Source organism: Paramormyrops kingsleyae, chromosome 4, assembly GCF_048594095.1.
Source record: "Paramormyrops kingsleyae isolate MSU_618 chromosome 4, PKINGS_0.4, whole genome shotgun sequence".
Taxonomy (NCBI): domain Eukaryota; kingdom Metazoa; phylum Chordata; class Actinopteri; order Osteoglossiformes; family Mormyridae; genus Paramormyrops; species Paramormyrops kingsleyae.
Window position 1 is genome coordinate 28,683,079 of NC_132800.1, and position 54,184 is coordinate 28,737,262.

The following is a 54,184-nucleotide window of genomic DNA, read 5'->3' on the forward strand; positions in this document are numbered from 1 at the left end:
CGCGTTTGGTGAGACGTTAATATCCTTCGGTTTGTACTGGTGCAGGCCTAAGTTTCATGGATCTTTACCGTTTTCTCCTTCCTTCCAAAGTGGGCCTGCCTCCGCTTGCAGAGTTTCTGTAAGGCAGACGCCTGCACTGGTTAGTGTGCAGTTACAAATGTGTCCCTGCCTCCCGATTTAGCCAGACGTGCTCATAGAAGTGAAACTAATTACTGGGGAAATTCCCTAAGTGCCTGGACTATTTACCCCAGCAGTGACGAAGCTGGCAAGTGTAATTAATCAGGGGGGGGGGGCACAGGTCGCTCTCAAATAGAGGAATTATTTCGATTTATCTGCCCTATCTCTTTTGCCATTGAAATATCCATCCATCCATCCATCTATCCATCCATCCATCCATCCAATCTAATCTATCTATCATAATCTAATCTCACTTACTCACACAAAGTAATTTCCCCTCTCTGCTCATGACTTATACCCAATACCGCCTGCTGCTTGGCCCTCCAATAAGAAGCCTTCGATTTGTCGATTTGCATTTCTGATGTCATACTTGGGTGATTTCATTAGGCTTAAGTTTTGACAACGGAAAGTTTCACGAGTTTCTTATAAAATGGAATAAGTATCTGATTACCTTTCACTCTTAGGCAGGTGATGCTTAGTTACATCCGTGAGCCAATTAAATGGCCATATTTGCTAACAGGATTTTAAACAAAAATTTAAGATTTCTAAGAGATTGTGCACATGCACACACACACACGTGCACATACATACACACACGCACATACACACACTGCTCACCCAAGTCCTCTTAAGGCTTTATTCTCGGTCTCGACCATCTTTTTATTTCAGAAACGAGCTAAATTATATCCCCTTTATTTTAATTTGGGTTAATAAGGATACTCATTATGTGCTGGGCACTGCCAGAAGCTGCTGTAATAAAGAAAGCATGTGGAGCCCATTCTAGCATATTGCATTTATCCAGACAATCAATACTGTCCGGCTCACCTGCTTAGGTAGACGAGCTGCTCCTGTAATTCAGCAATATCTGTAATAGCTTCAGAATTACTCTCTGCTCCAGATGGAAGTGAAGTAACATTTTGAATCACAGGACAAATGGAATGTTGTGCATCGCATTTTTACATAAATGTCCAAGTTCTCTGTCAGAATATAAACTGAATAAGCTTCATTTGCATAAAGTATTACTATCAACAAAACATACATTTTTAAAAGCTCAAATTCACTACAATGAATAGAGGGATTTTTGTTTTTCTAAAAACAAAATGAAGGTTTAGGAGAGTTGGGGGCCATTAAATTAAATGATGTACTGAGAATAGAGCAGATACAGACTTATCAGGTCGTCTATAACTTTAGATGTTAATCCACCTCTCTGTCAGTTACCTGGACACCCCTGAAGACACGAGAAAATACTCCAGGGCAGAATCACTCACCCCACTGTCTAGCTGAAGATAATCAGCAATTACATCTTAACATAACCACTTACAATATTCTCAAGGGTTACAGCCTAATATGCAAATAATATGCATCACTTACTACTTTGGCAAATGAGAAACGTACTTCAGTTACAACACAGGAGTCCTGCCAAAATGAGCAGATGGGCATGTGAATCCCAGCACATTTCGCACCAGAGACCTGATCGAATTTGTTTTTACTTTTCAAAATTGGATGTTTGAAAACTTGATGTGAATCTTGTATGATTCTAACTGAATGGTGCATTTTAAGGCAAGGCACACACCGTCATTTAGCACTAACTCCTGTTTCTTACGAAAGACCATGCAAAGACCGGAACACGCCGCATACATTTACTGTGTGTGTGGAAGAAACGCGAAAGAGGTATGAAGCGGAACAACATGTAACATGTCAGTAACATGGTAACTGAATGTATTTCAAGCATTAGATGCATTTTAGGTTGAGTGAAAGTCAACACATTGTTTGTTTTAATGACTAATTCTAATTTAAATATTGTTAGAAACAACCAAGTTTGTTTAGATGCATTCACAGGGGACGGTATATAGCTTTGGAAAAAAAACGAATAAATGTTCTGCTCACTCATGCACCAGCCGTTACAAATGATACTCAAACAGAAAATTCTTAAATAACCCAGTCAGTGATAAGCTGGCACACGTTCATTCATGTGGAGGCATTTTTTTTCTTTTTGTCTGCAAAGAATTCAATCTCAACAAGACACTAAAACAGAGCAGGAGTAATGAGATCATCCCTGCAATGAAAATGGCATTTTCAGTCTCTGTCAAAAGCATGTCGTGTCTGTGCAGGCCAGCTCAGTCTTTGTGCAGTAAGTGTTACAAAGCCTAACTTAGACCTGTCTGCTTACTTGTTCATATATTGCATTCCGCACAAACTGTAACACTCATCAATCCATTCCATATCTGCCAGACACAGAGAATGAAGCTGGATTTCACTGCAGCTGCTGAGCTCTGCATTGTCAAGAGCTATAAAGCTTTGAATGCTGCCCTCTGAATCCATTTGCCTTGAACAAACTGACAACTAGACACAAATAGGTCAATAGAAAAGCATATTTTTCCCTCCAGACCCAAACTGGATACACAGCATAAATAAAGCTTTCTCCATGAAGAGCTGAATGAGCGCTTCAGATGATGAATGTACCACATTAACTGCAGACCAGAATCGCACGTCACCCTCTGACAGGCAGGCGAACGGCTACAGCAACATCCAGGCTCGCAAAGACAGCCGCCCTGCAGCTCCTGGGAGAGGAGCTGTTAAGTCTGAATCTGGGTTATTTTTCGGTGTGAAAACATGGATTTTGTAGAGAAAAGGAAGGAGAAAACGTGAGAGAGAGGATAAAATCGAACCGTTATTCTACGACTCCCTCTAAGAACAGCGAGCGGTGCAAGAATGAACAATTAACAATAGCTGATGTTAATTTTACGCCTGTGTGCGTTACAGTTATTCACACACGTTTTCGGCTGTGTTCGTGCATCAATCGCACTCTAAGGAATTTGCCTAATTAATTTATTATAATGCTTACGGTGAAGAGCAAATTAGGAAGGTCAGGCAGGCATGCAATGTGTAACTGCATACAAGTGATTAAAATGTAAGTCTGTTAATGTTTTAATTCTCCATCCTGACACCATGTGGTCCCAGATTACAGGCCGGCAGTGAGGCCAGCAGCAGTTTGATGGACACTCAGTGGGGCGGTTCTCCTTCACCAAATACCAGGAGGGTGCCGAGGAAATGCCAACGTGACCTACAGTGTCATCCTCAGACTGCGGGGAATCAGGAGGGCGGCGTGTGGCTGCACACTCATCCTCAGACTGAATGTGGTATCATAGATTAGTGTGTAGTCAGGTTTTGACTCTCTGGGGGAAACATCCGGACAGATATGAAGTGGGGGGGCGTACCGCCTGTATCTGTCTGAGCAAGACGACAGACCAGAACCTAAATCATCACCTCGTCTATTTCACCCCCGAATAACCATTAAGAACCCATTTCCCTTCCAGTAAGGGGGGGGGGGGGGGGGGGAGGTTACCTTTGCATGCAAACAAACAACCAGGACATTTGCGTTAAGAAAGTGGGATGACAAATCAAACCAGGGTGGAGTCATATAATAACTAAAACATTAAGAATACAGCTACTTTATTTGTTTTGTTGTTAGTATAGAGAGAAACACCACAAAGTCCCCAAGAAAAGCATGTGTGTGCTGTTGGAGTGTGTGGACAGGGGGTCACAGAAAGTGCAGTGTGGATCTGACATGCAACATCCCACCCCCCCTGTAGAGGGCGCCGTCACGCCTGTCCCTTAGCCAGCTGCTGGATGCGCTCGGCCAGCTGCAGGCAGTGCAGGATGCGTCGGCGCTCCGCGGACAGGGCCTCGTCGGGCACCTGGCCCAGCAGCTTCTGGCCGAAGATGCAGAGATCCTGCGCGAAGAGCCCCACGGCGTCCCGCGGCGCCTCCGGCAGCCGGTCCACTGTGCCGCACGCCAAGCGGAAGCTGATGGCCTTGGAGCGCCGGAGGCCCGGGCCCCGCTCCTCGATCCACGTCAGGGGCCTGCGGAGGGCGCTAGCGTCAGGCCGGGGATCTCAGTGACATTAGCAAAGACACCGTCATGAAACCCGCAGCGGGAGCTAGAGAGAGCTACACGTCTGAAGGGGGAAAAACCGGAAGCACCTTCCTAGTGTAGCTGACAGGAAGGGCACCTTGATGCAGAGCAGAGAGCTGTGGTTCTGATGGCAGCCGAGCCTTTCCAGTACTCTGGGGGCTTCAGGAGTGTCTGTGTCTCACGGGGAGGATCTTCCAGCTTCTTAAAGTGCTCGCCGCATAAATGGGGCAACAGCTACATGACTGCGGGTTCTAAGAGCGGCTCTGGCAGCTGCCTGCATGAGCGGCCAGCAAACTTAGAAACGCGATGTTTATCATTAACGGGCACGACCGAGCTTTGGCGGGCATTAAGTGCGACACTGCCCTGGATGCCTAAGGAACATGTACCGTTCCAAAAGCAGTGAGGGCAGATTCTAACAGCACACAAAGATTAATCAAACGGAACAAGCACAGATTCCAGGAACCTCTCTGACAGCAAATGGTGACAAAAGCAGCACGATTCCCAGATTATCGGTTCTCCCCTGAAACGGCGAGGGGCGCGCGGTTCCCTCAGGGATGGCGCGGTTCCCTCAGGGCTAGCAGTCCCGTTCAGGCCGGCGACAGCGGCGTGGACACGCCGTACCTCTGCTCCTCTGTCAGCAGCCGGGCCGTGAGCTTCACGTGCTGCGCCTCCACGTCCTCCTCCACGCTGGCCCCCGTCACGCTCAGCTCACCGAACAGGTCCACCAGCCAGGTCAGGCGGGAGACGCCGCTAAAGGCCAGGGAGGCGAAGCCAGCCGGGAGGGGGCCGCCTGCGGGAGTACGAGGCAAGTGGGGGCCATCAGTCACAGGACAGCCAAGTGCGTCACCCTCCCCAGGCTGAGGCTAACAATGAATCCATAGGCTGATATCAAACCAGAGCAGAGATGCAGCATCTACTGACCCCTAGAGCACTGCTGACGGCACTGCACATTACACTGCACATCACACTGCATGTCGTACTGCACGTCGGTGGCTTAAGAATGCAAGGTCTAGCCATAATTTAGACCACCTTTCAACTACAAGTACATTGAACTGAAAAGGTGCTGCTATGCATAAGGTACAGAGTCATCTTCCTTGGCTGTCAGCACATAAATCTGAGAGCAGATCTTCTGCAGATCTTTTACTGGTGGAACCTGAATTTCTATCCAGATCCATTAAATTGACAGCGGACAGGACAGACACAGGCAGCATACATCACACTCCCTTCATTATGAAGACACGTCCTCAGCATAGATTGTGTCTGGGAAACAGCTGGGACAGATGTGGGGGGTGGGGCTGACAAAGTCCCCTCATCCACCCAGCGGCTGACGCGGGTTACGCTGCATCCGGACGCCCAGCCAGCGGCGTGACTGAGGCTCATGCAGTACCTGGGGGGCGGCCCAGATGTGCGCCCTGCTACGTTTGCGATGACCGGGGGTCCTCGTTAAGGAGGAGGGGCCAGTGAGCTGGGCTGCCGTTCGCAGAGATTTATGCAGGGGCAACGAAAGGTGGAGAATAGAAGGACAGCTTCATGGCTTTGAGAGACTGAAGTCCGAAGATCCCTGTAACATCAGTGGGATCTACGAGGCAGACACCTCTCCTGGGAACTCGGGAATTAGCAAGTCGAGTCACAGTCACTCCTAGCAAAAGCGCGGGAGAAGGAGACACTGCCAGGCCAACGAGGAAATACGGTTTGCAGAGGACAGCGAAGGCCTGAGCTGAACCCAGCAGGAGCTCTGGGAGAAGCAGAACATGGAATTCGGACAAAGCCTGGAGTTCAGTGCCAAAGAAATCATTATGGCCAAAGAACCCTGCTCATTTTCTGCAATAAAACGGCATTTCCTTAAATATTATACCTGGATGTGGCCCAGGATGCCCCTGCAGGACTCACCTGTGAAGTGCAGACTCCCTTCCAGAAGCTTCTTGCCAGATAGCTCCTTTTTCAGCTGCTTGTACTCAGCTGTGAGCAGCTCAATGTGCTCCACATGCAGCACCTTCCCTGTAGGGCAGACGTGGGGTCAAAACCCAGCACCAGACGTGGGGTCAAAACCAAATGCTTATTTGGAATTTTTTTTAAATCAGGGATTTAGAAAAATCAAGATTCACTTTCATAGATTATATATATGAAAGCTAACCCTGAAAGAAATACACTTTAACGCTTCAAATCTATAGTGGTGGCCTAATGGTAACTGAAAGGTTGCAGGTTCGAATCCCCGACCAGCAAGGCACCACTGAGGTACCCTGAGCAAGGTACCGCCCCCAAGCACTGCTTCCCGGGCGCTGAATTAGCTGCCCCCTGCTATGTCACATATGGGTTAAATGCAGAGGACACATTTCGTTGTTGTGCACTGTGGTGTGTCAAGAATGATCACTAATCACCAAATTCAGATCTACACAGTTATGAAGCTGAGCCAAGAGGAAGTTCTACGATTAAAAAATACAACCCTTCAAGTCCACGAGATTCCTATGAAAAGCATGAAAAACGTCTAATGCACGCAGAACCACAAAGGAGAGAGTGCAAGACGGTATGGAGATCTAACTGTAAAGCAGGGCGGCTGATGCTGGGAGACGCTCTTTAGCTGACAAGGTGGCCCTGGATCTGCTCTGCTCACCCTTTCCAGCGGCCAGGTCCCAGAGCTGGACGGCGGCAGCGTGGGACAGCGCCATGGGGTACTCCACGCAGACGTGCTTCCCGGCCTCCAGGAAGCTCCTGCTCACCAGGAACAAGAGGCAGAGTGACAGTCACCGGGTAAGTGATCACGCGACACTCGGCTTAGCAAGTGGATTAAGGGAACATGATGGTGAGGAGGGACTGCCCTCATTTTAATGAAAACCTGAGGAACTTTAAAAAATGCAGTGTGTAGAGGCTGGCATGGCGGCCAATAGGAGTGTCCTCATAGCTGCTCGAACCCCAGTCCTGCAGGGTCTCTTTGCATTCCAGTTATGTGGATTGGGGTCTTCAAGCTTCCCATGGTGTGTGCAATTGTTTGTGAGTATGTGGACCCTGCCAGGGGCTACCATCCACCCAGGATGTTCATCTCCTCTGTCTGTGCCTCCTTAGGCCCCAGAGGGCCAGGGGCTACCATCCACCCAGGATGTTCATCTCCTCTGTCTGTGCCTCCTTAGGCCCCAGAGGGCCAGGGGCTACCATCCACCCAGGATGTTCATCTCCTCTGTCTGTACCTCCTTAGGCCCCAGAGGGCCAGGGGCTACCATCCACCCAGGATGTTCATCTCCTCTGTCTGTGCCTCCTTAGGCCCCAGAGGGCCAGGGGCTACCATCCACCCAGGATGTTCATCTCCTCTGTCTGTGCCTCCTTAGGCCCCAGAGGGCCAGGGGCTACCATCCACCCAGGATGTTCATCTCCTCTGTCTGTGCCTCCTTAGGCCCCAGAGGGCCAGGGGCTACCATCCACCCAGGATGTTCATCTCCTCTGTCTGTGCCTCCTTAGGCTCCAGGGTCAATGTGACCCTATGCTAAATAAGTGATCTAAAGATGGATATGCTATACTGTATACGGTATATGCTATACTGTATACGGTATATGCTATACTGATCTTCTTGTATATGTTCTACCAACCAGATTGCAACTAAAGCTTGTGTCACTTCATTTGTCCACACACCCATTATTTTTTAATTATTAAGTCTATGGTATAATAGCCGAAAAAAGCCCAATACTAACAGGCTGAAAGGAGCCATATCAGTACCTATTGCAGTGGAGTCAGACATATTTCGGGTAATAAATCGATTCCCCTCACATGCGGTTAAACTGGGACAAGGACAGTACTCTGATTAAATGGCGTAGTCGAGCTATAGCCGTAACTGGACTTAGCTGTGCATGTAAACATACTGACTGTCTAGACATTGGAGAACCTAGAGATAAGGATTCGTTTGTTTAACTGAAACCTGGCTTAAAGGCAGCCGGTCTCATAAAACATCCATTTAAGTTCAGTTCTGAGTGTTACCAAAATAACGTCCAAGCAAACATTTAAAAAGTTCAGCTTTCCCTCCTCCAAAACTCAGCTCTAACTTTGCAAAAACAAATTAGTGCTGAACATCAGGAGAAAATCAGCGCCTTGCAGCCTCAGATGCGCAGGTCAGGGCAGACCTTTTCCTGGCAGTGCTGGGGTCACCCAATAATTAGTCTAGCGGAGGCCTGTAGTCAGTAAACACTGAAAAGAAAACAAGGCTGCGCCCAATATTCCCGCTGGAAGCTGGCAGCTGAAGGACAATACCTGGTGTTCATTGGGGATAATTAGCCCAAAGCAGCAGACAGTGAATCATGAAAATGTTCATAAAACCTCATTAAAACAGGCCTGAAATAACTCGCCATTCGTTACACGCCCCCCCGCCCCGCCCCGCACAGGCTGGAGAGCCGCTATCCCGGAACGCTTGATTAATTGTGTTTTCCGATAGCTGGATCACGGCAGCCATTAGAATGTGCCTGTCAACAGACACGGCACTGCCTTCAAAACGAGGCACAAGAAATGATCATAAGAAATGATTATAAGAAATGCCAAAGCCGGGCTGTGGAGAGCAGGACGCGACTCTGTGAATGCTTGGGGGGGGGGGGCCTGCGGAGAATCAGCATTGATCCAGCACCTGCTAATGAAGGCGCCTGCTGTCCGCCAGCTGTAGAGGCAGCCTCTGAACCCGCCCCCTGCAGGAGGAGCGAGGGAGCTGCGCTCAGCCCCCCCAGCGGCATTCACCATGCAGCTGGCACCGTTCACCTCTGACTGGCACCGTTCAGCTCTGACTGGCACCGTTCACCTCTGACTGGCACCGTTCAGCTCTGACTGGCACCGTTCACCTCTGACTGGCACCGTTCAGCTCTGACTGGCACAGTTCACCTCTGACTGGCACCGTTCAGCTCTGACTGGCACAGTTCACCTCTGACTGGCAGTTATCTGCCACCACTGTACAGTGCCGTGCTCCAGTGCCACTGCTGTATTTTATGCTCGGTTATAATCTCAATGCAGTTTACTTAGCGATGTGACTGCGGGTTAAGGCCTAGACAGTCACAGCTTAGAGGTTTGAACTTCCCGTGTGAGACACGAGGAGATCAGAGTTAGCGGTGCCACCTGACGGCCTCTGCTGTGAGTAGGTGAGGTGACGGATCACCATGGAGAAGCAATGTCATCATCACACACATGGCCAACTCAAAGGGCCTTAAAGCAGCTCAATGAATTGAAAGCATCTCCATTAACTATGAAATTTGCTGAAACCATGCTGAACCTTAACTGGACAATAGTCCCCTCCCCCAAAATGACACTGCCACAAGTTGTACAGAACATCAAGCCCCACAGATCAAGGACTGTAGGTCTGGTTTCAAAATTGGTAGGGACCAAATCAGCCCACACCCCCCTCCCTGGACACACATGGTACCCCCCAGTCTTGGTAGGGACATGTCCTTACTATCCATACCCAAATCTACCCTCTTGGCACAGACCTATACAGGCATATCCAGTTTAACCTCATTTTAATTTCAGACATGTGACACTACTGACATCTAGTGGGAAGAGTAACATCCAGTCCCAATACAAATCCAGGATCTGCAGCAGAATTATTGGAGCTGTACCTAGAGACACCTGCACAGTACCTGTCATGCTCTTTGTGGGATTATTGGGGCTGTACCTAGAACTCCCATAAGGTTGTATGATGGTCATGAAGATGGTGCGGGTGAGACACCTGCACAGTACCTGTCATGCTCTTTGTGGGATTATTGGGGCTGTACCTAGAACTCCCATAAGGCTGTATGATGGTCATGAAGATGGTGCGGGTGAGACACCTGCACAGCACCTGTCATGCTCTTTGTGGGATTATAGGAGCTGTACCTAGAACTCCCATAAGGTTGTATGATGGTCATGAAGATGGTGCGGGTGAGACACCTGCACAGTACCTGTCATGCTCTTTGTGGGATTATTGGGGCTGTACCTAGAACTCCCATAAGGCTGTATGATGGTCATGAAGATGGTGCGGGTGAGACACCTGCACAGTACCTGTCATGCTCTTTGTGGGATTATTGGGGCTGTACCTAGAACTCCCATAAGGTTGTATGATGGTCATGAAGATGGTGCGGGTGAGACACCTGCACAGTACCTGTCATGCTCTTTGTGGGATTATTGGGGCTGTACCTAGAACTCCCATACGGCTGTATGATGGTCATGAAGATGGTGCGGGTGAGACACCTGCACAGTACCTGACGTGCTCTTCGTGGGAGGAGTTCTCTGTGCTCACTATGGCTGCATGGATGTCCTCGCGACTCAGGGCTTCCTCCAGAGGGATCTGCTTCACACTCTGCTGATCTTCCAGAGCTCTCCTGTGGAGCACAGGACCATGCCACAGGGAAAGGGCCATCAGAACAGGCCTCATCATTTAAAAAGACAATAACTGAGTCATTCTCCAACCAGAGCACTACACTCTGCACAAGTCAACACTTTTCCAAGTCCATCATTGTACGGAGTTTTGTAAAGAAAATGAAAGTTATGTCATGTACTTGTCACTGTGATTCAGTCGGCATAGTGCACATTTGGCTTCGTCCTTTCATCTAATGAGGTCTCCCGTAACTGTTGCTGGCTCACCTGGAAACAAACCCTTTGATGCTGAACTTCTCGGCCGGGCTGGACGGCAGAGGCGACACCAGGTCCCTGATCCTAACCTGGCCTGCCATGCCGACCCCTAAAACCACCACGCCGAACATTCTCCCCTGGGGAGAAAGCGAGAAAGCATACTCGATTGTGGGTCTGTGTCTGTGTGAAATGTGCACTGCAAACAGGCGGTATCAGAAAAAAAAATCCAAAAACAATGATGAAATTCAAGGCCATAGTGAATTACTGAGGAATATTTAGAACATCTTTTAGAAGCAGCTCCCTTTCATGCATTTCTTATTCGAAACACAGTACTTGAGGAGAGAATCCCAAACAAAGCAATTTTAGCTATAGGCTATTACCTGACAGGTTATTTGACCAATTGATTTATGTAACCATTTTATATAATTTCTGTTGCCACAGGAGTTCGAGTGTAAGAGGTCTGTGAGTCTGTGCACGCTACACTGTCCAGTGTAAAAGGTCTGTGAGTCTGTGCACGCTACACTGTCCAGTGTAAGAGGTCTGTGAGTCTGTGCACAGTACACTGTCCAGTGTAAGAGGTCTGTGAGTCTGTGCACGCTACACTGTCGAGTGTAAGAGGTCTGTGAGTCTGTGCACGCTACACTGTCGAGTGTAAGAGGTCTGTGAGTCTGTGAACAGTACACTGTCCAGTGTAAGAGGTCTGTGAGTCTGTGCACGCCTGATCAAAGTTCTCCTTCAGTATCATCATGAGAAGGTTGGGCTTCTGTTCCATCATCATGGGTCATTGGATTTGTAACTAATTTACTGCCTATATATGGTGATGATTCACAATTCAGGGATAATTCAGTCACTAAAGATCTAGCAAATTTTTACCTTTGTGTTACAAATACATCTCCTGAAGCACCAGGCAGTGAGATCTGCAAACTGTGGTATCATTACATGGATGCCATGCAGAAAAAACTGCAAAATGACAATTTTATTTAAAAGCAAATGCACAATTTCTGAAAGGTTGCAAAACAAAAATAGGGAAGATCTCATATGATTCTAGGAAGTAAAACCAGAATATGCTGAACTGCAAAACTGCACGACCATCCATTTTCAAAAGGATTGTTGAGCGTCTTTTGCAGGGTTAAGACCTGAAGAGGAAACATCTACCAGGACCAGCAAGGTGTTTCTCAGATGTTCAGGCACACAGATGATGAGGAGACACATACTGTCACAAGGACCAAGTGACAGCCATGGAGAAAGTGAGAGAAAGCCTTGATTGTACAGCGAACCAAACCAGGGTGACTTTCCAGAAAGCCATTGATCTTCGTGAATAATGAACAAGATAACGGATGACATTTGTAAAGAACGAGTGAGGTCTATATACGCTTCCAGAAACCCTTTGTTATTCCAGAATTAATGAACAAACTTTAAGTAGTCAAAAGGACAGAGTGGTGGCTCTGAGGCTAGGGATCTGTGCCAGTAATTGGAAGGTTGCTGGTTCAAATCCCATGAATGCCCAGAGTGATTCTACTCTGTTGTGCCCTTCAGAAAGGCCCTTAACCTGCAATTGCTTTGTCCTGTGTGTGATGTTAATCTACATCCAGCCCAATAAGCAGGTCATCCAACTTACAGGGAATAACTTGGAGGTTGGTGGCAGGATTGACACTCCAGCTACTGGAAAAATAACCACACTGGTTCATTTGGACTAGTGTGGTGCAGAGGTATCACCTGCCACATGGCTGCACTCAGGCTCTCATACCTGAGGTGGTTTGTCGTTTGGAGGGTGTGGCAACGCACTGTAATCAGTGCATGCTCCTTACACACTGTATTCAGTGCATGTTCCTTACACACTGTAATCAGTGCATGCTCCTTACGCACTGTAATCAGTGCATGCTCCTTACGCACTGTATTCAGTACATGTTCCTTACGCACTGTGATCAGTGCACCCTCCTTACGCACTGTGATCAGTGCATCCTCCTTACTTCTCTCCCTTTAACTAGTACTTTTATTGGCTCCTCCACAGCCTCCGCGTGAGAAAAGCACAGATAACAGGCTCATCGATTCCATGTATTTCAATGGTGAAATGTGTAATATGACTGTTACACCAGACATATGCAAATGTAAAAAAAACTAATTAGAAAATCAATAAAAACAGCACAGCAGCATTCAGGGGGAAATCTTACAGCTCCCAAGGACTTGTGTAGGCACCAGCATCGCATCTTCCACATGCCCAGAGCACCCTCTACAGCAGTGTGTTCTTTGGTGTGCAGTGTTACACCTCTCCTTAGCCACTGGAGTCAGCAGCTAAGAGGATACCTGCTATGTCCTCATGCAGAGATGCAGGACACAGCAGCCTTACTAAGGCCATGTGCATCTGTAGGTCTGCAGGAATCCACCGGTGGTGTAGAAGCAGAGTGTTGTCAGAAGCTGCACGGTGCACCGAGGGCAGAATTCCAGAAAGTTCCTCTTTTCAATTTATCCTACACCAGATCAAGGAGGCTCATTATATCACCCCAGGCCAGCCTGTAATTCTCTAGGAATTGTTCATTAATGAGATGGTCCAAGGGGTTCAGGACCACCCACGAAAGCAACTTGGCTTCCTGGACAGCGCTGTGTCAAATGCTGTCTTCTGTTGACTTGCACAACTCTCTGCCTTGGCTGGTTGTGAGAGGTGATTCACCTTCCCAGTTCAAAAGATGTGACTGAACACACAGCAAGTTTGATTGATTAGCTCATTGTGTGGCAACCAGGGTTGTTCAGAATTTATGAATTGGATTTTTGAATTGACTTGGCCGCACCCTGTAAGATGCTGAACTGGAATGACAGCAAGAAGAATTTGATTAATTTCATGTCAATGCAATCACACAAAAACCCGAATGTCATTCAATCTTGCAAAACCAAAACATAACTGATTTCCTTCCAATGTGGTAGATGTATAGATTGACTTTATACTAGTGAGTAACTTTATATTTGTATGATTGTAAGATGACAATTGTGTAATTGTCTTAGCTTATCCTAACAATATGCATTTGGTTTGTATCAGCCCTCCAAGTCCTTTTCCATGTGCATATATTTACTGTTTTTGCATATTTAACTGTTTATGTGTGTTAGCATTTGTGAGGGGTCTGCAGTAGCTTTTCCTGTGAGTGTCTGTGGGTTGCAGATGGATTGTATGACTGTATGAAGTGCTCTTTCACCATGGTACACAAAATGACAGTTAAATTATTTATTCTATAGGCGACACTTCAGGTGTGGCATTTATTAGAATAACAGTGACATGCTCAGACTTTTCAGGCAGGTACTGGAATAGGGGGGCACGGTCGACGGGTACTTTTTGTTGCGGTAAATATTCCTGACCACATGGTGGGGGGGGGTATGGGCTGGGATTTAGTGTATGCTGTTTATGCTAACATGCTGGGTAATTCATATTGAGATATTAAGCTGCATTGTTAAAGCTGAACTTACACTATGCATATGAATTTACATTAAATAAATTCCATTTTAATTCTACTTCCTTATATGCAAAGTCGAATTGCGACTCTGCACCGTGTATTCAAACGATTTATGAATTTAATTTTATTTTCAAGGTCATTCTCAAGTCAGTTCTGAATGGTGCACAACCTTGTGATGGACTCAATTAAAGGGCACACAGGTTTTGCAACAACGAGCCCCATTTCCGCTAATTTATAGTCGATATTATAGCTTTATATTGCAATACTAACCTCATCATCGGCATTATTACGTTGTTCTTTTGCCAACGCTGTCAATGTGGTTTTGTCCTCTATTTTGGCCAATATCTGTGTCTTTGTGACAGGACAGCAAGCAGAAATTAAAATAAAGAACGACGTAGAGAATAACGAGTGGGTGGGAGCGCTCGTCAACCTACGGAGATGTGTGCAGTACAGTGTTCACTGGTGAGTAAGTCTGCAAATACGGTTCAGATTAACTGTACCAGTTAAAATGTACATTAAGAGATAACATGCGAGACAAACTTTGACAGTACTTCTCCCGGTCTGAAAAAAATGTCTTCAAGATAAAGTAAAAGCTTCTCAGCGTATGATACTACTAAGTGGGAAAGAAACAGAAACTCATAGTAAAAGACTGTCTTTGTAGACTTTAAGCAACTCCATTAAGTTGTGTAAAAAAAATTGCATGACTGATAATACAACACATTTGCAGGAAGAAATAACAACAAAAAAAAGACAAAAAAACACCCACCCACATGCTGAAGGGTTAACAAGAGAGGCAGCTAATTCATTTTAACCTTACCGGCCTCTCATCAGTTCTAGCTAAAAAGTTATAAGACGAACCAAGTGCGCACTTCAACGCGCTTTGGCTTCGTAACAAAAATAATTTTATCGGTTATTAAACTACATTAAACTCGCATTCAGGCCACACGTCCCCGGCGATCGCACGTACCCTGTGCGAATGGGCGTCGCACTGAACGGACGCTCCGGGAATCGCCAACTTCCTGCAGCTGGACTAATAAGATCAATATATCTGAGCAATAAGATCGCACTGTCACACACAGCCGAACAGGAGCGCGCCCCAGTGATGACGACATACAGAAGGCGGCGGCCACACGTTATCGCTCCGAGTCACGTGATTTTCCGGTCACGTGTTCTTCCTTAAAGAATCGTCTCAACAAAGTGTTCGCTCGAGGCTTGTGTTAATAAAGTTTTTTTGAAACAACATGCCTACCATCAGAAGTCACCTGAAATGACACATGTGACTCAACCGTGTACATTTAGCCTACTTATGCGAATCTGAGTGTATTATCGGTGTTTTGTTAGAATTACGGCCAGTTGGCTCGTCTTATTTCGCTTCAGCATTTAGTATATATTAAATGAAATGCGTCTGTATGGGATATTGTTTTATCAATATTGTAACCGAATTAGACACCTCGATAAATCATAATTTTGTTCCAGTTGCATAGCGCGTGATTGTATTGTTTAGATGTGGTATATATGTAACATGATAACCAATATGTATGTATGTATATATTTGACAAATACTTGCAATGATCAAAACTAAACAACCGAGAGCAATATTTGTGACCGTTCTCTTGAATGTTTGTATTTGACTTTAGTCTTTAATGGCGTGATATCTCTGCGACAAGTAAAATACAAATTTTATTGGCTTTCATATGCTAAATTGTCGCTTGATCAACAATAGATTATTTATTACACCGGTGGGCAATTATATACAAATATTTCCGGGGGCTAGGACAATCCCTCTCAGTATGGTGCCCTGAGAGTTCCTGCTGCACCAGATCTTTAGGTGTATTGTACCACCTGCACCTTCAGCAAATCCGTTACAGCTGTTTAAATAGTTATCTGTGTGAGTAAAAATCTGAGGTGGTTTTCTGTGTCTGTCTAGACTGAGTACAAATCAGCGTTGATGTAATTTGATATTTCCCAAGGTTAATTTGTTACTGTGCCAAATTATGACAGCTAATACACTCTTAAAGACTACTGATGGACGAACAGTTAATTTTTGCTGTAGATGTGAAGTACAGGCTGTGTTTAATGTCTATGCAGCTTAGACGCAGACCTCAGCGCAGACCTCATCATTGCCAATAGCAGCAATGCCGGCTTCCCTGAAGAGCCTTCAGCAGATGGCCATCTTTGTCACTGTGGTGACAGGAGGAGGCTGCTCAGTAATGTACTACCTGATGCAAAGTAAGACATCCGTCGTTGTCGGGCAACAACTTGTTTGAGAGGACAGTGAAGCATGTGGAAGGACGGTCATGTGACTCAGACATCACCTTTCAGTCGTTCATAATTTTATTCGTCACGTACACATGTAGTGAATTGTAACCCTGGTCACTCCGAGCAGCTGTGCATAATAAGAGAATAATAAAATATAGAAAAATAACAATATAAAATACAAAATACGTGAAATGTTCAGCTGTACATAATCTATACATAAGTGATAAGGTAAAAGTGATTGTGCTGTGCAATATAAGCGCAATGTGCTTGTTGCATTTTTAGTGTTATGACAAATCAGATTGCTGGTCAACATTGATATTGAATATTTTATTTAGTTTTCTTACTTTCAGTGGTTCCGTGGACAGTGATGGCGTTCACCACCACTCAAGCCACACATTTGAGGGGGGCCCCCTGTTGGCCATAAACAGTCATTACACTAGGGGGTCCTAGAGAAAAAACATGCCCCTGCTCTATATTGATTCTCTAGAAAAAAGAAATGAAGGAAAAAGTGAATCTGCAGAAGAGTGAAAGGCTAAAAGCCAGCGCTCTCCAGCTTTTCAAATGCGAAACAGGATGATGCTGATGTTGTCTTTATTTACCGCAGAGAACTTCTCCAGGTCTGATTACTGTCGCCTGGCCCTTGAGCGGCTGGAGGCCCACCCCCCAGCCATGGAGAGCCTGGGCGCCCCCCCTCTGCGAGCTCACAATATCCGGCTGACGGATCGGCACAACCGCGTGGACCCTGCCAGGGCTCAGGTGGGGGCGTATGGGGGGGCTCAGCTGGGGCCCCCAGCCGCTCAGCACTGCTCCGCCCGCAGCCCAGCACCTGATGGGTTTGATGCTCGTTAACAAACTGCTGTCATGTTTCAGATAAAAATCCCCGTGTCTGGGACGAAATCGGCCGGCTACCTCTACACATCCTCGACGAGGGATGTACGCCTCAACAGGTGGGCTCATACTTTAATGATGAGGATAAATCCTTTATTTGCTATTTGCATGGTACAGGTACACTGGAATTCTGCTCTTTGCTGGCCTTTTGCACAGTACAGGTACACTGGAATTCTGCTCTTTGCTGGCCGTTTGCACAGTACAGGTACACTGTAATTCTGCTCTTTGCTGGCCGTTTGCACAGTACAGGTACACTGGGATTCTGCTCTTTGCCGGCCGTTTGCACAGTACAGGTACACTGGAATTCTGCTCTTTGCTGGCCGTTTGCACAGTACAGGTACACTGTGATTCTGCTCTTTGCTGGCCGTTTGCACAGTACAGGTACACTGGAATTCTGCTCTTTGCTGGCCGTTTGCACAGTACAGGTACACTGTAATTCTGCTCTTTGCCGGCCGTTTGCACAGTACAGGTACACTGGAATTCTGCTCTTTGCTGGCCGTTTGCACAGTACAGGTACACTGTAATTCTGCTCTTTGCCGGCCGTTTGCACAGTACAGGTACACTGTAATTCTGCTCTTTGCTGGCCGTTTGCACAGTACAGGTACACTGGGATTCTGCTCTTTGCCGGCCGTTTGCACAGTACAGGTACACTGTAATTCTGCTCTTTGCCGGCCGTTTGCACAGTACAGGTACACTGTGATTCTGCTCTTTGCTGGCCGTTTGCACAGTACAGGTACACAGGGATTCTGCTCTTTGCCTGCCCCATCTTGCCCTCCTGATGTAGCTGTTCCGTTACTGAACGCTTCCTTGCACCCCTACCCAGACTGTCAGCTGAGAGGCGAAGGCCTGAGCACAGTCAGGGGGCCCCAGTACATGCTGGAATGGTGATTAAGGTGTCTGTATCTTACTGTTTCTTACTGGTCCAGGTGGTGTCTGCAGGAAGCGGTGCTGTTACTGCGGGACGGCCGGCGGATCGATGTCCTTGGAGCCGGCGCTGAAACCCTAGACCCCCCCTCACCCCAGGACTTTGGTTTTTAATGCTTGTAATCACCTCCCCCGTCCTCCAAAGGAGGATAGGGGAGGTGGAGGTGGAGGTCTGTAGCTATTGACTCTGCAGACTGTCGGCGACTTCTGCACACTGTGCGCCTCAGCATGCGTTGTCCCCGCTCTGCGATTTTATGTGACCTACCACTTCATGGCTGAATTGCTGTTGTTCCCAATTGCTTCCACTATGTTATAATACCACTATCAGTTAACCGTGGAATATTTAGTAGCGAGGAAATTTCACAAATGGACTTCTTGCACAGGTGGCATCCTATCACGTTACCACACTTGAATTCACTGTACTGCTGAGAGTGACCCATTCTTTCGTAAATGTCTGTAGAAGCAGTCTGCATGCCTAGGTCCTTCATTTTATACACCTGTGGCTATGGAAGTGATTGGAACACCTGAATTCAATGATTTGGAGGGGTGTCCCGAAACTTTTGACAATATAGTGTATGTATAAGTTACAATATAGGCGATTTGCTATTACTTATTTTCAATGTCAAAAATGTATTTTTTGCCCTGTTTGATTTCCAACACCGAGCAGTACCTTGTACCCCTTTATCCTCTGATGGAAGCTGTATTATTACACATGAACAAAATCCGTCATTCTGATGGACGTGACAATGAGAAAACAAAAAACACACTGATTCCATTAATGAGCCAAATTGAATTTGATTAAAAACTGGCATCACAAATAGTAATAATAAGAAAGTAGAAAATTCCACAGCCAGGCAAAGCAGGGGTCTCCATCTGACACAGATCAACATCAGAAACTGTCATACACTCACAGATCAACATCAGAAACTGTCATACACTCACAGATCAACATCAGAAACTGTCATACACTCACAGATCAACATCAGAAACTGTCATACACTCACGCGGGGCAACACTCACGTTGCTGACAGGGTGAAACTCAAGATGTGTTCCAGACCTGGGGGGTATTACACAAAGCATACAGGATTTCTTCATTAGCCAGATAACCCAAATGTAAGGCTTGTCCAATAGGAATGTTAATTACAGATGCTCCTATTGGACAGTTTCCACATTTGGTTTAAGTTATCCAGCTAACTGGGAAATCCCACATTGGAGCTACTTGTGGCACCCCCAACACCTCATTTACACAGCTGTTGTTGATCTGCGAGATGTTGAGGAAGTTCTGCTGCTTGTTGTTGCCCAGGAAGGGGGACACCCCCATCAGCATCACGTAGGCCGGCACGCCCATGCTCCTGTCCTCTGATAGGGAGCCTGTGGGTGCGATGCATTATTTTCACAGCAATTTGATGTACTATCATAACAAATTACAGTCAAATGACAGCTGTATCCTCTGGCATCACATATTACAGTAATCAGCTGCTTTAAATTTACATGGATGTCCTGTATTTTCACATATGGACGGTAATAGCAATACAGCACAGCAGGCAGTAAGTTACTGTTGTGTCAGTTAAGCCTCCATTCCGTCACGCCCAGTCTGGTCACATCCCGCCTCGCCTGAATTCCTGCACACCTGACACTGATGGACGTGTCAGACCGGTTTGTCTGTATCAGCACTTTGTTTTCATTAACCTCTCCTTCACGTTTGGCATTACTCTGCCATATGGAGCTTTCATTTTCAGTTTTCCAGTCCTGCATCACATACCTCTGTACCAGTGACAGTACTGGGTCTTTCATATGTACACCATACTTCACGGTATAATGTATGGACAGTGTGACGGTATGAAAAATTAAACACGATTATGACTAAGATTAACTTTATTGATCCCAGGGAGAAATTACTGCCCAAGCATAGTTACACTAAACTGAAGGCAGCATTTGACGACATGTATAACTGTCATTAATATTTGAATTTCTTCGAATTAATCTGTAATATTATATAAAAATTAGAATTAGGTTAAAAAGACCTAAAACCACGAACTCAAAACAAGAACAAGCCCAAAAATTGCAACCGTCAACTCAATGAAATCATAAGCGACTTCAGGAAAAAAGCCCAAGTTGCTTATATTATGTGGATTTGGCAGCAATGTTTCCGGTATTTTCCCCCAAGCTGCAAAATATGACAACAGAACAAGGTAACTAGTCAAGTACATTGACGGTCCTGGCACAACATTAATTATGATGATGCAGGATCAACAGCAACAGGACGAGATCAGACGGTGCGCGTATGACGCCCGTCAGCGGCTGGAACAGCGGGCACGCGCACGCGCTGCCTGATCCGTGGGCGCGCTGCTCAATAAACACGCTGTAAATCAGGGGTATTCAACTAAAATTTAAAGCGGTCCAGTTAGAGAAAATTTCTTGAAGCGAAGGTCCAGAAGATCATAATGTCTAACTATTTAGTGTGATATATATTTAAGTAGCCTTAAAAAAAATAGGTTTAGATTTATTTTCATGCCCTGCTCGTGCCTATCCTCCTGTGTGCCACGCCCCCCTCGCTGCCTCATGTGGAATCCACGTGTCATCAGCTGTTTCTAGTTGTGTTTCATTAGTTCTGTGTATTTAAGTCCGTGTCTGTGTGCCTTTAGGAGTGTGGTCATTAACGTTATGTAGTGGTTGTATGTACCTGACCGTGGTTTCCTAATTACACCTTGTGTTCATTCGACTCCTGTTTCCCCGTTCCATGCCTCATGATATTTATAATGGAATAATATAGATTTGCTGCGTTAGTCTGAAAGCGTGAGTGTCATGCCAGCTGCTTGAGATTTGGCAGCCCTGAAAACATACATTTTTTGTTTCACCTGAGTTGATTTATATAACAAATAATATTACTTTCAGTTTATACAGTTGTTTAAAAAGCGGAAACTTCAACGAACATGAAGTCACCAATAAACTACGTCTATTTATCCAACATGTTATATAATAGGCCTATACACTGTGTTTGAAAACTTTTCAGCTTTACGATTTCAGGACCGATCAGCCACTCTGTTAGGAACATTACGCTTTTTAGTTGCAGGTGTTAGCTTTGCTGCTGCTATTAACACTAATGGCATATTAGCGCAAACAAAGGGCTGCATACGCAGAACTACGTCTTGCTTGGCGATCAAAGGCGTTTGACTTTCATTGGCGTGGGAAACGGCGGTTCTAGTACCAACTCACTACCGAAAAGACTACAAAAGCTGCGTCGGTTAAAATAGAAGCACCCCATCAGGTTCAAAATAATAACTTTCTGTTTTGGCTATCGGTCTGGCTCCGTATGGGACAGCTTCTGGGTCCGGACCCGGACCGCGGTCCGCCTGTTAGTGATCTCTGCTGTAAATCAATCAATAATGGATCCCTACGGCAGTCCTTCATTTAAAGAGAGTGCAAGGAACACGGCAAGGGCCAGGTTCAGTGTAGATGCAACTGAGAAACACTGCAACTTCTGCACACAGATTGTTTCATCGAGAAAGAAAGTATGCACAGTGATTTTAATAAATATACCACTTAAGTTTCAAAGTTTTAAGTGTATGCCTTCGTTCAAATAAGAGTATTGTGATTTTCAAGGATATTTGTGATACAAACTTAGAGGAGTCCATTACCAATTTTCCTTTTTATATACTAAATCTACGAAGGACATTCAAAGTTTTTCACGATAGCAATCAGTCACCTAACCGTACTAACGCGACTTGCATCAGAGCAGCTCCGAACCGAAACCGGCCGTGCGATCCGCCCCCAGGTTGCCCTGGGCGTGTTTCGGCTCCAGGCGTAAACCGAAAGCGAAGGTCCGGTCATGAATACGCCATTTTTGCTAACCAGAGCGTATATATAGTTATAATATATGGTGAAGTTTGCCTGTCGTATGGAAACGGTTCTTTGAGTAAGAAAAGGAGGAATCAGCACTTCGTAGGGGGAGATGAAGATGAAATGTCTCTGCGTTATTTTGGTTCTGTTGAAGTTCGTCATTAACACTGTTGGTACGTTTTGGACAAAAATAAGTCCCATGTTTTGATGTTTTATGTGTCTGGTTTAAGAAATATGATTAAGATGACCTTAAGAACAGGACTTTGTTTTTGGTGTACTGAGTTATGTAAAAGTCATTTCTTGCCAAAGTCTCAAGTAACTGGTTGGTAATTCATGAGTTCTGCTGTATTTTTAACGCTTTATTCCATGACTTTATGTATCTTATCCTCGCGGTAGGTTTCCTGCTACACGGCTCAGCTGATCCTCTCACTGCCCGGCTTGGAGGAGCTGTACTGCTGCCCTGTTTTGCCGACAGACCCCTGCCTTTGGAGGAGCTGGAGGTGGAGTGGAGAAGGACTGACACAGACACCATTGTGCACCTATTCCTGGGGGGTCAGAGCAGATCTGAATCGCAGGGGGACGCCTACAGGGGCAGAGCCCACTTACTCCCTCAGGAAATCCCCAAAGGAAACTTCTCTCTGCTGCTGGAGGATGTGAGGGCTGCAGATGCAGGAGTGTACAAGTGTGTGGTTTACAGAGAGCAAGAGCGCCGTGAAACACGGGTGCGAATACAGGAAGTAGGCAAGTGAGCCCTTCTGTGTCACGGCCAAAGACACATGGGATTGTATCATTATTACTTATGTCTGGGGTTTCTCATTCTGTTGGTGTATCTGGTGGGAAATTTAGCTGCTTTGTAGGAATTAAAATTCACTTGGTTGTACTTTATAAATGTTTTATTTGATCTTTGGTGTGAAGTTCTGACATTTAATTTTCAAACAAAAATTGCTTGAAATAAATTTATATGAGGTTCCATGCTCATAATTGGCAAATTTAAAAAAGTGATGCATTTTAAAATGAAATCAGCCCAAAATATCTGAGTTTTGTTCGTGACCAGGAGGGGAAAACACAGCACTGTCAGGCTGCCAGGTTGTGTGAACCTTCCTGCTCTTGTTCCAGGGCGGCTGGTGGTGACGGGTGCAGACGAGCCGGTCTATGCACATGCTGGGGAGGATGTGACTCTCAGCTGCTCTGTGGGGACCCATGTCAGTGTGACAGAGCTTCAGGTGACATGGATAAAGACAGACGGTGACATCTTGGTGCTGCTGTACGCTGATGGAAAGATCAGACCAGGGACTCAGCATAAGAATTACGCTGGAAGAGCTGAATTCTTTGCTGCGGAAATTCCCAAAGGAGACTTCTCAATGAGACTGAGGAAATTCAGGACTGAAGATGAAGGAGAGTTTATGTGTGAAGTCCAGACAGATGCTGATTCTGCCAGTACGACTGCCAGGATAGTAGCACTGGGTGAGTCACTGGAAGGACTGGTTTTAATAAGCATTCCAACATAGTTTGTGTGATTAAATGACTCCTGAGGGTTGGTGGTTCTGCTGTAGACTGATTATTATCCACATGCCCTCAGTCTAACTGGGTTTACTCTGCTAGTGTAACAATAAAAAAGGTCAAATTCAGTCCATTTACTCTGTATACAGAGCTCACAGAAAGTCTTGGGATTGTTGCTTAAGTCAGGAAAAATATTTGTTGGTTTCATAACAAAAATCATTCATGTATTTTATTTTGTTTTTCAAAATATATTTCACATTATACCACTAATTTTGAGTAAAACACTCATTTTAAGTAGTTATAAGTTGAAACACAAATTATAAAGAGCTGTTCTGAGTTTTAAAAAAATTCAATGACAGTCTCACTTATTTTTATTTAATAACACCTTTGCAATAAGAAAACACCAAGTATTTGTGTTTAGTATGTCTTTTTTTTGGGGGGGGGGCAGTGACTACAATTGCAATTTATAGCAAAATGAGAAGAACATACGGAAGAGGATGAGGGCCACCATGAAAATATTATTTGAATTCTGACTTTAATGTCAGAATTCTGACTTTTTTTCTAAACTCAGAATTCTGAGAAAAAAGTCAGAATTCAAATAATATTTTCATGGTGGCCCTAATCCTCTTCCGTAAGAACAGAACTGAGTGAGTCATTAAAAAAATTATGACAGGAAGACATGTGCAGATATGTTAAACATTGCTTGTCAATTGACGTCTCTTATGAAACCAATACTTTGCAGTGTGTTTACAGAATTAAGCAAGTGTCCCTAGACTTTGTGAGATCACTGTATGCAAACATAATGTAATGAATGAATATTCTATTCAGGCCTCACATTTAGTGCATAGCTCATTTTATTAGATTGGTGTAGTGTGGTGCATAATTATGGTTATATTATTATTTAATAATTTAAGATTGACAAAAAAGTGATAACTGTGTACTTTTATTAATTGTGCTTGACAATGTTTGACTGGGTAAATAATTAAATTATTCTGTGCAACATAAATTTATCAAAACCACATATGAGAATATGAAAAATCTTACATTTTAATAAACATGTTTTAAAGGCTGAACAGCAGTTAGTAATTACACACCTATAGAAAAAGATTTATTCCTAAATTTCTGCTCCAGTTTGTGAGGCTAACTGGTGGGTTGAACGTACGGATTATGCTGCAGCATGACTACCAGTCTTTTTGAGGAAATGATTAATGGGATATAATTCTTTTTTTAGAGTATTCATCCCTGTTTTGGTTGAATCTGGCGCTGTGCATCGCTGTCACACCTGTAGTCCTACTTACTGGTTCTTTCTCTGTCTGGCATTTTGTAAAGAAAAGTAAGTAATTTTAAAAGATATTCAGTTTTAATCCAAATTTTGTAAAACTAGTATAAAACTGTGAAGTGTCTGTCATTTCTAGCCATTTCAATTCATCCATGGTTGGCACCACTTATCCTGTCGAGGTCATCTCAGCAGACATGGGGTATCAGGCAGGACTGTATCTACACGGGGTGTCTGTCCATCTCAGCAGACATGGGGTATCAGGCAGGACTGTATCTACACGGGGTGTCTGTCCATCTCAGCAGACATGGGGTATCAGGCAGGACTGTATCTACATGGGGTGTCTGTCCATCTCAGCAGACATGAGGTATCAGGCAGGACTGTATCTACACGGGGTGTCTGTCCATCTCAGTAGACATGGGGTATCAGGCAGGACTGTATCTACACGCATGTCATTGAAATTCTCCTAAAAATAATACAAGAGCTGACAGTCTGTACTGCTTGTCTGTAGAGGAGGATACAGCAGAATGACCAACTGAGGATGGCTGTAGATCATTAAACTTGGCATGAACCATCATCTAATGATAATTTAATGTTACATTTGGCTGTACTTTCTGTCTATAGGTAAAAGCAGACAGGCTGTGTTGTGTCACTGGTCACATGTCATAGCTCCACCAATCATGACGTCCTCAGCATTCATCCTGTGGGGTCTAACTGAAGGTGGGTCCATTTCATATGGTTTATACATTCTTGTTTTTTGATAAATGTAAAGAATGCTTTGAAAGCTGACAGATTTTAATTATTTGTGTCCTTTTAATAAAAACAATAACCGATTCTTTATTAATTCCTGTGGGGAAATTGTCCTTATGGCTCCCTCAACTTGTTCTTTTGTAGAGTAAGTTGTCCGCAAAGGGCAGCCACCTGTTAGGGCGCCCAGGGAGCTGGGGGTTAAGGGCTTTGCTCAAGGACCCATAGGCGATTATAGGCCCACAGGCTCATCCCACTGAGCCACCCACTGCCCTCTAAGTTGTACAATGTATAATGGTTTTATGGTGAAGAACAGCAGTAAATTAAATGAATGTATAAATGTTATTGGCTAAAGATCCAGGAGAGATCAGGAATTTCACTAGTAAATGTTTTTATGAATGAATAATGTCTGTATAAATAAGCAAAGAAAAATAAGGATTTTATTGAAGCTGTTGTGCATTGAAATACAATGGTACCTCAGAACTCGAACTTAATCCATTCAGAACTCCGGATCGAATCCTAAAAAGTTCGGGTTCTGATCGAATTTACCCCATAAGAAATAATGGAAAATCAATTAATTGGTTCCCGGCCCCAAAAAATTACACCTAAATATGTTTTTTTTAGCATTTAAACACAAAATGAACCGGATAAAACGAAAAGAGCATATACTGTACTAAACACATCTAAGGACATTCATCAAAACAGTAATTTGTAACGTAAGAAAATAAATGTATCCAATGTGTAAAGTTAAAAAAAACCAATATGTCCTGCTCCGATCGTCTGCTCCTTCCGTGTGCCACGCCCCCTCGTTAACTCTGTGTGGGATCCCCGTGTGATCAGCTGTTTCTGGTTGTTGTCTTGAGTCCACTGTATTTCGTCCGCGTTTCAGTTTGTTTCCCCAGTCTGGTCATTGTATTGTCCGTCTGCGTTTTGCCTGCCTTACCTATAATTAAACCCCGTATTCCCCGATACCCTGACGTCTGCGCCTTTGTCTCCACTCCGTCCCTGCTCGGCACGACAATATTATTGTAATTAAATGTATTAATGGTTTATTATTAATATAAAAATAATTAATAAGAAATCTTTGTTTTAAAATGTATTTTATTATATAATAATAATTACTGTTATTAAATGTATTTTTACTGTCTAAATATATGTATTCATGCTATCACAGCGAATGTGAGGCTGAGACGTTACCCTTTGTTACCGCTGAGAGACGTGCCGCCTGACTCATTTCCCCGCGCGTACAAGTTATCTTCACGGTTTCATTCTGAGATTCAGATCGAGTACTAGGTAATTTTTTTCCGAACTGGTTGGTTCGATTTTTAAGAAATTCGAGTTCTAATGAGTTTGAGAACTGAGGAACCACTGTACCTGAATAACACCGATAGCAGCGAGTTAATGGAGATTAATGAAAAACAGGAGTTTTTCTGATTGGCTGACCGGTGGACCCCACTAAACACACCTTTTAGAATATTAACACTTCCTCTTTGGCGGCTTCATTGACATTTGCCTTTGGTGGTGACGGACATGACTTTGAAAATCAAAAATCAGTCTCATAAGTTTTGTGAGGTTTAGTTTGAAGATCATCTGTGCTACATTTAATGAAGACTGGACAAAATTTGTGGGCTTTCGACAATTATTGAAATCTTTCAATAAAATCCAAAAAGGGGACCATGACCAGTTGGGTTGATATGACAGCTTGCCACGTGTCGACCTTGGGACCTCCCACACTATTTCCAGAGACAAGAATAATTTTTCTAGGGCAAACACATCAAAAGTTATTAGCCAAAATGCATTTTTGCTTAATTCAGTATCCCCTAGTCGTCAAATGACATTATTTTTCTTACTTCCTCAAAATGGGGGCCGACAGGGCGGCCCGTGGAATAGGCAATATAGGCAAATGCTAAGGGCGCCATCCATCCAGGGGGGGCCACAAACGGAGGAAGAAAAAAGTGTAACATTCCACTATTCTTAAAACTAGTTGGTATTAATGTGTCTTAATATGAAAAGAACAAGCCCACATGGATTTACCTGCTTAGCAAAGCCTATTAAGTAGTAGTAGTAATAATAATAATGATACGTAACTTTCCTATGAGCCCCCCCCCCCTTGTAACTGCCCTCAATAACAAACACGAACACAAGTTGATCTCTGACGTCCATTTCTATGCCTTTCTGTGACTCTTCCAGTCTCTCTATCTCTGTTGCAACCTGCTGATGACACTCTGTGACACTCTAAGCTCAGTGGCCACTTCCGTCTGAGAACATCCTGTTTGAAACCTCGCAATGGCGAGGTACTGTTGCTCAATTGTTAGGTGTCGTCTTGGTCTCATGATGTCAAAACGTGAACAGCATGATGAGGAGGACTGTTTGAATACCAATTCTGATTGAACCAGGAAATTTATTGGTCGATTCATGGATCAAACACCTGTTGTGAATTTTGCCGTTAAGCTCCTTGTTAGAGAACAGCAAGTTGTGTAAAAAGTACTGAAACATTGAACAGTTGGACATGTGCATTCAAAAGTTTAGGGAAGGTCACATGAAGTTCACCTGTAAAGGTTATGGTGCATTTTAGGTTAATCCTGACATTTCACCCGAAAGCTGAATATCCCTAACATTTTGTGAGTAGGGTAAATGTTTAATATAAAATTGCTCATGAGGAGGATGAAAAGATTGATGTAGTACAAATTTAGTCTCCCTCACTCAAAGCCTGAAGGACTTGGTCGCAAAACTAAGTTTGGCATATTTTGCATTCTTAAGGAGAAACACTGAAATACAGATTGACTTATTATACAGCTTTAGATCTCAACTCACAGAATAGGATGACATACAAAGTTTGAATATCTGACTTATGTTTCATGAGTTATGAACCAAAACACATTTTGCTTTGTTATAGCGCCCCCTTTAGGTTAACATGCCAGTGTTTGCTTGTGACCAGGGGCCTGTACTACGAAACGGGGTTACTGGCTTATCGTGGTAACTTGTCGAATTTAAGGTAGTCTGGGGAAAATGTAAGTGAACGAATATGAAGTCCATTTAAACTGTGGTACCTTAAATCCATCAAGTTACCCCGATAAACCAGTAACCCCAATTCATAGTACAGGCCACAGAAGTCCTCAGGCTTTATCCTCATGTTAATATGCTGAATGGTGTGGACCTCAGAGTCACAATATGGAACCTGGATGCATTTACCCTCATTATACTGCCCCCTGGTGGTTGAAGTGGATGCATTTTTGTGTGTGACCTCAGGTTAATGTCAAATACCCAGCCTGAAAATTTTGTGTCATTAACTGACGATTTAGGCTACAGAGCCAGTTTTCTCTGTAGCGCCCCCTATTTGTGTATCTGCATCAAACTTGATCTGAATAAATTACTGAAGGTCCATCCCATTTTGACAGTGATTCATAGCAACTAACGTAAATTTGCATTGAAAAAGCTGAAAAACAAACCAAAATAGGTATCTTGTTGAAAGCCAAAATAAAAAAAAAAGTGCAAAATAATTATTGCAGTGGTCAGGCCAAGGATTACACCAATTCTTTGTTTCTGATTGAAAAATCCAGTGACGAGTGTATAAAAGTAGGTTTTGCAAATTTTGCAAAACAGCAAATAAATACATAAATAAATAATCATAGGCAGAATTTTGCATGTACGACTCAGTTCAGGACATAAGCCAAACGTGTTGTGCATTACTGCAGCACCCCCCGGTGGTTGACATGTGTCATTTTCTCCATGGCCCTGGACCTCAATGATCATGATATACCTATCCTGCAAGTTTCATATTTCTAAGTTGGACTGGACTGTAGAATGACCTTTTACACAATTTACAAAATAATAATAATAAAAACAATCAGGGCAAAAACATTAGGGATATGGCAGCTAGCTGTTGGAACCCCCCCAATAATAATAATAATAATAATCATAATTAATAATAATTAATAATTATATGATGCTCATAATTAATAATAGTCAATTCTGGTGAGACTTATAAGAAACATAGGAGATTTGAATGATGTATTATTGTTATTTGTTATTTAAAATCCATGTAATTATATTATTGGCCACTGGTGGCACTGTTTTTATTATTTAATTCATTTTGTTTGCTATAAGTTACTAAGTTTTACAGTTGCATTCCCGTAACCCTGTTTTTCTCATTGATGTGTGTATTTTAGTATGTGATTTTTGTGAATGTGAGGATTTTCAGAAATGCATTAGTCGCATTGTAGCAGGACTGACTGTATTTGAAAGTACAAAGTGAGACATAAACACAATATGATAAAACAAACATTTTATCAGCAAGGAAGCGCCACCTGGTGACTAAATATGGAATTTCAAATGCAAGCTGTCAGTCATCTTACCATTAATGCAATATCCACTGGGAAGTTCAGAAAGGCAAGAGGATGTTGTGACAGGAAGACTGGGATCCAATCTGCCACCTGCAGATAAACCTGCAGAACGATCCCTCAGTGTCATCTTGTGTGACTGGTGTTTCCAGGAAGACTGGGATCCAATATGCGACCTGCAAATAAACCTGCAGAACGATCCCTCAGTGTCATCTGGTGTGACTGGTGTTTCCAGGAAGACTGGGATCCAATCTGCCACCTGCAAATAAACCTGCAGAACGATCCCTCAGTGTCATCTGGTGTGACTGGTGTTTCCAGAAAGACTGGGATCCAATCTGCGACCTGCAAATAAACCTGCAGAACGATCCCTCAGTGTCATCTGGTGTGACTGGTGTTTCCAGGAAGACTGGGATCCAATCTGCGACCTGCAAATAAACCTGCAGAACGATCCCTCAGTGTCATCTGGTGTGACTGATGTTTCCAGGAAGACTGGGATCCAATCTGCGACCTGCAAATAAACCTGCAGAACGATCCCTCAGTGTCATCTGGTGTGACTGGTGTTTTTCAGGATCCACAGGAGAGGCTGTTACTTGTGCTGTCGTCAGTCTGCTCAGTGTCCTGCTGTTGTTTAATATGGCTCCGTATCAGGGATTATTAACAGGTATGTTTTCTTATGTTTAATGTTCTGTTTCCAATGTGCACTATTAAAAGAAGGTGAGTTTTGAAAGTGATAGATATATATATCACTTTCAATTTTTTTTTATATATATACATATAAAATCATGTACTTCTTTATTAACTCAAATGGTTGCAAATTCAGTGTTTGTTCATTGAATCTGATGAATACCAGTTCACCTTGAATATCATAATTATCTGACAGCACAACTGTGACTTGAGCTGTGTTGTATTTGCGTTGTATTTATTAAAATAACTCTGATATTCATTTACAGACAGGATGGGTGTGATTAAATACATGGCCCTGTCTTTAGGAAGCTCCATCACTGTCACAGCCATATGCACTGGTAAGTTTAACAGTGGGGGTGGTGTACATGTCAGCGGGTTTGGGGCCTGTGTCCATGTCTGGAGGGTTGTGGGTTCAAATCCCATTCCTGGGAGAGTCACTATATCACTGTTAGGCCCGTGAGCAAGGTGCTTAATCCCAGCTGCTTCAGGGATGCTGGCTAAACCTCATCTCTCACCCCATGTGTGGAGGGTTGTGGGTTCAAATCCCATTCCTGGCAGAGTATCTATATCACTATTAGGCCTGTGAACGAGGCCCTTAATCCCAGTTGGGTCATGGATGCTGGTTGACCCTCATCTCTCACTCCCAACTGTACCATGCTTTAAACAAAAGCTAATTAAATTAGAAAATTATTTCTTATGTATTTGTTTTTTTTAATTACGCATCTTAATTTTTATAAGTATTGTAAATATGTCAGATTTATGTTAAGTTTATAATTTGACATCAAAATATAGACATTGCAAAATGCAGTTTGGAACACTTGCAGAAACATTATAAAAGTACATAGTATGCAATGGTGGCAGTTTGTTTTGATCCCAGATATCTGATCACCAAAGTCTTGGGTACATGAAGATGATTAAATGGTGTAGTTGCAACATGTGTGGCTTTATAGCTGTGTGGAAGTATGATTTAGGCTGGATAATGTGTCACTGACTCTCCATAACTGTAAGGGTCGGCCTGGTCCTCTGTCACTGCTGAGCGGCTGCTGTGTCAGTGTGGCTTTATAGCTGTGTGGAAGTATGATTTAGGCTGGATAATGTGTCACTGACTCTCCATAACTGTAAGGGTCGGCTTGGGCCTCTGTCACTGCTGAGCGGCCGCTGTGTCAGTGTGGCTTTATAGCTGTGTGGAAGTATGATTTAGGCTGGATAATGTGTAACTGACTCTCCATAACTGTAAGGGCCGGTCTGGTCCTCTGTCACTGCTGAGCGGCCGCTGTGTCAGTGTGGCTTTATAGCTGAGTGGAAGTATGATTTAGGCTGGATAATGTGTCACTGACTCTCCATAACTGTAAGGGTCGGCCTGGTCCTCTGTCACTGCTGAGCGGCTGCTGTGTCAGTGTGGCTTTATAGCTGTGTGGAAGTATGATTTAGGCTGGATAATGTGTCACTGACTCTCCATAACTGTAAGGGTCGGCTTGGGCCTCTGTCACTGCTGAGCGGCCGCTGTGTCAGTGTGGCTTTATAGCTGTGTGGAAGTATGATTTAGGCTGGATAATGTGTCACTGACTCTCCATAACTGTAAGGGTCGGCTTGGGCCTCTGTCACTGCTGAGCGGCCGCTGTGTCAGTGTGGCTTTATAGCTGTGTGGAAGTATGATTTAGGCTGGATAATGTGTCACTGACTCTCCATAACTGTAAGGGTCGGCTTGGGCCTCTGTCACTGCTGAGCGGCTGCTGTGTCAGTGTGGCTTTATAGCTGTGTGGAAGTATGATTTAGGCTGGATAATGTGTCACTGACTCTCCATAACTGTAAGGGCCGGTCTGGTCCTCTGTCACTGCTGAGCGGCCGCTGTGTCAGTGTGGCTTTATAGCTGTGTGGAAGTATGATTTAGGCTGGATAATGTGTCACTGACTCTCCATAACTGTAAGGTCCGGCCTGGGCCTCTGTCACTGCTGAGCGGCCGCTGTGTCAGTGTGGCTTTATAGCTGTGTGGAAGTATGATTTAGGCTGGATAATGTGTCACTGACTCTCCATAACTGTAAGGTCCGGCCTGGGCCTCTGTCACTGCTGAGCGGCCGCTGTGTCAGTGTGGCTTTATAGCTGTGTGGAAGTATGATTTAGGCTGGATAATGTGTCACTGACTCTCCATAACTGTAAGGTCCGGCCTGGTCCTCTGTCACTGCTGAGCGGCCGCTGTGTCAGTGTGGCTTTATAGCTGTGTGGAAGTATGATTTAGGCTGGATAATATGTCACTGACTCTCCATAACTGTAAGGTCCAGCCTGGTCCTCTGTCACTGCTGAGCGGCCGCTGTGTCAGTGTGGCTTTATAGCTGTGTGGAAGTATGATTTAGGCTGGATAATGTGTCACTGACTCTCCATAACTGTAAGGGCCGGTCTGGTCCTCTGTCACTGCTGAGCGGCCGCTGTGTCAGTGTGGCTTTATAGCTGTGTGGAAGTATGATTTAGGCTGGATAATGTGTCACTGACTCTCCATAACTGTAAGGGTCGGCTTGGGCCTCTGTCACTGCTGAGCGGCCGCTGTGTCAGTGTGGCTTTATAGCTGTGTGGAAGTATGATTTAGGCTGGATAATGTGTCACTGACTCTCCATAACTGTAAGGTCCGGCCTGGTCCTCTGTCACTGCTGAGCGGCCGCTGTGTCAGTGTGGCTTTATAGCTGTGTGGAAGTATGATTTAGGCTGGATAATGTGTCACTGACTCTCCATAACTGTAAGGTCCGGCCTGGTCCTCTGTCACTGCTGAGCGGCCGCTGTGTCAGTGTGGCTTTATAGCTGTGTGGAAGTATGATTTAGGCTGGATAATGTGTCACTGACTCTCCATAACTGTAAGGTCCGGCCTGGTCCTCTGTCACTGCTCTCTGATCCTCACTGGCTTGTTACTTTGTCCCAAAGCATCTGCTAAATAAATGAACCACTGAACACATTTGTTGTTTTCCTGTTTCTGACATTAATTTCAGGATGACTGACTATTCTTTCCTCATTTCAGGTTCTTTCATTGAGTTTTCAGCAAATCACTCCCCAACTCCAGCTGGGAAGGCGATACTTGGGGGCGTCTTTGCTGAAATCATATTTATCTTCATCGTTTTTCTTTTATTGCGAAGTAAGTAAGTTTCTAAGTATTAGATCAGAATTATCCATAAAGGTATTTCTTTTATACATTATAGAAATAAATGTATGACAATTTACATATTTAAAATTTCTATAATAGCTGTATTGTTCACTGTTAATCTGTATCCATGGGGCATCGCAATGGCTCAGTGGTCAGTCTGCATGTGCTCCCCATGTCATGTGGGTTTGAGTCCCCCTCCTCTGTGTCTGTGTGCAGTCTCCATGTGCTCCCCATGTCATGTGGATTTGAGTCCCCCTCCTCTGTGTCTGTCTGCAGTCTGCATGTGCTCCCCATGTCACGTGGGTTTGAGTCCCCCTCCTCTGTGTCTGTGTGCAGTCTCCATGTGCTCCCCATGTCATGTGGGTTTGAGTCCCCCTCCTCTGTGTCTGTGTGCAGTCTCCATGTGCTCCCCATGTCATGTGGGTTTGAGTCCCCCTCCTCTGTGTCTGTGTGCAGTCTGCATGTGCTCCCCATGTCATGTGGGTTTGAGTCCCCCTCCTCCGTCTCTGTGTTCAGTCTGCATGTGCTCCCCATTTCATGTGGGTTTGAATCCCCCTCCTCTGTGTCTGTGTGCAGTCTGCATGCGCTCCCCATGTCACGTGGGTTTGAGTCCCCCTCCCCTGTGTCTGTCTGCAGTCTGCATGCACTCCCCATGTCACGTGGGTTTGAGTCCCCCTCCCCTGTGTCTGTCTGCAGTCTGCATGCGCTCCCCATGTCACGTGGGTTTGAGTCCCCCTCCTCTGTGTCTGTGTGCAGTCTGCATGCGCTCCCCATGTCACGTGGGTTTGAGTCCCCCTCCTCTGTGTCTGTCTGCAGTCTGCATGCGCTCCCCATGTCACGTGGGTTTGAGTCCCCCTCCCCTGTGTCTGTCTGCAGTCTGCATGCACTCCCCATGTCACATGGGTTTGAGTCCCCCTCCTCTGTGTCTGTCTGCAGTCTGCATGCGCTCCCCATGTCACGTGGGTTTGAGTCCCCCTCCTCTGTGTCTGTCTGCAGTCTGCATGCGCTCCCCATGTCACTTGGGTTTGAGTCCCCCTCCTCTGTGTCTGTCTGCAGTCTGCATGCGCTCCCCATGTCATGTGGGTTTGAGTCCCCCTCCTCTGTGTCTGTCTGCAGTCTGCATGTGCTCCCCATGTCATGTGGGTTTGAGTCCCCCTCCTCTGTGTCTTTGTGCAGTCTGCATGTGCTCCCCATGTCATATGGGTTTGAGTCCCCCTCCTCTGTGTCTGTCTGCAGTCTGCATGCGCTCCCCATGTCACGTGGGTTTGAGTCCCCCTCCTCTGTGTCTGTCTGCAGTCTGCATGCGCTCCCCATGTCATGTGGGTTTGAGTCCCCCTCCTCTGTGTCTGTCTGCAGTCTGCATGTGCTCCCCATGTCATGTGGGTTTGAGTCCCCCTCCTCTGTGTCTGTGTGCAGTCTGCATGTGCTCCCCATGTCATATGGGTTTGAGTCCCCCTCCTCTGTGTCTGTGTGCAGTCTGCATGTGCTCCTCATGTCATGTGGGTTTGAGTCCCCCTCCTCTGTGTCTGTGTGCAGTCTGCATGTGCTCCCCATGTCGCGTGGGTTTGAGTCCCCCCTCCTCTGTGTCTGTCTGCAGTCTGCATGTGCTCCCCATGTCATATGGGTTTGAGTCCCCCTCCTCTGTGTCTGTGTGCAGTCTGCATGTGCTCCTCATGTCATGTGGGTTTGAGTCCCCCTCCTCTGTGTCTGTGTGCAGTCTGCATGTGCTCCCCATGTCGCGTGGGTTTGAGTCCCCCCTCCTCTGTGTCTGTCTGCAGTCTGCATGTGCTCCCCATGTCATATGGGTTTCAGCTCCCCCTCCTCTCAGGTTAATTGGTGTCTGTAAATTGCCCATAGCATGTGTGTGTATGGCACCACACCCAAGGTGTCCCTCTGCCATGTCCCCTGTGCTGCTTAGAATAGGCTCCAAGCCCCCTTTCACTCTGTCCAGGATTGGTGAATAGATATGTATATATTATAGGATGTGTGATATAATTTCTTCCCCAAACATCCTTGTTACCTTTTCATAACCCACTTAAATCAGCAGAGTGTGATGTCCTTTTAGTACCATAGTGTCCAACATGAGATTCAAACCCAGAACCCCATGGTGACGGGGCTGTGCAGTGCAGGGTTTTAAACACAGGGCCCCTGAACACATCTGTTTGTCTTACGATGTGCCTGGCATGAATTTCATGGTGACTGACTGACTGTCTTCTCATCTCCTTTCAGTTGTTGCCTTTGCCTCTTTGACGAAAGTTCCCTTAAATCTTGGCTGTGTAATAGTAATAAGCGCAGTCCTGTATCCACTCATCGTAGTTTCATCCATAAGTAAGTCTCTTTATAAATGTCTATGTGGGCTGTTTGCACTGGTTTCCTCCCTGTACTCTGATCCCCCCCCATCACAAACACCCATGTAGGTAAAATGGGATCTATAATGACCCTCCCCCCTGCCCCGTGACCTACTGGCCCCCACCAGGGTGTACCCTCCCCCCTGCCCCGTAACGGACCGGCCCCTCACCAGGACATACCCTTCCTCCTGCCCTGTGTCTGCTGGCTCACCTCAGCACTGCACTCCCTGAGTGATTATGGGAGATGGATGGATGTGTAGATGGATAAGTGTCTTTGTTATTTTTGATGTCTGTTTAGGGCACTGGGGTTTCAGAAATATTCCACATGGATGGTTACAGTATGTATTTCTTTCACAGTTAATAAGTACATTATGGGATGTATGATATAATGTCCAGCTCAGACATCCGTGTTACTTTTCCATGCTCCATGCTAATCGGCTTCACATCCTGAACTGTTTCTTCAGTACCTCACTGTCCATCATGAGATTCAAACCCAGAACCCCCAGATGACAGAGCTGTGCAGTGCAGGGTTTTAAACACAGGACCACAGAGTATGTCTGTGTTTGCTTTCTGTCTGACATGGATTTCATGGTGACTGACTCTATTCTTATATTTTAGTTGCTGTCAGTGTTTTAATGGCAAAAAATTACTCAGGTGCAAATTGGAATGAACTTGGAACATTAGTAACAATGTTACTGATTCCCATCTTCATGGTTTTATTGCCACGTAAGTATGTTTTTAGATTTTATAAATGTATTTCTTTTTAAAATGTTTAAAATTTTGTAACTTCAGGGATATCAGAGCAGAATTAGGTGTGGAGGTATTTATTTTCTACATTGTAGTCAAACACACAAACGTTGCACTTCAGCATTTGCATGGCAGTGATACTGAAAGTGTATTTTCCACAGTTAATGTGTACAGAGTCCCCGAGTTAAGAAAGTCTGACATACGAATGACTTGTACACGAATGGTCTCCTATGAAGCCTATTCCATTACAAATGTGGGTTAAATACAATGGTTCGTGATAATGTATATCACTACTTTGGGACAGAGATGTTCACAAGTAACAAAATTAGAGTCCGAGTCAAGTCTCAAGTCTCCATCATGGTTCCAGTTTGACATCACTATTTATAAAAAATGTAACTGCATATTTGTTTTTTTTCTATTAGTGACTGATGTGACTAAATGGGAATCATCACTTGAATAGTTAAAAAAAAAAAAAAAAACTGTCATAGTTCCTTAGGCTTATATACACTTTCAGAGTAATCACTATTTCAAATGGCTTTGAATAAAACTTTTGTAAGAACCTTTATACTTTTGTAATGCAGATTTAAAAACTATTTCTTTCTCAAAAATAACATTATGATGAAGACATCCCATTAGAACAGGTAAACTTTAATTAGTGCAAACAGTTACAAACACAGCCCAAAGAGGGTCCAAACTTGGCAACAACAATCAACTATATACAAACATACACACACATACTGTACACACACAGTCGGGTATACCTATCCTGGGGACAGCTCATTCACTTCTATGGGAAAAATGCTAACGCTAACTATGACAACCTTAACCCCTACCCAGCCCTAACCATAACCATAAGTAACCAAACAAAATACATTTTTGCATTTTTACTCTTTTCATAGCAGTCACAGATTTTTATAAAATACAGTTTTAAAATAAAATGGATATTTATCATGTTATGGGGACATTGTGTCCCCATAAGGATTAGGTATACCCGCTCACTCACTCTCTCACATGCACGCACGCACGCACTCTCTCTCACACACACACACACACACACACACACACACACACACACACACCCACCCACCCACCCTTTCCCTATATGATTAACAAAAGAAAAGGAGCTTCCTGTGTATCAGGCAGCCTGACCAAACCATGCCGGACTCCGCCCCCAACTACTTTAGAGTGATGTGATTGGCTAATGAATGAGTATAACCCAGACCCCTGTTGGGCTGCCCAAGTAAATGCAAAAGTAAATCGCGATTTTCATTTTTACACATCGTTCTAAAGCAAAAACCAATTAATCCAATTAATGGGTAAAATTGATTTGTCTGAGTCAAAAACATAAGGAGTTGCAAGTCGAGTTGGAGTAAATTTAAGAGCGACTCCAGTGTGACTCCAGTGTGACTCCAGTGTGATTTGCAAACTCGAGTCCCCGTCTCTGCTTTGTGATGCTGATGAAAACATTGCCTGGCTTAAGGTACAATACAGTGTCCTGTGCAGTGTTATTATTACTGTATGGTTATTTTTATTAAGTTCTGTATTATTTTTCTGACTTACCTGCAAATTAAGCTTAATGACAGACTTAAGGATCGGATCTCACCGTAACCTGGGCACTGCCTGTACACAGTTAGGATACTGTGACACAATACCCAACGGAAACACCCCCATTTAACCTTTCATAACCAAATTAAACCTGCCATTCAAACTGGGATACTCTTTTAGTAACAACATGGGATTCAAACCCAGAACCTCCAGGTGACAGGGCTGTGCAGTGCAGGGTCTCAAACACAGGAGGACTGAACACACCTGTATGTTACTCTGTGTCTGAGATGAGTTACATGGTAACTGACTTTAATCTTCCCCCATTTCAGTTGGTTTCAGTGTGTTTAGGGTAATACACTCCCTGCGGACAACTGGGAAAGTACGACTTAGACAAATCCTTCTAATCTGGGCAGATTTTACGTGTAAGTACTGAGGCTGGGATCATACTGAACTAACACACAGAGGCTGGGGGGGGGGTGAGCGGGTATCGGCCCTGAGAGGCTGCATTTACTGAGGGAACAAAATCTCTGAACCGGGAAGGTAACTGTGGGCGTCTCTCAGAGGAAAACAAAAGATCATAAGAAAACTAAACTAAACTGAAAGATCACAGGACACCCAATCGGGGGGGTGGGGGGGGGAACTGTGGGTGCTGTCACAGTTTGGCTCAGGACTGGGACAACCTGGGGACTCTCTCTCTCTCTCACACACACACACACACACACACCGAGGCATGAACATTAATTCACCTTATGTAAAGGAACATGGTAAAATGCTGAAAGCTACCCCTCCAGCAGCCCCCCCCCCCCCCATGTCACTCTGCTGTCACCTCTCAGCCCCAACCCCCCCCCGCCCACCTGTCGAGCAACCTCCCCACTGCCCTCGCAAACAGATCCTAACGAAGCATAAACAGAACGCACCCCAAATGGGACAGGACTCCTCACAGTGTCTCTGAAAGGAAACCAAAAGGCTGTATGAGCTCTATAACAGAAAGATCACTGCAGCCAAACAATAACTGCCATTACACTGCAGCCAGTGATGCGGGCAGCATTTGCAGATCTCAGGCTTCTCTGGGAGGCTCTTTTAAAGAGATTTAATATCATGTTATATCTCTGTAGAGTGATGAGGTAATCAGGGTGTCTCTCTTTGCCCCCCCAGGTCGTCCCACGCTGCTTAACATGCTCTTCCTGGCTCTTTACTCCCAATTCTTTGCCTTGATGCGAAACACATTCATACTGGGTGAGTTTCCCTGCCGTCGTCATTCTCCTTATCAGTGCTGTGTGTCTGTGAATGGAGGCAGGTTTGCTCTGACACCTTTAATAAATACAGTGAGTAACTTCACTATGTTGTGGCGCGGTGCTCAGTGGGCACAGCAGTAGCCTCACAGCTGCAGGGACGAGGGTTCGATTCCTGGTGTGTGGGACTGATCCCTGGTCCAAACCCAGTTTAGTTTGAATCTGACTGATGTGTGGATCCAGGGCCGCAGGGGGATGGATGGATAGAAACACTGTATTCACAGAGGGATGGATGGATAGAAACACTGTATTCACAGAGGGATGGATAGATGGATAGAAACACTGTATTCACAGAGGGATGGATAGATGGATATAAACACTGTATTCACAGAGGGATGGATGGATATAAACACTGTATTCACTGTGGGATGGATATAAACACTGTATTCATAGAGGGATGGATGGATATAAACACTGTATTCACAGAGGGATGGATGGATGGATAGAAACACTATTCACAGAGGGATGGATAGATGGATATAAACACTGTATTCACAGAGGGATGGATGGATAGATGGAAACACTGTATTCACAGAGGGATGGATGGATAGATGGAAACACTGTATTCACAGAGGGATGGATAGATGGATAGAAACACTGTATTCACAGAGGGATGGATAGATGGATATAAACACTGTATTCACAGAGGGATGGATGGATATAAACACTGTATTCACTGTGGGATGGATATAAACACTGTATTCACAGAGGGATGGATGGATATAAACACTGTATTCACAGTGGGATGGATGGATAGAAACACTGTATTCACAGAGGGATGGATGGATAGAAACACTGTATTCAGAGAGGGACGGATAGAAACACTGTATTCACAGAGGGATGGATGGATAGAAACACTGTATTCACAGAGGGATGGATGGATGGATATAAACACTATTCACAGAGGGATGGATGATATAAACACTATTCATAGAGGGAGGGATGGATAGAAACACTGTATTCACAGTGGGATGGATGGATGGATAGAAACACTGTATTCACAGTGGGACAGCAGCTTTGTGACACAGTTTCTTTTATTGTCACTTGTCTGTGTAATTGTGAGGGCGGAGAGTCATGTGACTGTGATCGTGTGAATTGTACTTTTGCTAAGAGAGCAGAAGGAAAGACCACCATTGTCTAAATGAGGAAAACATGTTACTTCTGAAATGCAAACTCGTGTGTTTAAATGTTCTATTCATTTTAACCATAGGATGTGGATAATCACACTCGGCAGGTAATGTGATCTTTCCCTTTTCAGGATATTCCCTTTCAGTCACAGTGGCTGCTTTGGGATTCTGTGCCTGCATATTTATTGGGGATTTCTTGCAGACTCTTGATAGGTCTTTGGAGGGATTTTACTGTAAGTATGAAATTTTACACTAAACCATAATGCATAATTAAAATAAGTCACCCTATAAAATGAGTTTTCAGAGTGCAGTTAAAATCCATGCAGTTCTCAGAACGTGCTGCTCCCCTCTGTGCAGTCTAAAGTTGCAGTGTTTTATGTTATATGATGCTAACTGTGATATGGGGAGGAAACAGGAGGATCAGGATCAGGCAGAAGGAGCTGGCTGGGCGTGGGAAGGAAATGGGAGGATCAGGCAGACGGAGCGGGCTGGGCGTGACATCCCCATGTGCTTTTTGGACAGCACAAGTACTGTATTTTACAGATATAAAAATAGAAAACGTCAACCCCAAAGCCTAATATATCACTTCATTTTTTCTCTCTGCACGACAGTTGAAACAACATACATCTGATTTAAAAAATAAAATGTACTGTAAGTTATAAGTATGTTATGTACTGTACGTTATGAGTCTTTGTCATGTCTATTTAATCTGTTTGTTTTTCATTTTTTATGCTTTTCAGATCTGGCTCAGAAAATCCTTTTGGGGATTTTCTTCATACTTCACCTAATATTAAGTTTCCTGTATTTAACTCTGATTCTAGAAAGTGACAAAGGTAAGGAGACCATGAGACTTAAGAGAGCTTTAACTGTGAGGAGACCATCTGACCGTAAGAGAGCTTTAACTGTGAGGAGACCATCTGACCGTAAGAGAGCTTTAACTGTGAGGAGACCATCTGACTGTAAGAGAGTTTTAACTGTGAGGAGACCATCTGACTGTAAGAGAGCTTTAACTGTGAGGAGACCATCAGACCGTAAGAGAGCTTTAACTGTGAGGAAACCATCAGGCTGTAAGAGAGCTTTAACTGTGAGGAGACCATCAGGCTGTAAGAGAGCTTTAACTGTGAGGAGACCATCAGGCTGTAAGAGAGCTTTAACTGTGAGGAAACCATCAGGCTGTAAGAGAGCTTTAACTGTGAGGAGACCATCAGGCTGTAAGAGAGCTTTAACTGTGAGGAGACCATCAGGCTGTAAGAGAGCTTTAACTGTGAGGAGACCATCAGGCCGTAAGAGAGCTTTAACTGTGAGGAAACCATCAGGCTGTAAGAGAGCTTTAACTGTGAGGAGACCATCAGGCCGTAAGAGAGCTTTAACTGTGAGGAAACCATCAGGCTGTAAGAGAGCTTTAACTGTGAGGAGACCATCAGGCTGTAAGAGAGCTTTAACTGTGAGGAGACCATCAGGCTGTAAGAGAGCTTTAACTGTGAGGAGACCATCAGGCTGTAAGAGAGCTTTAACTGTGAGGAGACCATCAGGCTGTAAGAGAGCTTTAACTGTGATTAGTCCATCTGACTGTAAGAGAGCTTTAACAGTCTTTAACTGAGCTTTAATGTTTTTGGTAAGTGGTGTTTGTAAAATCTTTGTGATGCAACTAATACAGTTTCTGATAAGAATCCTTATTGAATTGCACACTCGTGAAAATAGTCACACTGCATCTATTGGGCTGTTTACACCCGGCCTCCCCCCTCCCCATCCCCCGGCTCCACAACAATCGTAAACACGGTGTCGCTTCCATGGTTCCACGTCACTTCAATGGCTGACGGTGCCAAAGTGGGACACAGATATGAACGATATGGTGCATTAATCACATAATGTACCTTCTTCTAGCAATAGTCAGCTAGCTGAAGGCACACGGTAATCTTGCTAACTATCATTAGCACTGGCTACAGGACTTGAAATTCATTTCTCACAATGAGGGACAATCCACCTCATATGTGAATCACATGGGGAATAATTATAGATGTTCAGGGGGTTCAATAAAGAAACTGCCTGAATTCAGTAGCATTAGCCATGGCATCTTTAGGGGACTCCTTCCCTCTTTCTCTTGACAAACGTTTTGTGACATTTTGGCTGTCCACCCCGCCTGTGAATACCAGTGTTAACTACTGTTACCTGGGCACAGATACCATCTGCCTGCTGTCCCACCTGCCACTGGATCAGGGACTTCCTGACTAACCGCTGTCAGATGGTTAGATTAGGCCCCTAAACCTCCTCCACACTCACATTCAGCACCAGGACCTCGCAGGGCTGCGTGCTGAGTCCTCTTCTCTATACCATCTACACCCATGACTGCACCTTCATTACCAACAACATCATTAAGTTTGCAGATGACACAACCGTGGTAGGATTCATCTGAAAGGGAGACAAGACAGACTTTGAGTGTGGTGCTCAGAACAACCTCACCCTGAACACTTCCAAAACAAAAGAACTCTTAATAGACTTCCGGAAACAGCGGCAGACAGGAGAGCCCTTCTGAGGGTTATCGAGAGCGTGCTGGTGTACTGCATTACCGCGTGGTACACCGACAGCTCAGCGGGGGACAGGAGAGCCTGTCAGAGGGTCATCGAGAGCGTGCTGGTATACTGCATTACCGCGTGGTACACCGGCAGCTCTGTGGTCGACAGGAGAGCCCTTCAGAGGGTCATCGAGAGCGTGCTGGTATACTGCATTACCGCGTGGTACACCGGCACTCAGCGGGGGACAGGAGAGCCCTTCAGAGGGTCATAGAGAGCGTGCTGGTATACTGCATTACCGCGTGGTACACCGGCAGCTCAGCGGGGGACAGGAGAGCCCGTCAGAGGGTCATCGAGAGCGTGCTGGTGTACTTCATTACCGCGTGGTACACCGGCAGCTCTGTGGTCGACAGGAGAGCCCTTTAGAGGGTCATCGAGAGCGTGCTGGTATACTGCATTACCGCGTGGTACACCGGCACTCAGCGGGGGACAGGAGAGCACATCAGTGCAATAGCTCAACTATTTATTTAATTTCATGTCTCATACATGGTTTATTAGGTTCATTTTGTTATGTCTTGTCCGATGTCTGATGTCTAGTAGAGTTCATAGGTCAATTTTTCTGTATTGTACTCTAGTAATACTTCAGCTTCTTCTGTTTTTAATTAGCATGTTATGTGTGAATGCACCTTTTGGTCTGCTGCGAAATTTTGTTGTACTCTGTACAATGTCAGTGAATTAATCCATCCCGGGTGTAAATAGCATTTCTGGATACTGACACCAGGGTGCAAATATCATCTGCCTATATAAAAATACTTTTATACTTTATACTTCTAATGTATTCCATATGAAATCATTAGGTTCAGTTACTTTTGAGGTTAGCATTTTGTTTGTGTTAATGTGCAATAATATCCTCTGTTCTATTAAAAACTGACGTCAGCTCATTTTGACCACAGGACGGCCTGTCAGGATGTGCGAGTTTGTCTTCATCTACATTCTGATGCTCACATCATGTTTTCGAGTCTGGCATCGGGATAAAATACTTGGTACAAATCACTATTTCACTTTGATATATTAAAATAGTTTGATTTATTTCTGTTTAAACTTTTAAATCAATTTGTGTTTCATGAATGTGCTTGTGAAATGAGATGCATTTTCTTTATATCAGCCACCAATCAAAATGATTTTCTTTTATTTTGTAAAGAGCATTAAAATGTTTTCATTATTGAAGAAGCCCACAGATAGATGTATGGCTGTGTGAATGTAAACACTGAGCTGTGTGCCTCATGCTTTCCTCTCTGCCTTTCAGCCAAACCCTGTAAATATCTATATTTCTCGGTGGCTTTTGGTCTCCCGCTCCTGAATTCTGTGGCCCTGGCTGTAGTATTAAAACTCAAAGCAGGTAAATACACTAGAACTTTGAGATGTTTCTCCTGCAGTTTTACATTTGCAGCTTAATCATACAAACCCTTTAGAGAATGTATGTATCCCTGTGATTTGATATTGGTCACATTCTGCTCATTTACTGACCTCAGTCCTCAGTGATTTTTGTCGTCACGTCATTTCAGACACAGGAAAACAGCCTCTGGACCTGCGGCTGATTGTCCTGACTTCTGGGTCTGTCCTCCTCTTTGGCTGGTTAGTTATACAGACGTCTGCATACTGTAAGTATAACAGGCTTATGATTCAGGTTGAATATGTGTACTGGGACTTTTCCAGCCTATAGACAGCTTTCCAGTCATTGTTTCCATCTCCCCATGTCTCAGTCACAGAGAGAGAAGCGTGAAAGGCAGCAAACCAGTACAAAAGCAAGGACACTAATCAACAGAAAACTGAGTAATCACTCAGTAGTTACTCTGATTAACTGTCCCTAACAGTATTGTATATATAGTAACATTTAATCAGACCTGCGTGTCCTGCATTAACCCAGATGAGTATTATATCATCTGTTACCAAAGTGTTACTAATTCACAGCTAATTCATTCCTTGGAGCTGTTTTGGTTTTCCTTTATGATGCTGTGTCAGTGGTGCAGGACTGTAATGGTCTTCCAGCCAGTAGGGGGCAGTGAGGCTATAATGGGGAGCCCTGTATACTACAAAGGGAGATGTATAAACACATCCTCAGTGATACAGCACATATGTCTCTGTAATAGGAACCTTTCACTTATAAATATGCAAGTAAGCATTAGTTCTTATTACTCAGTATCATTACTCATTACAGTGGTACCTCAGAACTCGAACTTAATCCGTTCAGAACTCTGGATAAAATCCTAAAAAGTTCAGGTTCTGATCAAATTTTCCCCATAAGAAATAATGTAGAACCAATGAACCAATGAAACACCAAAAAATTACACCTAAATATGTTTTTTTTTAGCATTTAAACACAAAATGAACCGGATAAAACAAGAAGAGCATATACTGTACTAAACACATCTAAGCACATTTATCAAAACAGTAATTTGTAAAGTATGAAAATAAATGTATCCAAACAATGTGTAAAGTTAAAAAAAACAATGTGTCCTGCCTCGACTGTCCGCTCCTTCCGTGTGCCACGCCCCCTCGTTAACTCCGTGTGGGATCCCCGTGTGATCAGCTGATTCTGGCTGTTGTCATTAGTCCTCTGTATTTAGTCCGCGTTTCAGTTTGTTTCCCCAGTCCGGTCATTGTATTGTCCGTCTGCATTTTGCCTGCCTTACCTGTAATTAAACCCCGTATTCCCCGATACCCTGACGTCTGCGCCTTTGTCTCCGTTCCGTCTCCGCTCAGCACGACAATATTATTATAATTAAATGTATTAATGGTTTATTATTAATATTAAAATAATTAATAAGAAATCTTTATTTGAAAATGTATTACATTATATAATAATAATAATTGCTGTTACTGTCTATCATTGTCTAAATGTATTTTTACTGTCTAAATATATGTATTCAGCTAATGTAAACATGCACAATGCTGTCACAGAGAATGCGAGGCTGAAACTGAAGCGTTACCCTTTGTTTCCGCTGAGAGACGTGCCGCGTGACTCATTTCCCCGTATGTACAAGTTATCTTAGGTCGGCGTTCACGGTTTGACTTCTGAGATTCAGATCGAGTTCTAGGTTATTTTTTTTCGAACTAGTTGGTTCGACTTTTAAGAAATTCAAGTTCTAATCAGTTCGAGAACTGAGGTACCACTGTACTTATAACCTGGCAGCTACAAGAAACTCAATATTGATTTCTTAGTATTTCACCCTCCAATATAGTTCATTGTTTTTTCTTTTTTAATTACAGGTTTGTCCAAAAAGAAGAAGTGAGTAGACATTTTCCTACGTAGACAAGTGATTTATCCATATGAAACTGTAATAACTGTAAACAAATCCATTCAACCATCCATCATGGTCACCCTGGCACTCGTCACAGGAAATAAACGGCACAGGGCAGGGGACACCATGGGATACCAGTCTATCACAGGGCACAGGGCAGGGGACACCATGGGCAGGATACCAGTCCATCACAGGGCACATGGCAGGGGACACCCTGGGCAGGATGCCAGTCTATCACAGGGCACATGGCAGGGGACACCCTGGGCAGGATGCCAGTCTATCACAGGGTACAAGGCAGGGGACACCCTGGGCAAGATGCCAGTCTATCACAGGGCACATGGCAGGGGACACCCTGGGCAAGATGCCAGTCTATCACAGGGCACATGGCAGGGGACACCCTGGGCAAGATGCCAGTCTATCACAGGGCACAAGGCAGGGGACACCCTGGGCAGGATGTCAGTCTATCGCAGGGCACAAGGCAGGGGACACCCTGGGCAGGATGTCAGTCTATCACAGGGCACTGGACAGGGGACACCCTGGGCAGGATGCCAGTCTATCACAGGGCAGGGGACACCCTGGGCAGGGTGCCAGTCTATCACAGGGCACAAGGCAGGGGACACCCTGGGCAGGATGCCAGTCTATCACAGGGCACAAGGCAGGGGACACCCTGGGCAGGATGCCAGTCCATCACAGGGCACAAGGCAGGGGACACCCTGGGCAGGATGCCAGTCCATCACAGGGCACAAGGCAGGGGACACCCTGGGCAGGATGCCAGTCCATCACAAGGCAGGGGACACCCTGGGCAGGATGCCAGTCTGTCACAGGGCAGGGGACACCCTGGGCAGGATGTCAGTCTATCACAGGGCACAAGGCAGGGGACACCCTGGGCATGATGCCAGTCTGTCACAGGGCACTAGACAGGGGACACCCTGGGCAGGATGCCAGTCTATCACAGGGCACAAGGCAGGGGTCACCCTGGGCAGGATGACCTTGGACCCCCAGAGGTTTTTTTTCTCCCTACTTGGGAGTGTTTGGTTCCTCTCCTCCATTGTCTTCTGGCTTTCATCTTTCTTTATTCAATTTCTTTCCTTCCTTTTCCACGTTCAGTATCTCCATCTACTTATGCTTTATGTATCACAACACAACCCTGTAAAGTGCTTTGGGAACTTTGTTGTGAAAGGCGCTATATAAAAATAAATTGAATTGAAATTAATTGAATTGAACATTTGGAAATTAGAACTTTCCATAAAGACCACGGCACGTCTCCACTGACAAGTGAGCTCGACCATGTTCAGTGTTCATGTTCATGTTCAGCCTGTTGCAGTGAGCAGCAGTGGCTTAATGGTTAGGGATGCGGACTTGTAATTGTAAGATTGCAGGTTTGAATCCCGACCAGCAAGGCACTACTGAGGTACCCTGAGCAAGGTACCGCCCCCAAGCACTGCTCCCCGGGCGCTGAATTAGCTGCCCCCTGCTATGTCACATACGGGTTAAATGCAGGGGACACATTTTGTTGTTGTACACTCTGTGCTGTGATGTGTCAACAATGACAATTAATTACTAAATTCTAAAATTCCAAAAAATTCTTACCAGCCACAATAAGATGATGACAGTAATAACAAAATACAACATAATTAAAATGCGAATGGGTGACATTTGCTGAGAATCTGTATTTATTCAGCACAATCCTAAAATGCGGTATCTGGCTCAGGCCTGACTGAGTCTACAGCTTTGTCACAAAGGCATCAAATGTTCCTCCTTCTGTCTCCATGAGGGACGTGAGCGTGGGCGCTATACGGCGATCATGTGGTGGCATCAACCAGGAGGTATAACTCAGAAATAACAACAGCATGAACATTCTGAAAGGGCACAAACCACTGAGACTGGTTTGGTGTCAATCGGATGCACGGTCCAGACGCACGTCTGTCTCACCCAGCATCACTATTACACAAGCAGCATCACTACAGGAGATACAGATCCAAGATATCACAGCAATTTAGGAGGAACATCCACAGTGTGCAGTGACTACAGTGTCTGTCTGAGGGTTGTGTCCATGATCTCCACTGCATCGTCTCCATATTAATGCTACATTTTCTGCAGACTTACAGGTTGACATATAAGCTCTTATCTTTAATTGTAGTTACCACATTATATCTGATATTGCAGGTGTTTCATTCCTTTTCCCAAACAAGCAGAGTTTATGTTACGGTGTTTCTTAGCAAATCAGAAATGTTACAGATATGTGTAACCATGTGATAATATTAAAATGTTCAGTAGGTTCATCACAGTTCAGCTTCTTTATTAGACTCTTGTATGGGAACGAGACCCTTCAGTGAAATCCTGCAGCAGCTTGTAGATGATGAATTACCTACATTTTAATGTGAAATTGGACATCAGTAAGATGGCTGACTTTTTTTAACTGTATTATCTTTTCCTTAGAATAAAAGGACAGTTGGGCTTGGTTGAGGGACACCAAGATATCGGACTGGAACATGTTGGACTCCAAGATGCATCTGCTCCTCTGGTTGGTGAATCTATAACCCTCCTTCCCTTTAAGTGTGGAGAATGATGAGGTACAGGAAGGGGCATAATTATGGCCCCCGCACACAGGACCATGTCAGTACATTCTCCATGTACTCAGTCCCCTGTCATTAAACATAATTATGGCCCCCGCACACAGGACCATGTCAGTACATTCTCCATGTACTCGGTCCCCTGTCATTAAACATAATTATGGCCCCCCCACACAGGAACATGTCAGTACATTCTCCATGTACACGGTCCCCTGTCATTAAACATAATTATGGCCCCCGCACACAGGACCATGTCAGTACATTCTCCATGTACTCGGTCCCCTGTCATTAAACATAATTATGGCCCCCGCACACAGGACCATGTCAGTACATTCTCCATGTACTCGGTCCCCTGTCATTAAACATAATTATGGCCCCCGCACACAGGACCATGTCAGTACATTCTCCATGTACTCGGTCCCCTGTCATTAAACATAATTATGGCCCCCGCACACAGGACCATGTCAGTACATTCTCCATGTACTCGGTCCCCTGTCATTAAACATAATTATGGCCCCCGCACACAGGAACATGTCAGTACATTCTCCATGTACTCGGTCCCCTGTCATTAAACATAATTATGGCCCCCGCACACAGGAACATGTCAGTACATTCTCCATGTACTCAGTCCCCTGTCATTAAACATAATTATGGCCCCCGCACACAGGAACATGTCAGTACATTCTCCATGTACACGGTCCCCTGTCATTAAACATAATTATGGCCCCCGCACACAGGAACATGTCAGTACATTCTCCATGTACTCAGTCCCCTGTCATTAAACATAATTATGGCCCCCGCACACAGGAACATGTCAGTACATTCTCCATGTACTCAGTCCCCTGTCATTAAACATAATTATGGCCCCCGCACACAGGAACATGTCAGTACATTCTCCATGTACACGGTCGCCTGTCATTAAACATAATTATGGCCCCCGCACACAGGACCATGTCAGTACATTCTCCATGTACACAGTCCCCTGTCATTAAACATAATTATGGCCCCCCCACACAGGAACATGTCAGTACATTCTCCATGTACTCAGTCCCCTGTCATTAAACATAATTATGGCCCCCGCACACAGGACCATGTCAGTACATTCTCCATGTACTCGGTCCCCTGTCATTAAACATAATTATGGCCCCCGCACACAGGAACATGTCAGTACATTCTCCATGTACTCGGTCCCCTGTCATTAAACATAATTATGGCCCCCGCACACAGGAACATGTCAGTACATTCTCCATGTACTCGGTCCCCTGTCATTAAACATAATTATGGCCCCCGCACAGAGGACCATGTCAGTACATTCTCCATGTACACGGTCCCCTGTCATTAAACATAATTATGGCCCCCGCACACAGGAACATGTCAGTACATTCTCCATGTACTCAGTCCCCTGTCATTAAACATAATTATGGCCCCCGCACACAGGAACATGTCAGTACATTCTCCATGTACACGGTCCCCTGTCATTAAACATAATTATGGCCCCCGCACACAGGAACATGTCAGTACATTCTCCATGTACTCAGTCCCCTGTCATTAAACATAATTATGGCCCCCGCACACAGGAACATGTCAGTACATTCTCCATGTACACGGTCCACTGTCATTAAACATAATTATGGCCCCCGCACACAGGAACATGTCAGTACATTCTCCATGTACTCGGTCCCCTGTCATTAAACATAATTATGGCCCCCGCACACAGGAACATGTCAGTACATTCTCCATGTACACGGTCCACTGTCATTAAACATAATTATGGCCCCCGCACACAGGACCATGTCAGTACATTCTCCATGTACTCGGTCCCCTGTCATTAAACATAATTATGGCCCCCGCACACAGGAACATGTCAGTACATTCTCCATGTACTCGGTCCCCTGTCATTAAACATAATTATGGCCCCCGCACACAGGAACATGTCAGTACATTCTCCATGTACACGGTCCCCTGTCATTAAACATAATTATGGCCCCCGCACACAGGAACATGTCAGTACATTCTCCATGTACTCGGTCCCCTGTCATTAAACATAATTATGGCCCCCGCACACAGGAACATGTCAGTACATTCTCCATGTACTCGGTCCCCTGTCATTAAACATAATTATGGCCCCCGCACACAGGAACATGTCAGTACATTCTCCATGTACACAGTCCCCTGTCATTAAACATAATTATGGCCCCCCCACACAGGAACATGTCAGTACATTCTCCATGTACTCAGTCCCCTGTCATTAAACATAATTATGGCCCCCGCACACAGGAACATGTCAGTACATTCTCCATGTACTCAGTCCCCTGTCATTAAACATAATTATGGCCCCCGCACACAGGAACATGTCAGTACATTCTCCATGTACTCGGTCCCCTGTCATTAAACATAATTATGGCCCCCGCACACAGGAACATGTCAGTACATTCTCCATGTACTCAGTCCCCTGTCATTAAACATAATTATGGCCCCCGCACACAGGACCATGTCAGTACATTCTCCATGTACACGGTCCCCTGTCATTAAACATAATTATGGCCCCCGCACACAGGAACATGTCAGTACATTCTCCATGTACACAGTCCCCTGCTATTAAACATAATTATGGCCCCCGCACACAGGAACATGTCAGTACATTCTCCATGTACACGGTCCCCTGTCGTTAAACATAATTATGGCCCCCGCACACAGGAACATGTCAGTACATTCTCCATGTACACGGTCCCCTGTCATTAAACATAATTATGGCCCCCGCACACAGGACCATGTCAGTACATTCTCCATGTACACGGTCCACTGTCATTAAACATAATTATGGCCCCCGCACACAGGACCATGTCAGTACATTCTCCATGTACTCGGTCCCCTGTCATTAAACATAATTATGGCCCCCGCACACAGGACCATGTCAGTACATTCTCCATGTACTCGGTCCCCTGTCATTAAACATAATTATGGCCCCCGCACACAGGAACATGTCAGTACATTCTCCATGTACACGGTCCACTGTCATTAAACATAATTATGGCCCCCGCACACAGGAACATGTCAGTACATTCTCCATGTACTCGGTCCCCTGTCATTAAACATAATTATGGCCCCCGCACACAGGAACATGTCAGTACATTCTCCATGTACATGGTCCCCTGTCATTAAACATAATTATGGCCCCCGCACACAGGAACATGTCAGTACATTCTCCATGTACTCGGTCCCCTGTCATTAAACATAATTATGGCCCCCGCACACAGGAACATGTCAGTACATTCTCCATGTACTCGGTCCCCTGTCATTAAACATAATTATGGCCCCCGCACACAGAAACATGTCAGTACATTCTCCATGTACACAGTCCCCTGTCATTTAACATAATTATGGCCCCCCCACACAGGAACATGTCAGTACATTCTCCATGTACACAGTCCCCTGTCATTAAACATAATTATGGCCCCCGCACACAGGAACATGTCAGTACATTCTCCATGTACACAGTCCCCTGTCATTAAACATAATTATGGCCCCCCCACACAGGAACATGTCAGTACATTCTCCATGTACACAGTCCCCTGTCATTAAACATAATTATGGCCCCCGCACACAGGAACATGTCAGTACATTCTCCATGTACTCAGTCCCCTGTCATTAAACATAATTATGGCCCCCGCACACAGGAACATGTCAGTACATTCTCCATGTACTCGGTCCCCTGTCATTAAACATAATTATGGCCCCCGCACACAGGAACATGTCAGTACATTCTCCATGTACTCGGTCCCCTGTCATTAAACATAATTATGGCCCCCCCACACAGGAACATGTCAGTACATTCTCCATGTACTCGGTCCCCTGTCATTAAACATAATTATGGCCCCCCCACACAGGAACATGTCAGTACATTCTCCATGTACACGGTCCCCTGTCATTAAACATAATTATGGCCCCCGCACACAGGAACATGTCAGTACATTCTCCATGTACTCGGTCCCCTGTCATTAAACATAATTATGGCCCCCGCACACAGGAACATGTCAGTACATTCTCCATGTACACGGTCCCCTGTCATTAAACATAATTATGGCCCCCGCACACAGGAACATGTCAGTACATTCTCCATGTACTCGGTCCCCTGTCATTAAACATAATTATGGCCCCCGCACACAGGAACATGTCAGTACATTCTCCATGTACTCGGTCCCCTGTCATTAAACATAATTATGGCCCCCGCACACAGGAACATGTCAGTACATTCTCCATGTACACGGTCCCCTGCTATTAAACATAATTATGGCCCCCGCACACAGGACCATGTCAGTACATTCTCCATGTACTCGGTCCCCTGTCATTAAACATAATTATGGCCCCCGCACACAGGAACATGTCAGTACATTCTCCATGTACACGGTCCACTGTCATTAAACATAATTATGGCCCCCGCACACAGGAACATGTCAGTACATTCTCCATGTACTCGGTCCCCTGTCATTAAACATAATTATGGCCCCCGCACACAGGAACATGTCAGTACATTCTCCATGTACATGGTCCCCTGTCATTAAACATAATTATGGCCCCCGCACACAGGAACATGTCAGTACATTCTCCATGTACTCGGTCCCCTGTCATTAAACATAATTATGGCCCCCGCACACAGGAACATGTCAGTACATTCTCCATGTACTCGGTCCCCTGTCATTAAACATAATTATGGCCCCCCCACACAGGAACATGTCAGTACATTCTCCATGTACTCAGTCCCCTGTCATTAAACATAATTATGGCCCCCCCACACAGGAACATGTCAGTACATTCTCCATGTACACGGTCCCCTGTCATTAAACATAATTATGGCCCCCGCACACAGGAACATGTCAGTACATTCTCCATGTACTCGGTCCCCTGTCATTAAACATAATTATGGCCCCCGCACACAGGAACATGTCAGTACATTCTCCATGTACACGGTCCCCTGTCATTAAACATAATTATGGCCCCCGCACACAGGAACATGTCAGTACATTCTCCATGTACTCGGTCCCCTGTCATTAAACA

General features: G+C 44.8%; 3 protein-coding genes and 1 long non-coding RNA gene across 7 annotated transcripts; 3 read left to right on the forward strand and 1 right to left on the reverse strand.

Moving 5' to 3' along the window:
* Positions 1-3,613: 3,613 nt before the first annotated feature.
* blvra (biliverdin reductase A) lies at positions 3,614-15,220 on the reverse strand. The gene is made up of 7 exons (XM_023826302.2): positions 15,068-15,220; positions 10,673-10,797; positions 10,291-10,410; positions 6,705-6,802; positions 5,984-6,091; positions 4,715-4,883; positions 3,614-4,041 (listed from the first exon to the last, which is right to left on the reverse strand). The coding sequence occupies exons 2-7, from the start codon at positions 10,789-10,791 to the stop codon at positions 3,780-3,782; spliced, it is 876 nt and encodes a 291-aa protein (XP_023682070.2). The 5' UTR covers positions 10,792-10,797; positions 15,068-15,220; the 3' UTR covers positions 3,614-3,779.
* Positions 11,731-18,312, forward strand: coa1 (cytochrome C oxidase assembly factor 1). Of its 4 annotated transcripts, XM_023826305.2 has the most exons (6): positions 11,731-11,907; positions 14,463-14,562; positions 16,189-16,329; positions 16,964-17,115; positions 17,230-17,306; positions 18,174-18,312. In XM_023826305.2, the coding sequence occupies exons 3-6, from the start codon at positions 16,236-16,238 to the stop codon at positions 18,283-18,285; spliced, it is 435 nt and encodes a 144-aa protein (XP_023682073.2). In that variant the 5' UTR covers positions 11,731-11,907; positions 14,463-14,562; positions 16,189-16,235; the 3' UTR covers positions 18,286-18,312. The 4 variants fall into 4 exon arrangements, with proteins under 4 accessions (XP_023682073.2, XP_072567136.1, XP_023682071.2 ...); XM_072711035.1 differs by lacking the exon at positions 11,731-11,907 and having other exon boundaries at positions 14,274-14,562; XM_023826303.2 differs by lacking the exons at positions 11,731-11,907; positions 14,463-14,562 and adding an exon at positions 15,278-15,376.
* Positions 18,313-23,131: 4,819 nt separating this feature from the next.
* On the forward strand, positions 23,132-41,106 carry LOC140589096 (uncharacterized). The gene is made up of 8 exons (XM_072711710.1): positions 23,132-23,475; positions 25,412-25,507; positions 30,443-30,535; positions 30,825-30,896; positions 38,655-38,747; positions 39,481-39,561; positions 40,876-40,977; positions 41,102-41,106. The coding sequence occupies exons 1-8, from the start codon at positions 23,373-23,375 to the stop codon at positions 41,104-41,106; spliced, it is 645 nt and encodes a 214-aa protein (XP_072567811.1). The 5' UTR covers positions 23,132-23,372.
* Positions 41,107-41,483: 377 nt separating this feature from the next.
* LOC140588806 (uncharacterized) lies at positions 41,484-49,163 on the forward strand. The gene is made up of 6 exons (XR_011990004.1): positions 41,484-41,577; positions 44,208-44,297; positions 44,561-44,653; positions 44,820-44,915; positions 46,525-46,543; positions 48,996-49,163. It is a non-coding gene; the product is annotated as an uncharacterized lncRNA (long non-coding RNA).
* Positions 49,164-54,184: the final 5,021 nt, after the last annotated feature.

Bases quoted from the DNA above. Each gene is read 5' to 3' on its own strand.
- blvra (XM_023826302.2), bottom strand. From the start codon at position 10,791: ATGTTCGGCGTGGTGGTTTTAGGGGTCGGCATGGCAGGCCAGGTTAGG. The intron at 6,803-10,290 runs GTACTGTGCAGG...CCTGGTGAGCAG, and splicing joins TCCCACGAAGAGCACGTCAG to GAGCTTCCTGGAGGCCGGGA. The intron at 4,884-5,983 runs GTGAGTCCTGCA...GTACTCCCGCAG, and splicing joins AGGGAGTCTGCACTTCACAG to GCGGCCCCCTCCCGGCTGGC.
- coa1 (XM_023826305.2), top strand. From the start codon at position 16,236: ATGCCGGCTTCCCTGAAGAGCCTTCAGCAGATGGCCATCTTTGTCACT. The intron at 16,330-16,963 runs GTAAGACATCCG...TATTTACCGCAG, and splicing joins AATGTACTACCTGATGCAAA to AGAACTTCTCCAGGTCTGAT. The intron at 17,116-17,229 runs GTGGGGGCGTAT...GTCATGTTTCAG, and splicing joins TGGACCCTGCCAGGGCTCAG to ATAAAAATCCCCGTGTCTGG.
- LOC140589096 (XM_072711710.1), top strand. From the start codon at position 23,373: ATGAGACTGAGGAAATTCAGGACTGAAGATGAAGGAGAGTTTATGTGT. The intron at 25,508-30,442 runs GTGGGTCCATTT...GGTGTTTTTCAG, and splicing joins CCTGTGGGGTCTAACTGAAG to GATCCACAGGAGAGGCTGTT. The intron at 30,536-30,824 runs GTATGTTTTCTT...ATTCATTTACAG, and splicing joins GTATCAGGGATTATTAACAG to ACAGGATGGGTGTGATTAAA.